General features: G+C 31.0%; 3 protein-coding genes, 1 long non-coding RNA gene and 1 pseudogene across 4 annotated transcripts; 2 read left to right on the plus strand and 3 right to left on the minus strand.

Moving 5' to 3' along the window:
- Positions 1 to 5,513: 5,513 nt before the first annotated feature.
- Positions 5,514 to 6,058, minus strand: LOC148205472 (uncharacterized). The gene is made up of 2 exons (XR_015785307.1): positions 5,931 to 6,058; positions 5,514 to 5,809 (listed from the first exon to the last, which is right to left on the minus strand). It is a non-coding gene; the product is annotated as an uncharacterized LOC148205472 (long non-coding RNA).
- Positions 6,059 to 23,323: 17,265 nt separating this feature from the next.
- Positions 23,324 to 24,258, plus strand: LOC124832371 (putative E3 ubiquitin-protein ligase ARI2 pseudogene; annotated as a pseudogene).
- Positions 24,259 to 26,347: 2,089 nt separating this feature from the next.
- LOC148205473 (defensin-like protein) lies at positions 26,348 to 27,063 on the minus strand. Its single transcript, XM_088103316.1, has 2 exons — positions 26,909 to 27,063; positions 26,348 to 26,811 (listed from the first exon to the last, which is right to left on the minus strand). The coding sequence occupies exons 1-2, from the start codon at positions 27,051 to 27,053 to the stop codon at positions 26,645 to 26,647; spliced, it is 312 nt and encodes a 103-aa protein (XP_087959442.1). The 5' UTR covers positions 27,054 to 27,063; the 3' UTR covers positions 26,348 to 26,644.
- Positions 27,064 to 36,648: 9,585 nt separating this feature from the next.
- On the minus strand, positions 36,649 to 40,034 carry LOC124832372 (patellin-3-like). Its single transcript, XM_047306563.2, has 4 exons — positions 38,611 to 40,034; positions 38,202 to 38,326; positions 37,975 to 38,110; positions 36,649 to 37,149 (listed from the first exon to the last, which is right to left on the minus strand). Exons 1-4 carry the CDS (start codon positions 39,862 to 39,864, stop codon positions 36,892 to 36,894), a joined length of 1,773 nt encoding a protein of 590 aa, XP_047162519.1. The 5' UTR covers positions 39,865 to 40,034; the 3' UTR covers positions 36,649 to 36,891.
- Positions 40,035 to 45,372: 5,338 nt separating this feature from the next.
- On the plus strand, positions 45,373 to 47,354 carry LOC148205474 (uncharacterized). Its single transcript, XM_088093549.1, has 2 exons — positions 45,373 to 46,267; positions 46,345 to 47,354. Exons 1-2 carry the CDS (start codon positions 45,373 to 45,375, stop codon positions 47,352 to 47,354), a joined length of 1,905 nt encoding a protein of 634 aa, XP_087949675.1.
- The last annotated feature ends 19,678 nt before the right edge of the window (positions 47,355 to 67,032 follow it).

Raw genomic sequence — 67,032 nt, forward strand, 5'->3', positions numbered from 1 at the left:
CACCGATTAATTCTGGCTTATGATACAGTTTTATTAGTGAGTTGACGAATCTCGACGGTGGCATTGAGTGCCCAATCTCCATTGCTTCAAAATCATAGTATATACAATTTTATCACTAGTACATAAACAGCGTACAACGTCGAATATTTTGGGCCTTTCACATCGAATTCAAAAACGACGTCATATCGGGAGACATTAAATTGACGTCGAATTTAAAAATTTTGACAGTAAATTTAACGTCGAATTTTATCAATAAACGACATTAATCAATTTTTTTTAATTGTAATGTTTTTTACAACTCTACGAGACTTGAAAAGCAGAAAAACACCAAATTTTAGTTTTTGGTATTTTGTAAAGCATGAACTATGAACGTGTAATATAGTATCAACAACAAACAACAATGACAAACAACAAATAACAACAACAAACAAGTTCAACCAAACAACAACAAAAACATGTTCAACAAAAAATAACAACAAACAAGTCAACAAATAAGTTATTCAAAACGAAAATTAACCTTGGTTCATCGGAATAAAGTATTGCCATTTTGTAAAGCATGAACTATGAACATGTAATATAGTATCAACAATAAACAACAATGACAAACAACAAACAACAACAACAAACTAGTTCAACCAAACAACAACAAAAACAAGTTCAACAAAAAATAACAACAAACAAGTTCAACAAATAAGTTATTCAAAACGAAAATTCACCTTGGTTCATTGGAATAAAGTGTTGCCATAAGTGAGAGAGAAAGCAGAATGCGCCTGTGAAGGACAAGAACACGAAAATAATCTATCAAAACAGACGAAAATATACTTAGTAAATTAACATGCATTTGTATCAAATGAAAGAAAGATTACATGTAGGGATGGCAACGGGTCGGGTCGGGCACGGATAGTGCCTACCCGCAACCCGACCCGACAAAAAAAAATCCACCCGCTACCCGACCCGCTACCCGCACGGATATCCGCTTAAAAAATATCCGCGGGTATTTTAAAACCCGCGGATATCCGCGGATACCCGTAAATATTAAAAAAATATATATTTTAATAAATTATTAAAATAAAATTTAAATAAAATTACAATAAATATATAAAATATAATATAAATTAAATTAAATATAAATTTAAATTCAATTTTAATTAAATTTAATCTTGTAAAATATAAATTAATGTTAATTTTAATTAAATTTAACTTAATAAAAAATAAATTAAATTTTTATTTTTATTTTTTGCGGGTAGCGGGTATCCACGGGTACGGATAGTATAATACCCGCACCCGACCCGTTTATAAGCGGGTATTAAAATATCCGCTACCCACGGGTTGCGGATAGTAAATATCCGCGGGTATCAACTATCCGTCGCGGATTTTATCTGTGGATATCCGCGGGCGCGGATTTTTTTGCCATCCCTAATTACATGTGATGGTCGTTAAATTTCGTCCGAGAAAAGTTTAAGCATAGAAGAGGGTCTCGCGCGCTAAGATAAAGTGAATGAATTTTCAATCTTCTGCTCAAATTTTTATTGAATTCACTAAACTTTTGACGTCTAACGCTGGGGCATTCGACGTTTTATATCCTTTTTACGTCGAATTACAATTCTAATCGACGGTTAATAATTGCATTTATTTACAAAAATGCCACCGGTCATTTTTAACGTTGGCAATTGAGTGGTTCGACGTTGAACGCGTGACGTTATACGCTGTTTTTGCACTAGTGTATGATGTGCTAGAATGATTTTCTCTATTTCAGATGTGGTAATATTGTAAAAAAAATTAATTTAAAAAAAAAAGAAAAGGAATGTCGGTTCAAGAGAGGCCCGACGTTAAAATTGACGTCCAGAGAAGGGGATTCAATGTCAAATTGACATTTCCCAATAAGACGTTGGATCTAGATTGGACGTTGAATGTAAAAAATAACAGACGTTAAAAGTCTTTTTTACATTAGTGACATTTTTTTGAAAATAATAATTATTTAAAGATGGTGAGACTTAATTATTTTAATATTAAAAGGTTTTAATATAACGAGTTTCGTTATTTTAAAACACAATCATCTTTCTAGAAATTACTTTTCTAGAGTTATCTTATTATCTGTGAAGGTTCTTTTGCTCTGCTCGTCTCACTGAAGGTCTGACACCGTAGAAGTTTTCCTTGTGACAAGCTATTCAATTTGAACTGATTAGTCTCTTCGTTTGAGTAAGTTGAATTTCAACTTTTTATCCTTGCTCTTTTCTAATATTTTTTTCATGTTTCTCTACATGTATGCTTCTTTTGAGTCATCAATATAAGTTTTTGTTGATCATTATAGGAGATACAATTTTGGTTTGTCAGGTATAAAGGATATTTCAAGCTTTAGGTTGAGGTTGAGAGTTATGTTTGGGGTAATGGCTAAACTAATCTACATTGTTGAACACTATATTTAACACAGAGGTAAGGTTTTTTGTTAGTTAAGGTGTTGGGGATGGTGTCTCGGTCAAGTATAAATGGTTGTTATAAGAGAATATGAGGAGAGAATACTTTTCTTTCTGCTTGACTAAATTTTTTAGGACGAAAATTTTTCTTGTTAGAAAGAATGTAAAGACCTAGAAATTTGCATTTTGGAAGGGATAGTGGTTGTAAAATAGTGAGACTCGATTATTTTAATGTTAAAAGATTTTAATATAAATAGTTTTGTTATGAATGAGTTTCATTATTTTAAAACACACAATTTCTCCACAAAACACTTTTCTAAAGTTCTATGACTTCTCTTTAAGGGTTTTTCCCCTCTTGAAGAACCTACACTATAAGATTGATCATTGCGATGAACTCTTTAATTTGTACCGATCAGTTTCTTCGTTTAAATAAGTTGAGTTTCAACCATTTTTCTTTAGTCTTTTATTTGTTGCATGTAAGCCTAGTTCTACTTGCATATGTCTTTTGAAACATCTATATGAGTTTTTGTTTATCAATGATCATAATGATATACCCTAATCGTGCTTATGATATTTTTACATGTAGACAGAACATCCGCAAGTTAGAAAGAGTGTCTCTAGTTAGGGTCTTGTGAGCTTGACGAGATGTGAAATTCCTTAGAACAAGTTCATTTTTCTCTTAAGTAAAGCTAATTACATTGTTGTTAAGTTATAAATATTTTGAAATTTCTAATGTATGATTGTATGATAAATTGATTGAATGATTAATCTATGTGATGAATGTGATTTGTTTTCACACACACTTTTTATAATTATTATCTCACACACATTTTTTATAATTATTATCTCCAACAAAAATTAAAACTCCACCACGTGTAGTAAAAAACAAATACATACTAAATTGAAACTCCACCATGTGGTATTGCTACCTCACACTGATGGTATTATGTAAAAACTTTAAATTGACATTGACATTGACATGTAAAAAATACAAAAAAGAATATTAGAAAAATAAATAAATAAAGGCTTAATACCTCTTCTGGTCCCTCGAAAGGGAGACAATGTTCAAGTGCGTCCTACATTTTTTAAAAAGTTAAATCTGGTCCCAACTTGTGAAAAAAGTGCTCAATTAAATCCTTTTTGGTCACGGCGTTAATTTTTTAAAAAGTGCTCAATTAAATCCTTTTTGGTCACGGTGAATACGTGACTCTCTGAGGGTAAAGATGTGAATATTATTACAGATAACGTGGCTGTCTGACTCCACGGTCAACCACCGCAACCCTGGCAGCTCCATCGCGCAGCCACCAACAACCACCACAACCCTAAACGAAACAAAAACACCCTCCAACGTGAAACCCAGAAAACTCAAAACGTGAAAAGAAAACCACCCCCAAATCAAAAATGAAAACTCCATCATCGCTAAACTCAAAAACAGAACAAGATTAGAAACCCCAATTTCAATCATTTTGAAATTCCAATTACATCAGAGAATCTTAATTTCCCACCCCAAAACAAAAGAATCAGAATCCCCAAAATTTCCAATTTCAGAATCCAAATATGCCAAATCGGAAGATTAACTCCGCTGCCGCGTCGGTCTTCCTCAGCACGCGTCACCGCCATCTTCACCTGTCATCACCGTTCGCACCCAGACATGCGTCCTTATGCGAAAAAAATAGGAAATCCCTAAACTCAAACGAAAACAAGAGAAGGACGAGAAGAAGGAAGCTTGCGCCGCGAATTCACATCTTTAATAATATTCACATCTTTACCCTCAGACAGCCACGTATTCACCCTGAACAGACACGTAGCACAGTTCAGTTCACGCTGGCAACTGAACTGTTAAAAAATTAACGCCATGACCAAAAAGGATTCAATTGAACACTTTTTTCACAAGTTGGGACCACATTTAACTTTTTAAAAAAAGTAGAACGCACTTGAACATTGTCTCCTTTTGTGGGACCAAAAGAGATATTAAGCCATAAATAAATCATAAATTAACACGTGACACTCGTCTTAAATCGTTTGTAATTTATTGTCTTTTTTAATTATTATATTAAATGAGTTTTAATTATTAATATTAATTAATATTGAAAAATATAATTTTGTCGAGTACTCAATAGTATATAAAAACTTATCAAAGAATTAATTTAAAGTTTTCAAATCTATTAGCACTCAAAACTTTCTAATTATTATTGTATAGTATGATTTGTATGGTGATTATAAATTAATATTGTATTTAATTTTATAATTTTACATGTCGCGACAATTTAAAGTTCCTAAATTTATTGGGATTCAAAAACTTATTCAAGTCTAATCATGTATAATATGATTTGTATGTGGCTATAATTAAATATTTTTATTTATTATTTTATTAATATTATATATTTATATATAAATAATATTTAAATATAAGTTTTATTTTATAATTTATTTTAATATTTTTTATTGATATTTTATTATTAATTTATAATAAATTATAAATTATTAGTCTTTTCCATTTTTTATGGTTATGAAGTAAATTTCTTTTTATAAGACATTCGAAATTTAGATTAAAAAATTATAAATAAATATTAGATTTTTTTAAAATATATATAAATTGAAGTATTTGCAAACGCACGGTTATATGAATGGATGAGACTTATTAATCCACAAATATATGCAGATCACTCCAATCTATTTCGAATAAAAACAAAATAAATGTACCCGCATTATACCCAAGTAAAAACCTTTTTTAAAAGTAATTTTTCAAATGTAAATACAGAAAATTAGATTCACTTAACTCATGAAATTACTTATTTTTTTATCGATTACACTCCTGCATTTCATATAACAATTTATTTTTAAATAATTTAAACATATATTTATTGTATGAATTCAATTATATATATATATATATATATATATATATATATATATATATATATATTATACATATTTATGGTGTGGAATAAATCGAGTGAAAATAAAATAAAATACTATATAATTATTTTATTAGAACCATAAAAACTTATTGTTTTTCTTAGTTAGTTGAAATTAACTATGTGATAACATTGTTTAAAAAAAAGCAAGAAACCACATATGAACATGAAAAAGATATAGTTAGAGAAAGACATAATTATAATTTCTCATCAATTAATAATTTTTATAACCGCAGCTAAAATTAACTACAGTTGTGAACAGAGATAAGCTTTTATTAATGGAAAAGGTTGAAGGAATGAATTAATTTCAACATATTTCACTGCAGAAACATTGGTGAAGGACGCCTTTACATTTACCGCCGGTGAAACCTTCGGTATGGCACACGGTTTCACAGTTACGGTCGCTGAAGCATAAACCATGGAAGGTCTTGCTTTTTGACCAACATTCTCTTCCCTCTGTTCTCTTCACCGCCACATCTGTTTCATCATTCCATTCATCAATTTCACATCATTTCATTCAGACAAACACAACTTATATAATAGACATTATCTTACCTCATTCAGACAAACACAACTTATATAATAGACATTATCTTACCTGCGGCTAAGACTAGGAAGAGAAGAAACATACTAAACTTCAGCATTTTTGTCTCCATCAGACCCCAATCGTTGAAGCTGTTTCTAGTTCAAGATGATGAAATTGGTCTTTCTTCTTTCCAGTTCTTTATATAACATCATCTTTGTCGCATCAAGAATGAGATACGAGGGATAGTTTTACATGCAGAACTGCCACGCGTGAATAGAGACATGCAGCACCATTTGTGGAACCATCCAACTCACACCTTTGTCCTGTCTTTTTTCTTAATTACTACATATTAAATACATTTATTGCCTTTTTTTTTATTAAATGACTGTTACTTATTAATAGAAATTAATATTGTATTTAATGTAAAATGATAAGTAACAGTTGTTACTTTAATTAAAAATTTATTGAATACTAAAGAATCATTGTCATTAGTTACATCAATAATTAATGATGATCATCTTTAACTTCTTTATTGTTATAGACAGTTACATAGAAATCATCTTCGAAATATGATAATCTTATTAACTTACATTTTTTTTAATTCTTTGTACTCAGAAAATTAATAAGTAATAAAAAAAATATTTTATTCATTTTTAATTAAAATAATAAAAATAACTTATTTTTTATTTTGTGTTAATCTTAATATTATTTTGTATTAATCATAAAAATTTATATGTATTCGTACATAAAGACAAATTAAATAAGATAAAGGAACAAAATGACGAGATACTTATTTAATAAAAAAATAAACAATAAATACTCAATTAAAATATATAAAATTTTGAATGCTCAAAATTTTCATTAAAAATTCAATTGAAAATATTTATAAATAACTTGATTAAATTAAAAATTATTTTTGTGATTTTTATGAACTTTCTTCTCATTGTTTAACATTTAATTTCATAATATTTGGTATTTTGTTTTCAATACTAAAATTTGACGAGTTCAATATACTTGTAAGAATTTGAGTTCATACTTAAAAACTTACTTTAAAGGTGCCCTTACTAATAAAAAATGTTATTTAATATAGTTTCCACGAATATGAGTTGCTTAATATTAAAAATAATTCATTATATAAATAGTTTTTTTATAAAAGAAACTATAAGCAATTCGTATACCTACGATATGGATTAAAATAACATTTCTATTTATAAAGTAATATTGTAAAAGACTGTCTTTAAAATAACATATTTATAGGTAATAAAATTTAATAAAAAAAGGTAAATTTCAAGGAAATTTTGATATATCTAGACTAAAATTTTATTTAGGTATTTTTTAAATGAAATTAAAGAATTTTCAATTTTTAAAATATCTTTTAAATTCATGAAATTAATTATTTTCATCCATTACACTCTAACTGCCATTTAATTATTAAACAATTTAACGGTATGGGTTAAGAAATCTAGTTTAAATCTAATTCAATTTTATCAAATCAATTTAGTAAATATATATTATAAAATTATTTTATCTTTAATTTATGTTTTAAAAATTATATTTTAAGTCTAAATCAATCTTACAAAATTGATTTAGTAATGTTTTTATATATTATAAAATTGTTTTATCTTTAATTTATGTGTAACTTGTTGTTATGTTCATTCATCGTCACTAGTACAAGAATTGCGTATAACTTCCAATATTTTGAGTTTTTAACGGCGCATTCGCGAACAATGTCATATCAAGAGATATCAAATTTACGTTGAATTTTGTTCATATACGACGTTAATTTAACGTCGAATTTTGTCAATATTCGACGTTAATCAATTTTTTTGTTGTTGATATTTTATAAAGCATGAACTATGAATATGTAGTGTAGTATCAACAACAAACAATAATAATCAACAACAAACAAGTTCAATCAAACAATAACGAAAACGAAAATTAACCTTCAAAAGATGGGTTCGTCGGAATAAACTTTCGTCACAATGAGAGAAAGCAGAATGTCCCTATGAAGAATAAGAGCACGAAAATAATCGGTTAAAACAAACAAAAATCATATATAAATTAATTAATTAACATGCATCTATCAAATAAAAGAAAGATTACATATGATGCTCGTGAAACTTCGTTCGAAAAAAGTTTGAGAAGAGAAGATAGTATCGGTTACATGCATTTTTCAATCTTTCGCTCAATTTTTTATTGAATTCACTAACTTTTCGACGTCGAATTTAAAAGTCATTCGACGTTTTATATCATTTTACGTCGAATTACAATTGTAAAGGACGTTTAATAATTACATTTATTTACAAAAATGTCACTGCTCATTTTTAAAGTTGGTTATTCAATTGTTCGACATTGAACGCGTGACGTTATACGCTATTTTTGTATAAGTGTGTCGCGTATACTTTATATGTATTTTAGTTTTAATTACGTGAAATAACGAGATAAAAAATAAAATTGAGAACGATGTGATTATTTGATTAGAATCGTAAAGTTTATTGTATTTCTTACTTGTTGAAATTAACCATGGAAGAAGGTATATTCTTTGGGGAGAATGGTAGAACTAATACTAAAATGCCATTAATTAATAATTATTATAACCGCATATAGAAATGATTAAGCTGTATAGAGAGAGCGAGATATATAAGATGATTGATAAATGGATTTATTGGGTTTTTATTGAAAGAAAAGCGAATAAATTTCAACAAATTTTGGTACACATGCATCGCTGACGGAAACCTTCACACTTGCCGCCGGTAAAACCTTCGGTGCTACACACGGCTTCACAGTTCTTGTCGCTGATGCATACACCCTTGAAACTGCGGCTCGGCGTTGAACATTCTCTCGCCTCCGTTCTCTTCACGGCCACATCTATTTCATCATTCCATTCATTAGTTTCACATCACTTCATTCAGTAAAACACAAAACAAGTTGATGAATATAATAATATCTTACCAGAAGCAAAGATTATGAGGAGAAGCAGCATAAACCCTAGTGTTGTTTTTCTCTCCATATCGATGAAAATTCTTCAAGCTCTGAAACTAATTCAAAGGAAACAGATTGTGGAGTTTCTCTCTTCTGCACTTCTTTATATAGAGGTGATAGATATGTGGTTGCACGTCAATGATGACACGTGTGTGCCTGTAGAGGCATGCAACTCCTCCATTTTGAAATTACTCCCACTCACACCTTTCACGCGCTGCTGTAAAGTTTGCCCTTAACAAAAACTTAAAACGGAAAACAAAAATAATGAATGTGTTATTAATGGTATTAATACTATCAAATGTGGTATTAATAATATTAACGCTATCAGTAATGTAATCACATGCAAGTTTAATAAAATATTTTATTGGTAATTTATTCTTTCTTTTATTTAATTAAGTTTTTATATTTTTACATAGAGATAATTTCGTCTATTTTTCATAAATACGATAAACAATCTAAAAATTATAATTGAATTTATGTATCTATCTTTCATGATGCTATACGCAAAAAACAAAGATTTTGTATTTGTGATTTATGTCATCTTTTAGAAACCGTTGATGTCACTAATACAATCAGAAAAAACGACAGCGGTTATTTTCATTCATAAGCAGCGGTTCTTGAACCGATGCATATATAGACGAGGCAAAAAGTCCATAATTTTATTCTTCGGTTGTGAACCGAGGTAAAAAAATTAAAGATTTCGCCTCGGTTCAAAGAAAACCGATGTAATAGATTTTTTATTTTTTTTATAAGAAAATCGATGCTCACATTTAAATAATATAAGAATTAAATTAAGTAAAAAAATTATAAGAATCAAATTAGTAACTATATTGTACATGGTCTCTAACTACTATACCATAAGTTGATCTCCTCCAATCTAATCACAAGTTGTCCTCTTTCAACTCGATTACAAATTAGCCACTACTAAACCCCTGCTTTTTCAACTTAGTCAAAAGTCAACCTTTACTAACCCAAGCTTTTCCAACTCAGTCATAAGTCAACCTCTTTCAACTCAGCCACAAGTCAATTTCTTCCTACTTGACCACAAATTGGCCTGTGACTACTTGATCATGTGGTTTGTAATATTCCATTAATGTGTTGTTCTTTAATTTAGAATAATTTACATTAAAGGTAGATGGGTCACTAAGTCATCTCTTGTCCTTATAGGTAAGAGTCCACAATATTCATAGTTAGTTTAAAAATAATACACTCATCAAGATAAATAATATACATTCTTATTTACGACATTAATTATTACCTGATGTACACGACTAACTTAGACACCCAAATGTATTTTACAAGTACATTATCATTTATTTATAGAAGACGAGTACCGACAAAAGAGTGAAAGAAAAATTAGTTGACAAATATTGACAAAGTGCTTTAAAACTTTTTTTTCGAGATATACTTAACTTAAAAAATACAATAACTAAATCTTTTATCAGACTTATGATCATATTTTAAAAAATCATATTGACACTAGTAAAAAAAGAGGATTTAAAATCACACAATATGCTTCGGTTTACGAGCAACCGAAGCCTATCAGAACGCAGTGACAATTTTGTAATTTAGTCGAACTTTTCTGCCTCGGTTCAAGGAGAACTGAAGCATATACATCATATGATCTCGGTTAAATATTCAATCGATGCATAATATCATGCAAAATTCCTGCTGATTTAACTTTTGCCCTGACAACTTTTTTAATCTTGATCTACTGCCTCGGTTTATTGGGGACCCGAGACATATACACATCATATGACCTCAGTTAATATTCTAACCGAGGCCTAACACCCTAAAAAACCGTTTTGAATTCCATGCCTAACACTGGACTTCTCATTTCTTCACGGACCAGCCCATGGGTCGCATCCACCAGGGAGAATTTCTCTCCTTCTCGCACATCCAACCCTAAAAAAGCTTAGGAAAATACTTTTATCTCTTTATCCTCATCCCGCACAAGCCAGGGAGAATTCCTCTCCTTCTTCCATTTCTCTTCACCGCAGACGACCACGTTGGAGCAAGGATGATCTACAGCGACAGTGTGGAGATGGCGCGACAGGCGGCCTTCGTGGTGGCTCACAACGGCGCTCGTGGTGGCTCGTGGCGGTGCGATTGGTCATTCTTCTTCTTCCCTCTTCTCTTTCTGGTTTTATTCTGGTTGCAGGGAAGAGGATGCGAAATCGACGGAGTAGGCGTCTCAGTGGCGGAGGCGACGAGAGCACGACAAAAGTGTGCCGGAGGAGCGGCGGGACACGACGATTGAGAAATTTAGGGTTTTTAGTGTGGGGAATTTCGTTTTGGGGATCCGCTGAGGGTTGTTGATGGTTGCGCCAGTAGAGTAGGCTGGATTGGCAAAGGCGCATGGTGGTTGTGAAGCGTTGAAGAAGAAGATCCTGGATTGGCAGAGGCGCATGGTGATTCTTACAAAAGCTCTGTTATGTTATTTTCTGTGTTATTTTGGGAGCGATACTTACAAAAGCTCTGTTATTTAACTCCACAAATGGATAATTACCGTGAAAGTTAAGACAAGTAATTTGCTATTTTTTAACTTTTTTTCCCTTAACTCTATGGCCAAAGGAGATCCTGGTCTGCTGTTGTCAACAGAGGAGAGTCCAAAAATTCAGCTTGGGAATTGTTTGAATCCCATGCAAAGGGGAAATCCACTGTTATCGATGTTGACAAATTGCCATAGACAACATTGGACACTTCAACATTCAAACTGTGGCCACTGGTACCACCAACATTTTGCACCTGCTGCTGGTTTTTGCTTTCTAGAGAACACACATACATGTTGTTGCCAAAGACATCCTTGTCCAAACAAATCCTTCCATCAAAGAAACTATCATTGTACACCTGAATCTGAACAGTTTGCAAATGCTGGTTTTGGCCTGCAAGATATGGAACATTCATGTTGTGCATCCCTGTGTCCCTAACAATAAAAGTCTGATTTTGATTAGTGCTGATGTTGTTGATGGGCGACAAGACTGGACTGTGAAAGGGATTGAATCACGCTGGACCATCCAAATGCATATTGAAAAAAAAACGTTATTGCCTCGGTTATCCAAGAACCGAGGCATAATCCAATCTCGTTTTAACCCGGTTCAGAACCGAGGCATAAAGCATATCCCTTTTTACCCCGTCCGTATATGCCTCGGTTTCAGAATCGATGCCTATAAACAAAATTAACCGATGTTATTTCCCTTAATGTACTAGTGTGACTTTAATTAACAAAAAATAGATTTAAATAAATAATATACAAATATGAAACCAAAACAAATAAAAACTTAAACATATATAGGATAAATTACTGGAAAAAACTTTTTTGAAGAGTAAAATTAAAATAAACTTTTTCAAATAAGAGTAAAATTAATGTTTTTTTCACACTCCAATAAAATCATACAATTTAATAATGTTTATTATTTGACATTTTTGTAATTATAAAAAAAAAATTTTTAATAATTATATTATTTTCAAAAAGTAATTTATTTAAGGGAAAACAACAAATTAGCCTCCTTTATAAGATGATGGACCCCACTTGCATGGCTGTTATGCTTAGTTGTTACATTAAACACGTTACGTTTAGAATTGATTAATTAATTAATACGAGTTTATTAAAATTTAAGAAAGTTCTTTATATAAAGAAATTGTATTAATTTCATTCTCAACATGAGTTCCTTATAATATTTTTAATAATAATAGTAAAGCTTATTTTGAGTTCTTTACCCCTTTTGGATCCATTGTATCACACGTAATTTATGAATATTTAATATTTTTCTTTAATACTAAAATTTGATGAACTCTTTACTATTTTTAATGATCATGATCAGTGATATATTATATTATATTTTTTTATATGCAAAGAATGGAAAAATAGGTGAAAATAGTTAAAAAATAAAAAACATATCCTGGATTTCAAAAATTCCAGAAGCTCAATCTTTCATTTCCAACTGCTTTCATTTTTGAAGTATTTTTAAATGCTAAATGTTGGATAATATGATGTATTTTTAAATGCTAAATGTTGGATCATATGAAATGGGACTATAACGTTAAAAGTTCCTTTTATACTCGTGTGCAAGAGAAAAAAAAAAGAAATACTTTTAAGTTAAATACCAAAAACTTATGATATATCAATAAAATTTTGGAAATATATAATATAAATTAAAAAATATTTTAGTATTACTCATAATATGGACTATTAATTTTATGGATAAATATTATTTATGGGTGAATAATTTTTTAACTTAATTACTATTTAATATTTTATTTTAATCAAATTTATTATAATTTACTCTTTTGCATTTATAAATACAAGGTTCAAAGATTATTCACTCTGTTCGATCTATCTAATCGAGTTATTGTATGTTGAGGAAAAAGTGCATATTATTTTGTTTTGACGTGTGCAATGAAGACTTTTTCTATTTAAAAACAGTGTTTTTCAATTTTAGTGATTAAAAATAATTAATTATTATAATCATTAATATATTAATTTATAAATTAAAAATTATTAATTATTAAAATAATTTTTATTATGAATAAAAGATTATAATTAATTTTTAAATTGATAATTAAAATAGTTGTTATTATATATTAACCTTTAAATAAGTTACTAAAATTAATTATAAGATTTTAGCTACTAGAAAATTTTATCTCTAAATTAATCTCTATTTAAAAAATTAATTTCTAAATTGGTCTCCCAAATTAATCTCTATTTAAAAAATTAATCTCGGAATATATTTAAAAAAATGTCTAATGGTAAAGCTTGTAATTTTATTTTATTGTTTTAAGTTGCATGTAATATAATAGAATATTTTATTTACCATCATTGAAGGAACGTTCGGACACGTTAAATTACATTAAATTTAATTGTGTTTTTATTTGTTTATATATATATGATTTTGGTTATATTAAGAAAAAAATATTTTTTTATTTTTGTTTGACACACACAGATTTTAATACTGTAGGAATTAATTTTTCAACTATTCAATATTAGAAAATAACTTATTTCCTACAAATTTGAACGTGAAAACAAGTATCCGTAAAGAACTACTTGTGGATTCATCAAATACCACTAAGTTTTTATGCAGTTTCATAAAACCATGCACGCGTATTCTCTTCTCTTCTTTTGTACTATTTTTCTTTTATGGTTTTTGGACTTTCAAAATATAGTTTCTGCACTCTGTTCAAAACATGTTTTAGGGTTTGCTGTTACGGAGAAAGAAAGGCAGAATTAACAGTCCATCAACTAATCTTTATCATAACCCCATTTTAAATTTATTAATCGTTTGAAAAGATGGTAATAACTGGTACAAGATAATGGATGAATTTTAACAATTCTTGCTGCAGAAGCAGACGTGACGTTCGCCTCCACAGTCGCCGCCGTCGAAACCATCGCCCTTACAGTAATTTCCACAGATTTCGTTGCTGTAGCATGTACTAGTGTACACCCGGCTTTTAGTCCAGCAAACTTTCCCCTCCGCCCTCTTCACTGCCACATCTGCTTCATTCATTAATTTCTTCCATTAATTAAGACAAACAATACTATTGTATAAAAGTAATAATTAAGTCGAAAAATATGTTATTAATCTTCATTACCAGCAGCGAACACAAGGAACAGCAAGAACAAAAACCCTAGTGTTTTCCTCTCCATTAGATGAGAATCTCCTTCTATATATCTCTGTCTGTGATTGAGTAGCTCTGGCTATGGCAGGAAGTGATGAAAATGTTGTCTCTCTGGAGGTTCTTATATAGAGTAATATTGCAGTTGCTAAATGTAGTTGCACGTGCAAAGATGACACGTGTGTGTAACTCCATTTGAGAATGAGTAAGGATTTTTTTCAAACACCTAAATTTTTACATTTGACATTACCTTACTTTTTAGTCTCTACTTTCTTGAAAAAATACAAAAATTTACACTTTTATGACAATTTTATTCTTGTAGTCTATATCAAATGAATGTAAAAGTGTGTCATGGTATCATTATTCTTTGAAAATGACTAATAATTTTTTGACACCTAAATCTTTTACATTTATTTGACACTACCCTTACTTATTTTTTATTCTCTTCTTTTTTGAAACAATAAAAAGATTTAAACTTTTATGACTATTTTATCCTTATAGTCTATGTCAAATGAATGTAAAAGTGTGTCATGATATCATTAGTCTTTGGACATAAGTAATGATAACGTGAGAACTCCATTTCAAAATTGCTCCCAGTCAAACCACACGTGTGAGCATGATTTATTTATGAATATTTAATATTTTTCTTTAATATTAAATTTGATGAACTCTACTATTTGAATGATCCGTTATGTTATATTTTTTATATTTGTCTCTTTCCTTTTCATTAATTCGTTGTTTAAAAAACAGTTTTACAGGTGCAAGTCAAACCCAATTTATTATAAAAATCAAATTTTTATCATGCACTAAAGATCTCTCTAATATAAACTTATTTTTATTATGGACAATGATACTTTGACAACACTCTTTTGACAACATTTTAACACTGTTTACGTGTCATTCTGTGATTGGTCCAAAATCATTCCACAATCAATAATAATAATCACAAATACCAATATAGACCAATTACAGAATGACACATAGACAGTTTAAAATGTTGTCAAAGTATCATTTTCCTTTTATTATAGTATTCACTATGAGTTGTTTAATAGTAGGAATATTTTATTAACATAAATAATTTCTTTCAATTTTAGGAAATTTATGTAAGCATGGCATGCATATTAAAATAATGTTTTATTTACAAATAAATTTTGCAAGATATTAAAATTCATAAAAAAAAACTTACATAAAACTTTGAATTAAAATAATATATTAATAGATGAGAAATTTTAATTACAAACTAATTTTCAAGGAAATTTTAAATTCTCTATACTGAAATTTTACTTTTGTTGTTTTTTAAATTAAATTTGAATATTATTTTTTAAAATTTGTAACGTTTGTTTCTTGTTTCTTGACCAATGTAACATACACTTCTTAATTGTTACATTAAGTGGGTTTAATGTAATTTTTACTTTTAAAGAAGAAAATCCAGTTCTATGTACATATTTTTCAGTAGGAATGGAACATATATATACTTAACCATTGCGTTTTGTGTAAATGTAAATATTTGTATACATATTTCTATTCTTTTTTAATTTATAGATTTTTTTTAGATAGGGTATTATATTGGATAAGTGTATAACTATAATTTTTTTTCTAAATAATTAAATTTAAATGTATCTGTTTATAAATTGTTATAAATTATTGAAGTTATAAACTTTTAGAAACGTTATACATAAACGCTTAGCTTCATTAAGTCCTATGGTGTATTTTTAAATGAATTTTTATTATATTCTTTTATTTATTAAGAAAAAATTTATTACTAAAAATCTCAGGGTAAAATTTATAATGAATTTTTGTTTTGTCGATAATTACGAAAAAAAAAATATCATCGGCAATTATTTATTTAAAAATTTATTCATAATTATCAAAGAAAAGGTTATTGATAATGTTCGTTGATAATTATGGATAAAAAAATTCATTGATAATGTCTTTTAATGACTATTGTAATATCCCAATATTTCACACTGGATAATTCATAATTTATATATTCTAACATTACATTTACGGTAACATCCCGTAATCTCACACTTAAAATTTCATACTTGATAGACGACATTCCTTCATCTACTCCCGTATAACGAATTATACGATCATCGTACATACCCAAACACAAACAAGTAGGGTGAGCTAACATGCAACAAATCATTTATAAAACATGCATAATTGCTTTGATACTAACATCATATAATAATTATGTCATACACCCTCAAACCATCATACCACAATTCCTATTAGACACTCGTTCCACAATACCCAATGAACACCACAATACTCAAAAGACACTCATCCGGATGATACGTTGATGAGCGGTCACGGGAGGTTATGTACTTGTGATGACTTCTACTTTTTCTTACAAATATACTTCCAAAATACTCCATACCATTCACAAGGTAAAAACCTCAACACTATGTCCAAAACCGGCACATAGACCAGGACCTCCTGCTCCTCTCACCACATAATTCATCCCTCTCTACTTGAGACTAGATGATTATTAGAGTATCAGGATAATCTCCAACTACATAACCCTCAACATCAACATATACACAATTACCACATCATTACAGAATCTCTCCACGAGACTCATACAATGCTCACATTCCTAAACTCACGTTATACCATTACGAAATCTCCCCATAATACTCATATCATGTTCAGGCGCATAAATTCAAATCCAATATAATAAATTACAATCAACACAATTAAAATTCATAATTTTGTATCTACCACAATATCATGAATTCATTCCAACGAGATATATTGCACAATAGTTTAACAGTACATAATCTGTTCAACAAGATTTAAGTTAAAAGCTTGTCGAGTAGACTTCCAGGAAAGAGAGGTGTGTCACAATGGACAACTTAAGTACCAAGTCTTTCCTTAGCCAAAGTGTTCCTCAACTAGTTTTAACAAATTTCTTATTTACAGATTCAAAATAACAGCATATAATATTAACACAAAAATTCAATATAAATAAATAATAAGCATTAACAGTATTTACACAGAATTTCAAGACATGAAAATATTCGAAATGTTAGCTCCCCTACCTCTATTCCAGACTTCTCTTGCTCCGAATTTGTTTCCCCGAAAACTCTTCAGAACCTTTACTCTTCTTGCAACTAAAAATTTCTCCCTAACTCTTTCTTCTCTATTTCTCAAGCTCTCACTTGATTCTTCTTCTTCTTCTTGGTGCAGAATACCCTTCCCTCCCATGACTATTTATAGGTAAAAAAATTTTACTATTCATTAATTTTTTAATATTATTTATTATTTTAATATTATTTTAAAAATAATATTTTAATCATCAACTTGATCAAATCTGATCCTAACTCCTTCCATGCTACGTAGGAATTCTTATCCTTTCAATTTTTATTTTTTTTACTATTCACTATTCACTATTCACTATTCACTATTCACTTTTCTAAAAAAATCCTAATTAAGTTATCAACAATTTGAACCTATCTTTCTAGAATTACTAAAATTTTATATCCAAAAATTTAAATTTTTCTATCCATTAAAATTATTATTATTACTAATAAAATGCTAAAATTTACTATTATAAATATTTTTCATGAGTCTTACAACTATCAATATAAAAATTTATCGATGAAATTCAAAAGTAAAATAGGTAAGTAAATAATGCAAGTTCATCTTCTTTTTTCTCTTTACTTTTTCTTTTTTTGTTTTTTACCTGTGCATGGTGATTGTGGTTCCAAATTTTATTCCAAACCCACATGAATTCAAATCTGTCAAGGTTCTCCCTTGTGCAAGTTTTGTGGTGTGCAAATTGGTTCTAGTGGAGATGTAGTAGGTGGGTGTTGCTTGAACGATGGTGAACTGCATGGATGCAATTTTCAAATCCAACGGGTTCATAGTGGCTTCTGCTTATGTCGCAGTGGCTAAATGGTTGCACAATAGAGGCTTTCCAACGAGTGCGTGGTGCGCAACTTACTCATATTTTGTGTTGCTAATGTTTTGATGTGAGAGTTATTGGCGTCTGGTAAAACTTTGATCTCATTGTTATTGGTGGTTGGAGGTTATTGACTTAAACATGAGTTTTGAGCGAAAAATTTATTATTCTTTTTATCGATGAATTTTTTTCGTTGATAAATCATTAATAAATTATGTAATTATTAATATTTTATTTTCTTATTATAGAAAAATATATATTTTCAAGACAGAAAAATATTTTTTGCTCTTATATAATTAAGAATCTTGTTTAAAATTGTGATATGAAAACGAATATACAATGAAGTGGAGACGTTCAAAGAGGAAAAAACACTTTTTTTTCTGGTATTGTAACGTTTTGCTTCTTGTTTCTTTCTTGGTTAAGAAACGAATACTCTTAATTACTACATTAAGTGAGTAATTACTACATTAAGCCAGTCTAAAGTGATTTTACTTTTAAGATGGAAATCCGATTTCCAGCATGAATGCAACATGTATCTAACCATTTGTGTTTGGTTAAGTATGTAAATGTATGTATAAATCTCATTATTAGAAAAAAAAAATACAATCTTGCAAATTATTTTCTGATGTTCATAGGCTTTTTATATATAAGTATGTAAATATTGTATAATTGCATAACTATAATTATTTTGTAAATGATTAAATTTAGATTCACATGTTTAAAATTTGTTATAAATTACTGAAATTATAAACTTTTAAAAATGTTATAAATATTCTATTGACTTAATTAAGTTTTAAATTTTTGTTATGTATATTTTCAATTGAGTTTATGATATAATAGATTCAAAATTATTATATTTTTTTAATTAAATTCTTGATGTTTAATTTTTTTTCCTTAATTGAGAAATATAATTTTTATCATCTTACAATTTTGTATTTTGTACATATTAAAAATATTAGATTTATGAATAATATAAAATAATATTGTAATTAATATAAAATAATAAATTATTTTAATCTTATATATGTATATACATTAAAAAATAATATTAATTTATATTAATAGCATATAATTTTTTTTAAGACGATGAAATTCAATTAAAAATATAAAAATTTTAAATAATTAATAAACAGAAAACATTTTATAAAACTTCAATTCAAAATGTGAAATTTAATTTAGTCTAATTTAGAGTTTAAATTTTACAATAATGAGTTGCGATTAATTAATAATTGTTATAATAACATATAGAAATGGTTAAAGTGTGTAGAGAGAGAGAGGAAGATATATATAAGATGGTTGATAAATGGATTTGTTGGGTTTTTATTGAAAGAAAAGCGAATAAATTTCAACAATTAGTTTTGGTACACATGCATCGATGAAGGACACCTTCGCACTTGCCGCTGGTATAACCTTCGGTTTTACATACACTGTCACAACTCGGATCGCTGAAGCATTCATACTTGAACGTCTTGCTCGGCACTGTAGATATTGCGGCATCTGTTCTCTTCACGGCCACATCTATTTCATCACTTTCATTCATTAGTTTCACAACACTTCATTCAGTAAAACAAAAAACAAGTTCATGAATATAATATCTTACCGGAAGCAAAGATTACGATGAGAAGCAGCATAAACCCTAATGTTGTTTTTCTCTCCATATCGATGAAAATTCTTCAAGCTCTGAAACTACTTGCAAGGGAATATATTGTGGTTTTTCTCTTATCAACTTCTTTATATAATGATGCAATGGAAAGAGGTCAGAGATATGTAGTTGCACGTGCAAAGATGACACGTGCGTGATGCAACTCTATTTGGGGAATTACTTAATTCAAGAAAATTTTTGTGTATTTTAAATGAAATTTGATTATTATTTTCTAAATGTGTAACATTTGTTGGTCTATGTAACATGCACTTGTTAATAAGTTATATTGATAAAAAAAAAGTAAGCGTTACAAATTTCAAAAAATAATAACTAAATGTCTTATTTAAAAAACATAAAAAAAGGGTTTAATATATTTTTAATTAAAATAACAACGGGTGATTAATATTTTACATTAAAACTAATTTAAATTTTAAGATGAAATTTGACTATTACTTTTTAAAATTTGTAATGTTTGTTACTGGTTTCTTTATCAATATAACGTACACTGCTTAATTGTTACATTAATTAAATGGGTTTAATGTGATTTTTACTTTTAAGATGGAAAACTGATTGTATGTATATTTTTTTTCGTAAGAATGGAACATATATCAAAGATGACATATTATTAATAAACTTTGAAGCGTTAACATAATTAAAATGTTAAAATTTATTGATGTAAACATAACTTTATTTGAAAACTATATTTAACTATATTGTGTTTGTGTAAGTACGTAAAAAATTGTATACATATTCTTATTTTTTAGAAAAAAAAACATGTGATAGTGTAAATTACTTATGAATTTATAGACTTTTTTTAGATAGGGTTATTATATTGTATAAGTGTATAACTGTAATTGTTTTCTAAATAATTAAATTTAAATTTATATGTAAAAATTGTTATAAATTATTGATATTATAAACTTTTAAAATTGTTATAAATATACGCTTAGCTTAATTAAACTTCAAGTCCCTTTGCATTGTGTATTTTCAAACGAGTTTTTATCATATTTTTTCTATACATTGGATTCAAGGCTATTATATTTTTTCAGTTGAGTTCCTCTCATTTAATTTTTCTTGTTTATTAAGAGACATGATTATCTGCCATCTTGCTTCCTTGTTTGGCATGCATGTTAAAAGTTCAAGGGTTTATGATTTAATGTAAAATAATAAATAATAAATAATTTTATTATTTTAATATTTTTTATATTATAACTACACAATATTGTATTTTTTTTTTTAACATGAAAGACCATGACATGATGACAATACAGGATCTGAACCACGTTATAAAAAAAAATAAACAATATAATTACAACTCAATTGAAAATATAAAAAATTTGAATAGAAAAAACATGTAATATGAACTCAATTTAAAATATACAAATTTATGAGATACTTAAATTTAATTAAGGCTATTCTTTCTTGCTATTAAGAAATATTTTAGTTTAAATTTTTTTGAATTTATTGATCTTAAGTACTTTAAAAAAATTATACATGATTTTTAAAAGCTTTAAACTTTAAAAATGTTATGATCGGTTTCTTAAATCTAAATACTAATATTATAACATTAAATTCAAATTTATGAATTTGGTGATTTCAAATTATTTACATATGGTTTTTGAAATTTAAACTTATAAAAGAAATTACAAGTTCTATTTTAAGTTCTGAATTGTTAAAACAAAATAGATTAGTTAAAATTTAATAAACCTAATTACCAAAATAGTGTTATAGTTTCGGAAAAAATAAAGTTAAAACACGTTTTTGAAACGGCTCTATTATTAAAGCATGCATAATTGTCATTTGATTAATTAAACCTGAAGAGTTACATTTAATTCATTAAGGTGCTCTATTCAAATTATGAATAGTTGGTACTTCCTTACTCTCTCTCTTTCCTTATTATTGTTGTTTTTTCAATAATTTTATTAAATGTTATTTTAAAATATTAAGATAATATAACCTTCTTTTTCAATTATATTCTTCTTTGACTTTCATCATACATTGAATTTTTTTTTAAACATTAAACGAAGAAATAGCAAAATGGTGTAAAATAATAAGTAACTTTTTAAAATCACATTTAAAATAGAATTTTAATTATTTTTCTTATTTTTTATGAAATGAAAAATTAAAGGAATATTATAAAGAATTAAATAGAGTGTTGAATGTACACTTCATGAGAATATACTACCCATATACAACATTTAGTTATAATGTGGTAAAAATTCGAGCTTTGAACAAAGTGAGGGAGTTTTTGGAGTGGAAACGAAACTAAGACAAGCAAAAGACACATTCAACAAGCACTTCATTTTCCTTTTTATCTATTCCACTCTTTTGATTTATTTTTGAGTTCAGAATGTATGGAAGTAGGTAAACTTCTTATTCATTGAGATTAGATATAATGTATATAAATTTTATGTAAATTTTTCACATGCAATATAATTTCTTTCATTATTATTGTATTTTATTTTTAATCTAACCAATCCTCCATTAAAAGGTGGGCTGTTTTACATTTTTAAACCCATTAACCAGTGGAACCCAACCCGCGTGATCCATTAGCCAGGCCCACCACATGTTGCCTTACAACAACTCATAACCTGTTTCAAATATGGTTGTTGCTTCCTCTACCATCACCACTTCTCCCTCCACCTCCCCAACTTTATGTAAAAAGAATTTAATTACAAAAATAACTTTTTTTACTTTTAACCCTATATATTTACTTTAAACTCAAACTCTATCTTTCTATCCACTTTTACTTTTCACTCAATCCCACCTCCCAACTCTCCTTTTCTCTCTTTTCAGATTCTCACTTACAAAAATATTAATATAATAAAATTATATATTTCATATAATTAAACTAATAAATACTTTTTTATATAATTATAAAACTTTTAAAGAATACAAAAACCATATATAAAAAATATATTATACAAAAACATTAAAACAAAAAACTAATTATATATAACTGCAAAATACAAAAAAAATATAAATATAAACTAATAACAATAAAGATCTTCAAGAATACATTATTAAAATACATCAAAAATATATTAAAAAATAAACTAATAAAAGTAAACTGGAAAATAAACATGTAACTTTAAACGGATGTGAGCATTCGTCAATGGGTTTAAGGCATAACAAATATTATTAGAAAGTGGGTTTTTAAGTCTAACTCAATCCCACAAAATCGGCTTGTAGGGTGAGGTTTGCACCCAATTATAAACTATGAATTGGCCTTATTCTCTAGTCGATGTGTGACTTCCAACACACCTCCTTCACGCGATATAGACATCTCGTGCGTGATACTAGAAATTGTGGAGAGTAATGGAGATGCTATCGGTAAGAGAGCAACACGCTCGTACACTGCTAATTTATCATCGTTGGGATGTGGAGAAGTTGTTTGCAGTATATGTAGACAAGGGGAAAGCATTTCTCTTTGGTGAGGCTGGTGTTATTGTGGATGAACATCCCGACTCTGACTCATCCGTTCCTTCTACAGTAATGTGCTACATCTGCATGGAGGATGTTGCTAGGGTCGAAACAACAAGAATGGATTGTGGTCATTGCTTTTGCAACTCCTGTTGGATTGAGTATTTTATTGTTAAAATAAATGAGGGTCAAAGTAAACGTATTAGATGCATGCAACACAAGTGCAATTCCATATGTGATGAAGTTGTGGTTAGAACTCTACTCAGTAGAAAGCACCCTGATATGGCAGAGAAATATGAACGCTTTCTTCTTTAATCTTACATTGAAGACAATAAAAGAGTTAAATGATGTCCCAGTACACCTCATTGTGGGAATGCAATACGGGTTGAGGATGATGAATTGTGTGAGGTAGAATGTTCATGTGGTTTACAGTTTTGTTTTAGGTGCTTGTCAGAAGCACACTCACCTTGTTCATGCCTGATGTGGGAGCTTTGGGCTAAGAAGTGTCGAGATGAGTCAGAAACTGTTAATTGGATAACCGTTCATACAAAACCATGACCAAAGTGTCACAAACCAGTGGAGAAGAATGGTGGTTGTAACTTGGTTAGCTGTATCTGTGGTCAAGCATTTTGTTGGTTGTGCGGTGGAGCTACTGGCTGAGAGCATACTTGGTCAAGTATAGCTGGTCATAGTTGTGATCCTACAAAGAGCAAGAAAAAACGGCAGAACGTGCAAAGAGGGATCTATATCAGTATATGCATTATCATAACCGGTATAAAACTCACTTTCTACCAGCTATCGACATCCGTTTTCCTTTAAACGGATGTTGACATTCGTTCCGTTTAAAGATTATAAGTTTATTTTTTTAGGGTTTATTATGCATCTTACGACGAATCCTTCAAACACCACCACACCACCATTACACACCGATCTTGGCATGGCTGATCAATTGCTTTCACCATCACTTGGAATCTCTCACTAAGCACACCAGTTAATGAAAGTCCACCACACTCTGATACCACAATTTTATCACAATTAAAGAATGAGAGGAAGAAGTGGAACGTGAAAAAAGAAGAATAACACAATAAAACAATCAGGGACAAACGATAAAGAGAAAGAAGAGTCGGAAGAAGTAGAACTTCAAATATTTATGTCTTTTTCTTTCTTTTGTTGATTCATTCAACCACTTTTTTTTCCTCTCTTCATTCCCACATGCCCACACAGAACACAGAGACGTTAGCCTTTCACACACAAAATGTGTTTAACATAACAGTTAACAATTAAGAAACATAAGCTATGATTAATGTGAGTTGCATATCTCACAAGTTAGAAAATCTTTTACAGATTCTATTTTATACTCTCATCAAGACCGAAAATCATCCAGAATAAAAGTATAGAAGTCGACCACGTGAGTGATGATGTAAAAGTAGTATTTATCTTCCTTCTCCTTATAATTTCTATAATCTATTTTATTAATGGAATACATTTCACTGATAATAATTATTAATTTTGCTTCAAATGTCATTAAGATTTATGTTAATTATTTATATTAAATATTTCTTGATAGTAAATGCTACTTAAAATTTATGATACACTTTAAAGTTAAATATTATTTATATAATGTACTAGTTATATTTTTAGTTCAGTTCTAGTCTAAATAAATAACTACACTGGTCATTATTAACTAAAAATCAATTAATAAGAGAAAGTATTGTTTAATGATAAGTAATACATTGCAAATTTTAAGCCAATGATGCCAGACAATAACTCTTATTACAGTTTTAATAAGTTTCTTACAGTTTGACCCGAACTTAAGTACTTAATGGAAAATAAATTCATTTCATGATGTAAAACACAGAAAAGTTTAAATAAAATAATTAAATTGTATTTTCTTTAAATATTAATACTTACTTTTAGAAAGCACTTTAAAAACATGTAACCGAATATATTTTTCAATACTGACAACACCTTCAAGACAAATTTTCAATAGAATCCGAGGTGTGGTCCTACCCACACATTAGTTAATATAAATCACAAACAAAATGAAAAATCTTAGATTGAGACTGTTCATGTTTTAAAATGAATACATTATATTATAAGTATGGAATGGTGTACTCAAACAAAAATACTAACACAAAAATATTATAAGTGTTGAATAGATAATCAAACAAAAATTCTAACACAATTTTACTATGCATAACACAATTTTACTGGAATTCTTGCACGGCTTCAATAAAGATGCCTTGGAAATGTGTCTCATAAAAACATCTCCATCAAAAATATCTACTATGCAAATTTATATAATTTTAGATTAAACATATTTAAAAATATTAATAATTTATATAGTTTTAGATTGAAAGTATGGAAGGAAGAAGAAAGATGAATCAGGATGAAATTTGTAAGTTAGGACAAAGGAGGGGTGAAGATAGAAAATAAAGAATTTGGTACAGACGAAGCAGAGACAACAATTTTGAAACAGAGTCACAAGACCAAGAGCATAAGTTTCATATAGCCAATTTTGAAACAATTTAAAATTTATTCTATTTTATAACAATATTATATATGACATATTTTTAATTCTTCGTTATTTTAAACTATTTTAATTATTAGTTCATTAATTATTAGTAACCAAATACCCTTAATCATTTTAAATTATAAAAATTAAATAATTAAATTAAAAAATTTAAGTTTATTATCAGTATTTCCTCTTAAAATGAGAAATGTAATTCTACTACTTATTTAATATAAAAGAAAACAGACACAACATTGAAACTCCATAGTTGTTCCATCAGAAGTTAAGTGAAAAATCATTTTCTTCTGCATAAACTAGCACTGCTAGTATTTTGAAGTCAAAGTATTGGATGGTGTGTTCACGTATAACACAGTTCAGAGTCTTTGTTCCAAGTGAAAGTTCATCAATGAAGAACAGAAAAGCCCATTATATTTTCCATTACATATTTATTATTACACTCTTAACAGAGCAAGAAGATGGACCCATAAACAGATCAGAACATCATACTTGCTCATGACAGTACGCCATATACATATACAAAACATATATGATGGCAATATATATATATATATATATATATATATAGTAACTTAAAAGCCAGTAGCAGCAGGAAGCGAAAACTACATAGTACTAGCAGCAGTGATGCTGCTATATTTATTTGCGATAACATGATATAATATAAGAAAAGGGATTTGTTGTGAAGTTCAACAGTCGAGGAGGCAATAGCAGGTGCGCCTAATGCCTTTGCAATTGCCTCCTTTGTAACCTTTGTTCCTGCAGGAATGTGCACAGGTGGTATCAATTAAGCATCTTCCCCACCCTTCTTTCTTTATCATACAAGTTTTAGCTTCTCCTCTCTCTACGGCCACATCTGATTTCACATCATAACACATTAATCACTCAAATAACATCATAAATAACATCGTATAGAGAGAGAGAAAGAATTGTATATTGTATATGCATCTTACCAGAGGCTAAGACAAGAAGGAGCAAGAGCAAGAAGCTGAAAGTTTTTCTCTCCATGAGTGATGAATTGTTGAGGTGGGAATGAAGTGAGGGTGATGATGTAGTTATATATGGCTGTATGTGTGAGAGGTGGAAGATAAGTGACATGCAAAGCAATGACGTGTCGCAGAAAAGCTTGTAAGCTGCCATCATATGGTTTGTGGAAGTGCAGGTCCAATCATAGAACCACACACATTGACTTGGCAAACGGTGCCAATGTAAATTCTGCTTTTCTGTGTTTACTTTTCAGCTTTCGCACGTTAAAATTTGCAAGTGAATTAATGGTTATGTGGACAATCGAGGTAGCTGGCATGCAAATCTTTTGTTGAGAATTTTTTTTCTTCTAAATCTGCTATTGGATTTGTTAGATCCTTTTATAGTTAGATCTTCATTTTAAATTAGTTTGATTTAGTTATTTTATCAACTTTTACCGAGCATTAGAGGAGTATTTTATGAAAAATATTAGAAAAAACAAATTAAAGATGTGAAGAGAAAAGAATATTAGTGGATCAAATAAATCTGATATTTTTTGCCAACAATAAATCAATTTCTTTAACTTCAAATTTTAACAAAAGTAATTATCATACCTAAGTTTAAGTTTTCGGATCTCTTGCATTGATTTTTTTTCCTTCTGCTATGATTGTTTCTCTCTTTTTCATTGATTTTTTTATTTTATAGTTTTATCTAATGTTTTTAAGGGTCTTGATTTAGATGTGTTTACTACTTGTTATATTTTAGGTATAAAAATAAAAAGGTATACATATAAAGGGAAATCAAACAAACTAAATGCTAAATAATAAAAAAAATAATCAATAGGATAAAGAATAATTTCATTCCCTAACAACATAAAATAGACAATAAATTGTCATAAAAAAATAAAAATATAATAAATTAAGTTTGTTCCAACTTAATAATTAAATCAAACAATCAAGTCAAACCAATTAAATACTCACGGTTTGAAGTTAATTGATTTTATCCTAAATTCAAATTTTTTAGAAAAATAAGGGGTATAAAAAGTCGGTGATGAATGATTTGAATTTTTTATAAATCGTAACAGGCCATGGACATTAGGCTTTGTTTATATGGGCCAAATTTAAGATCTCAAAACACAGACTACAAAATGGGTGAATTATAATGGCTGGTCTGGTGTGAATCATGGCTGATATGGTGTTAATCGGATATGAAAATATGATGGGATTGAATAATCGATTCAGCCTCCATATGTCAACATTCGATAATATTCCATTTCCAGTTTTTTCTTCTTTATTTTTATTTTGATGATATTATCTTTATATTTAAATTTAATGTTAAGAAAATCGATTGTTGTTATATTTTTGCCATTAAATATTTTGTTTTAATTTTTTTAATTTTCTGTTAATTATTTTATGGTTAATAATATTTAATTATTTGATAGATATGTAATTTTTTTATAGTTTCTTATTTTTTTTAATTAAATTCTTATATTTTAATTAATTATTTATTTATATAAAGATTTGAATTAATTTTATTTATTTTGAACGAAATAATTTAGTATGTAAATATTCAATAATTATTTTTTATTTTTATAATTTTATAGAATGTATAGTTTTTTATTTGTAATAATATATTAAGGAATTAGTTAAATTGATTAATTTTTTTTGTTTTCAGTTATTTAATGTTTAATTTGTCTTAAAGTTTTTTATTTTTTTAGTAATTTAAAGATGTTTTGTCACTTATTTTTTCTGAAATATTATATTTTTACAATTAGGTAAAAAATTTAATTAATTAAATTTATTTTGAATTAAAATTAATTTTTTGTAATTACTTAATATTTATTAAATTTTATAGAATTTAACGTTTTTTTATTTGTTTTAAAGTTTTTTAAATTTTTATAATTTGAAGATATGTTGTTAAATTATTTTATAAAATACGACGATTTTTTTAATGATATAAATATTACAATTAATTCAATTTAATTTGAAATAAATTAATTTTTTTATAATTTTTTAAGAATTTAAGTTATTTTGTTTGTAATAATATTATTTAATTTTATAATGAATTAGTTTAATTGATTTGAATTTAAATTAATTGTTTTCAATTGATTTAATATTTTTTTAATAGTGCAATTTTATTTTATTTTTTAAGTTATCATGATTTATTTAATAATATAATTGTATTTTATAGTTGTATAATTATTTGAATTGGTTATTTTTTGTGTAATGTTGTTTATAAAAAAATCTAGAATAGATATGACTCATACTCGAGGGGTATCATGGAGAAAGTTTCTTACAGGGTGATAGGAGGAGACCTACTACTTCTGTTCGCAGAAGACATGGAACAGTTCAACCTAATGTTCTTATTGAGGAGCATGGAGATGTGAGGTTTGAGGAGGATGCAGTTGAGGAGCATGCACTTAAGGAGCATGATATTGAGGAGGAGGAGGAACATCAAGGTGTTGCTAAAGGTGGATTTCCTGGAGGTCTAGTGGATGCTTCAGTATTGACACATTACATTCACCATGTTGCTTATTCGGTATGGCAGAGTCAGATAAGTGCAAAATTTTAATTTTAATGGTTATTGTTTAGTTGAAATAAATTTTATATTAAATATTATTCTTTAGGATTGGGGGAAGATCAAATTGACTCCCACGTGCTAATGTTGTATGGATAACTCTTATGAAGCATATCAACCTCCTTAAATCGTTCTTCAACTATATGAAGCTCATGTTGTATGGATAACTCTAGTTGTGATTCATTTGATACAATGTCTAAAATAGTCAATCATGTCCACATGACATCAAAATTCACCTAAAGGAATGACACTAAGGTCAAAACGTGCTAATTCTTCTAAGTATGCATCCACATATTATCCTATCCAGTCTCATATATTGTATTGGTTGTAATTCTTCAGCAATTAGTCTCAAAGCATACGTGGATATTCGCCCAACAAGTCTTCTATATCTTATTCCTTTATAAACTTCATTCATAAGATTAAGACTTTTCGAAGGACGCTTTAATCCTATTATGTTGCAAGATAATGATGTTGTGAATGAAATCCCAATAAGAATAAAGATCTCCTATATTGTTTTCCAATGCCTTTACAAAGTAAGTATTATATGGAATAATTCAAGTATTATTGACATATTCAAATAATAAAGGCCATAAACGGCAGGTGTATTCAAGGCGATTGACACAGTCACCAAACATAGACTGATATTCACATCCATGACATTCTCTCATGCTTCTATTACCACATCTCTTGCTTCAACACAATCAACTAACATTTTGCACTTCACTTTGACATTTTTTATAATATGAAAGCGACATAACAACTAATATGACTGAGAAAACACATTGTCGATGAAATTCATCAAAGACATGTTTGTATCACTAATAATGACTTGTGCACCGCCCTCAAATGTCAAAAATAAACCTCTAATGAATAAAAGTTGACTTATGGAAACAACATAACAACAGCTGAAAAACATGTTACAAATATCATTTTCTACTCTCATCATCAAATAAAAGTTGACCACGTGTGATGATATAGTGAGTGATTGATGTAAAAGTAGTATTTATCTTCCTTCTCCTTATAATTTCTATAATTTATTTTATTAATGGAATACATTTTACTAATAATAGTTATTAATTTTGCTTTAAATGTCATTAAGATTTATGTTAATTATTTATATTAAATATTTCTTAATAGTAAACGCTACTTAAAATTTATGATACACTTTAAAATTAAATATTATTTATATAATAAACTAGTTATATTTTTAGTTCAGTTCTAGTCTAAATAAATAACTACACTGGTCATTATTAATTACAAATCAATTAATAAGAGAAAAGTATTGTTTAATGATAATCAATACATTGCAAATTTTAAGCCAATACCTTGCAAATTTTAAGCCAATGATGGGAGACAATAACTCTTATTACAGTTTTAATAAGTTTCTTATAATGTGTTTAGGTTAGTTATTTTGTTCCAATTATGATACTTGATGGTTGGAGAAAACAAATTGAACACGCAAACTTAAGTACTTAATGGAAAATAAATTCATTTCATGTAAAACACAAAAGATTAAATAAAATGATTAAATTGTTCAGAAAAGTTTAAGTAAAATAAATAAACTGTATTTTCTTTAAATATTAATTCTAATGCACTTTAAAAACACTTAAACAAATATATTTTTCAAAACTGACAACACTTTCTTCCAGACAAATTTTCGATAGTATCGGAGGTGTGGTCCAACGTAGTACTATAGTAGCAGTGATGCTACTATATTTATTTGTGCTAACATGATGTAGCAGTGATGCTACTTATTTATTTGTGATAACATGATGTAGCAGTGATGCTACTATATTTATTTGTGATAACATGATATAATATAAGAAAAGGGTTTTGTTGTGAAGTTCAACAGTTGAAGAGGCAATAGCAGGAGCGCGGGCCTCTGCACCAGCCTCCTTGGTAACCTTCGTTCCTGCACCATTTTTGACACCTGCCCTCATAATCTATGCATCTTCCTGCCCACTCTTCGTTCTTTGTCGTACAAGTTTCAGCTTCTCCTCTCTCTACAGCCACATCTGATTTCACATCATAAAACATTAATCACTCAAATAACATCATAAATAACATCATATATATATATATATATAGAGAGAAAAAGAATTGTATATTGTATATGCATCTTACCAGAGGCTAAGACAAGAAGGAGCAAGAACATGAAGCTGAAAGTTTTTCTCTCCATGAGTGATGAATTGTTGAGGTGGAAATGAAGTGAGGGTGATGATGTAGTTATATATGGCTGTATGTGTGAGAGGTGGAAGATAAGTGACATGCAAAGCAATGACGTGTGCGCAGAGAAGCTTGTAAGCTGCCATCATATGGTTTGTGGAAATACAGGTCCAATCATAGAACTAAATCAAAATAGACAATAAATTTCATTTCCTAACAACATAAAATAGACAATAAATTGTTATAAAAAAATCAAAATGTGATAAATTAAGTTTATCCCAACTTAATAATTAAATCAAAGAAACAAGTCAAACCAATTAAATACTCTCTCGGTTTGAAGTTGATTGATTTTATCCTAAATTCAAACTTTTTAGAGAAAATAAGGGGTATAAAAAGAAAATCTTGTCCAATTTGGTTAAACATTAGTCAATGATGAATGATTTTAATTTTTTTAAAACGTAGCAGGCCGTGGGCACTATGCTTTATCTATATGGGCCAAATTTAAGATCTTAAAACACTGCTCTCTTCACCACCATCCATTGTTTCCTGTACCGTCCCATACCTAATTTATTCTTGATATAAAACGGATATTAACATCTATTTCATCATCCTATACCCAATTTTTTAATTAATTATATTCAACGGATGTGCCACATCCGTTAAGGATGTGACCACATCCGTTTAAGTATTTTTTTTTAGTTTTTTAAATATTATATTTTAATTATTTTTATAAATTACTTTAATTTTTTATTTTCTATAATATATTACGAAAACTAATTTTATTTTATTTAATTAAATAATTATTATTAATTAAATTAAATAATATATATATATTAATTTAAAATATATAAACTAATAAATTAAAAAAATGCGACACATCCGTTTCATTTATAATATTTATATTATAATAATGAATTAAATAATAATATATAAATTAAATTAATAATTATTATTTTATTAAATAAAATAAAATTAATTTATATATAATTATATAATAAATTTAAAATAAAATTAAATAATATTTATAGATTAATTTAAAATATATAAATTAATGAACTAAGAAAAAAAAACTATGAATATGACACATCCGTTTACTTAATAATATAAAAAATATTAAATTAATAAACGAAAAACTAAAAAAAATTTGAACGGATGTAACATATCCGTTAACAGATGTGACATAGGATGTTGACATCCATTGAAGAAAAAATGTGGAGATGTAGGATATTTTAAAATATAAAAGATAGTTTTAGAATTTTAAAAAATGTGGTGGTACAGAGAGCAATGTGGGGTGGTGTAGAAAGTAACCCTGAAACACAGACTACAAAATTTACAAGCCCAGGCTGCTCTTCTACTCTTAAACATTTTAGTCTAGCACAATTCTGATAAATAAATTTACTAGATAAATAACTAAGTTTGAATCATTATTAGCTATGACTTTTTTATATAATTTATAATAATTTTTAACGAGACTTTGTTTTATATAGCCTTTTTATATATATATATATATATATATATATATATATATATATATATATATATATATATATATAATACAGTAAAATATTTCTTTCACATATAAGATCGTAGTTACAAATTTTTCTACAACCATACAATTTAACTTTTATTTTTTAATATTTCTTACATCTCAATAGTAATTTCAATTTATTTTTTTTTATTTAATAAAAACATATGCTGATAAAAGGTACATACAAAAGAAAAACAGCAATGAGTGAACTAAAGTGGCACCATTTTCTCACTTTGTTTCTTTTGGAGTCTCTGAATGTTGCATCTCCTTATTAATCAAAACAAAACACATAACATCTTTGGAAACCATGCCACTTTAGTTTTTACACTTTTTCTTATCACAGAATCGTTTTTCTGTCCCTTCGTTAATGCTTGTGACTTGCGAACACCGAAATCGACAACTCCTAACGTTAAGAGACTGCAACATTTGACGTATCATTTTCAACTTCAAATATTCTCCTTCCTTCGTTCTCTTTTCATCAGAATTCGATTCCCTCAGATCCCATTGCTCTTTTCTAATCTCCTTTCCTTTTATCTTTTTCTTTTCGAAAAAAAAACATTTTTTTTTATTGTTGCCACTTTCAACAATTGGATTCCAAAAGATTTTATTTTTTTAAAATCAGGAAAAAAATGATTGAGAATTTTTCCACTTGTTGTGTTTTATCTTTAAACCATTTTTGAACCCACTTTTCCTTAAAATAACAAACACAGGAAGAAACATGAATATCGTTGATCTGACAGGCATGATGAAGGAGGAAAAAGTAGTAAGATGTTTTGTTTGAAGGCTTTGTCTAACTAAAGAAACAAAAACATTTCTATAACATTGCTCCTCCTGTTTGGTCTAAATCATGCTCCTCCTGCACTTCATGCCTTAAAAGGATCAAAAGTTTGTTTGAAAAAAGAAGCCAAACAGTGCCTAAAGATTTTTTAAACAGATCAAAAGCTAGCTAGTTTAGAGTAATCAGTGGTCTTTATGATGAAATTCGGTGCACAAAAGTTAAAGCACCCACTTTTAATATCTTTGGGTTCTTTCAATGTCTTCTTATTTTCTCAATTTACACATGCCACTCTTCTTCATGGCTACCATATGCAACTCAAAGATTCAATCTTTTTTTTTCTGCTTCAGTAAATCCATTAACAGTTTCTAACTATAGCTATGCAATATAGTGGCTATTTGTCAGAAAATGTTATTATAAATTTAATATTTGGACTAATCATGTTTATACTATGGTCCTTTTTAATTGGGAGAATACTTAATAAAATTAATCTCCTTTTGAGTCTTTTAAGTAACTTGTCTCCTACCATTATATATAAATTTAATAGCAGAGAGATTAAATAAAATATGTGAAGGATATTTATGATTGGTTGGATGTTGTAAGTAGTTGTAGTAGCCCAGAGTCATGAGTTGGAGCCAGCCAAAAGAGTTATATAACATATGGCAATGATAATACTTTCTAAAATATTTAACACAGAAAAATAAAATAATCTTTCTCACTGGTTAAAAAATGTTTTTAAAGTTATTTCTTGTTTTATTATAATTTCATAGAAATACCCACCAAAAGTAAGATTTATTTTAATGTAATGTTTTCTTACACTTTTCTTTTATAATTCTATTTTTATTCTTAAAATGATGTCTTATACTCGGTTAGCATGAAGGGATTATCCTGTTCAAAAGAAAATGTGAACGCTGATTAGGGGGATAAAACGTGTTCTTTTGAAGAGATTTGTGAGGAATGATTTAAACAGATTTGCGAGATACGTTATATTTTATCACCCGTGATGTTATTTGGATTTGAGAGGATTTTGTTTAAAAAGCCAGCTTTACGCTCGAATGATTCTAAAATACCACGGTGAAAAACATGCATGCAGTTATTCGATTACAAGTAAACCATACTCACATATATAAAGTTGTATTCGATTCCCAATTTTATGTATCCAGTTCTCTTGTATTCGCTGGCTTCTTCGTTGATCTAAAACAACACAGCCAACAAATAAAACAAAGCACAAACACATTGTTAATGGATCACGTTCCAAAGCCAGAAACATATAATCAAATATAAAAGCAACAGGTTAATGTCACATCAATCAAATCTTACAATAATTCTCACAAACTTTACTTTCAAACCTACTTTCAATTACCTTCAAATTCACTCAAACAAATAACAATTTATTCTCAAATCTCCTCAAATTCATTCCATCACTCTCTCCAAATTATCTCTCACAAATCCTCCCATATGTGAACAAGGCTTGAAGGATGATGGCATTCAGAAACTTTTTATCAAAACAAAAACGAGTTGGTACAATATTTACAAAAACGAGTTATTTGTCACGAATCTATTTATCATTTCTAGTGTTTCAGCCTTAATTTTCTTTAATATTTTGAAAATTTTACTTTAGTTTCTGAACTTAAAAATGTTATTCACTTAAGTTCTTACAAAATGGTAATGGAAAAAATATTAAAATGAATAGTTTTTCTTTGAAGGGATTAAAGTAAAAAATTGTAAAGTTAAAGTAGAGTGATAATCTGCTCTGACGATCAATTTTTCTTTCTAAATATTTGTAGATTTATTGGTTTCTTTATGATGCACGTCTATTATGACAACTATTTGAGAATAAAGAAAATATAATATTCTTTTTAAACTTGTAACTATAATAACTAGAAATATAATTCTGAAGATCTGAACTAAAACTCAGTTAACTAACTATTTTATGAATAGACTGATTTTTAATTTTACAGAATTGAAGAATTAAATTTTCAATTTCGATATATGCACCAAAAATGGAAATGTTCAGATCCAATTTTAAAGATTTGATTCCAATTCCAATTCTCAATATGTACCTTAATGGGACCTAGTTGTTTTTAATGGATAGGCATGACAATACAGATAGAATCCTTGAAAATATTTTAAACAAAATGCTAGCAATAAAGTTCATAGATTTAGTTCAAGAACAATTTTGAATTTATACACTGAGTTGTAAAAGAAACCTTGATCTAGCTTTCATTAAAAAAAAACATTCATTTCAGATAGTGTATGCATATATTTTCAAAACATGTCAAGAAAAACTGAATTTATTTCACAACCCAAGTTTAGAACACCGAAAGAAAAATCCAAAAATGGTTTTAAGTTGGTATAATGAAAGTGAGTCAATGAGCTTTTTGAATCATAACCACAATATAACAACGTGACACAGCCATTATAGACATTCACATCATCACTTTCTTTTCTCTGATGGGAACACAGATCATGACAGCTCTCAAACACTTCATGCTTTAGGTACAGACAGAGAGACACAGATAGAGGTCCCACCAAAATTTACATGATATTCATAACATACAAATGGAGCAACAACTTCTCCAAAATATGAATAAGAACAACTCAAAAGACACCCCAAATTCAAAAACGGACCTTGATATTTATCTTCAGTGATAACAACAACAATAAATAATCATACCAAGAGAAACACAGAAAGGGTATATATAATTATATGATATGGTTGAACACATAAGAATTATAATAATAATAATCATTGAAACAAAAAAAAGCAAAACAAAAACTTTATATTCATATATGAACAGCAGGAAAGTCATGATTAATCTTTGAAGCTCTGGTGTCTTGGTAAAAGTTGATGCAGGAATGTAAGCAACCAATGCAGGTACTGTTCTTCCCTTTCCCACCTAAACATAAACATAATAATGATAACTTTAGTCTGAGGGTGAAGGTTTGGTCTTCAAACGGTACAAGAGCTTCTTCTTCTTGGAGCTTGTGTTGTCAATTGTGAGAACAACTTTTCCAGGTTCACCAACCTTAAAACTATTGCAAAGCACTGGTTCTTCTGATGAACCAACCTTTCTAGTCTTCTGGACAATTATTGTATAGCTTCCTTCTGAATCTGGTACAAATTCTGCACCATAGCTCACTTCCCACCCTATTACTCTCAGCTCCCAAGAGAGTAAACAGTTCTGCACGTTCCCATCACACATGCACAAAACATAGGTAAATAAAACCATTCTGCCAAACATTCTCATCATGTTTCTATCTATTCATCAATTGTAGGACTTCAACTGCTATACGTGGACTTAATTTGCAGGTATAAGTCCTATTACAGCTTCTAATAATAACAATAACATGTAGAACTCAAATATGCAACCTTATACATTGATGGACATTAATATCAAAATCATAATCATTAATTAGTTATCTATACTTGATAGAGTTTATGGGCTGTTGAATTTTTTTTGTCCTCTCGGACTTTTACTCCTCTTTTCTTTTTTCTCTCAAGTTTTCTTCCCGTGTTTCCCTTATTGTTGGTTGCATTTGATCGAACATCAATTTCTGTCATCAATCATTATTGATATATCTGACAAATTTAACATTCAACGTTACTTTATCTTTTGCAGAACCTAGCTTATCAAACATCAAAAGTGGTCCACTTTATTTGTTTCCTGAGCACGAGTAGAAATTTGGCTCTAAAGAATGGTTATTGAGAAATATATGAAATAAAATGTGACAATTTCAACCTCCCTGCAAAAGATAGCTAAGAAAAGAAGCTAGCTTTTATGTTTATTTCAAACCTCTACCGAATTTATCGTATTCATTTTTAATTTTACTAATATACGGTGTATTGATTAATTTGCTCCTGAAATTTAACTTTCTTCAAGGCCTGCACATTTTGTGGCATAAAATATCGAGAACAGGGAATCCTATGAAAGATTCCCCATTCCGAGGCTGCATTATTTGGTTCTCAAAAACCTATCAACTCCGAAAAAAGGCAATGGGCAACCCACCTCGGTGACTGAAAATTCCACGGTATGCTTTGCTGCCGGCCTCACTGTGATTTCTGTGACAGCATCGGTATTTGCGAACTCCCCATCTTTGCTCAATCCACCGTACTTCACCGGAAGCTGCTCCGGGGCTATGTATCTGAAAGTGCAAAGAGACAGACACATCAAAACCATCAACAACCCAAATATAAACCAAACCAAAAACAACAATTGAAACTTTATGTCCTCACCTCAAAAGGGTTTCCGTTGATTTAGAAGGCCCAGCAAAGACAAACTTACTCTTGCTCCTTACAGTAAGAAAAGGGCTTATCATCCTATTCACTGCCAGGTACCACCATGGTACATTAATGAAAACCTGAACCAAAACGAAAACGAGGATTTAAAACCACACACGTTTTAATTTGATTAGCATGTGTATTGTGTGCGCGGCATCCAATCTTTGCATTTAATCATTCAAATTCATGCTGGGGAATCAAAGGAGCATCCAAAAAGACTAATAAATAGATAATCAGAACTACGGAGATAATCAGATACTACATCTCATCTAAAATCTCAATTTGGAATAAGCACATCCACACATTTCAAAATTTGAACAATTTATCATTAGAAACAATTATTTGTAACAGTTTAGGAGAGTACCTGTTTGGCTACAAATTCAGGGTAATTGTCTTGAAGCAATTGTAGGGCACTTTTTGTGGCTTGTCTGAGTTCCCACTTGGCAGGTCCAGGAGAGTTCTTGAGATCATTGACCTGAACAATGGTGCAAATGCCACCAGGGTTGAAATCCAACTTCCTTATACTCTTTTCCAGGAACTGAATTCTCCATCTGAGGAACTTCTCTCTCTTCTCCTCATCGGAAAAAGTGTTCCTGTACAAATCCTTGTTCTGGAACTCCCCGTATATGTTGTAACACACGGGGTGTCCCTCCTTGTCAGAGCCATGCATGAACACCACCTTCTCCAACTCATCCCCCAGCTTCTCCTCAATCAGCTCCTCCATCCCAAACTCCTTCCTCCACCGGATCGAGTTCTTCAGCATGGTGAACGCCTCCTTAACTTTAAACTCTCTCGCGCGCAGAAACTTCAAAAGAATCACATCGCTCCTCTCGTCAGCAAGAAGTGGCACTCCCCAAATGGAAACTTCTTCGGGTGGAAGTGGCGGCGAAGCTTCCTCTTTGGCTTCTGTTTCAGAAGCTTTCTCTTCAGCTTGAGACTGAACAGATGAAGAGACAGCAACAACGGTCTCTTCAATGGCCTCCACAGTTTTTGCTCCATCATCATCCACAGTAGCATCATCCTTCGTTTCCTTCGCTTCCTCCTTCTTCTCTTCTTCTTTTTCTACTTGTTCCTCTTTCTTTGTTTCAACTTCGTCCTCTTTCTTTGTTTCAACAGGTTCCTCCTCGATTTTTTCTGGGGCAGCTTCAGTCACAACTTCTTGTTGCTGCGGCTGTTGTTGTTCTTCCTTGTCAGCAGCAGAAGCCGTTGGCGGTGGTGTCTTCTTTTCTTCTTTGGAGAAAAACTCATGATTTTTTAGAGCTTCTTGAACGAGGTTCTTGAGGTCCTGGAGTGCCTTGTTTTGGTTTTCCGACAGGTCGGAAAGTTTGGTGCTTTCTTCGTTGAATTCAGGGTCTTTCTCATCATTGGTGCTGTCATCAGCGTTGCTGGGTTTGGAGAGGTGAGTCTCGAGAGTGACGGTTTCCTCAACAGGCTTCTTCTCCGGCGCCTCAGGCTCAGGTTGTGGCGGTGAATCTCTCTCAACAGAAACACTGGTCGTTGTAGTTGGCGGTGGTGGTGTTTTGTCTACAGGCTGAAGAACATCAGTTACGACCACTTCCTCCACTTGCACCACAGACTCTTGAGAAGATGGCGCTTGGTTTGAAGCCTCCTCAGCCATATGAGATAGAGAAGTTTATAGTGAGAAACGATGAGAAGAAAGGAAAACGAAGAAGAGAGTATTGTGAATGAAGAACGTGTGAGAGAGGGTTTATAAAGAGTGACGGAGGAAGCGGTGAGTCATGAGTGTAGTGGAGAGGGAGTAATGTAAGAAGGGAAGATCGTGTTGTGTTGTGTGCTGTGACAGCTTGGAAGGAGAAACCTTAACGTCGAAGGTGGGACCCATGTGTGGGACCAGTTTTGTTGTATACATTGTAATGTAACGTTGTAACTCGGAATTAGGAAAATCAACGGCGGTTTTGCCGGCTACACCCAATTATCCAACGGATCGTGGCCCTACTTACCAGTTACTCACCCCCCACTTTCCAACCCTTTCATTCTCAGACAACTTAATATTAATATAACAATGTTGCCGTTAAAATATGCAATGATTTTGTTTTTTATTTCATATAATAAAAAATATAGATTAAATGCACTAAAGATTATAGAAGTAAGTAATTTACACGTGTTTGACTAATTATATACGTTTCTAAACTAAAAACAACTTCACATTATCTAATACACGCGGTTTTATCGAATTAAATTCGTTTACATAGTAAAACCAAATTCAGGGACGAGGTTTTATGAAATTATATGTTTCCTAAAGAAAATCAATTTACATTTACACATAATTAACAATATTTTTAAGTGGTTTTATGAAATTAAATGTTCCTTGAACAATAATCAAATTCACATTGACATTCATGTCATATACACGTATTTTGACAAGTTTTATAAACTGGATATGTTTTAAAAATGGAATCAACTTACTACGAAGTGAATGGAAATATTCATAACTAAAACTTTTTTTTCTAATTAGGTTTAAAGATTAGGGAGTGGTAAAATTATTTTTGAGAAAATTGAAATTTTATCTCTTTTTTCAAAATTTACCAAGAATGGCATTTTCAAACAGTATCTTTTCTTCTTTTTTCTGTAAAATTTGACCTCCGGATTTGGGTGCCGCTGTTCATATTGGTTTCCCTAATTCTTTAAAAAGAAAATCTCAGAGTTAATGGTTTTGTGGAGAAGAGATGGCGTTGTAATTAAGCAAAATAGAAATGATAAATAGAGAGAAGCGGTAAAAAAGATGGGAAGGAATAACGTTAAAAAAATTGATGAGAAATGTGATTGGTATTGGTTAGGGTGTTAGTGTCCCTAAAAAGCAAGGGTGTTGCACATTTGCACTTTGCATGCTGCTTCTTCTGTTAGACTTCTCTTTTGTTTTGTTGTCATCTGTGAAAGTCTAGCTGTACCTGTGATTCCATCCAGACCATTAAAATCTTCTACTTTGGTCCACCTTCACAATTTTTTTTTTGTAAGAAATTATGATGACGGCGTTCCTTACATTTATAATTTTTGTCAAATTATTTGTTATTCATGTTCGATATTATTATTAGCAAAAAATAATTATATTGACTGCTTTTCATTAAAAAGTTGAATAAATTAAGAACCTTTAGTAGTATAACAAAATTGAAAGAAAAAAAATCAATAAACCAAAGTTGAAAAACCTAAGAAAATTAAAACATTGCCTATTATTGTACTTAGATGTTCGTTTCTTCTAAGGACAGAGTGTAAAAGAAGACCGAACCATGAACCAATTGGCAACTACAAACACTACTAGGCCCTGGTTACGTTTTTCCAGGGCCTTTCGAGAACCTTCTTTAATGTCGTTTACTTCTTGCACCTGAACAAATTCTTCACACACCCCTCAAATCTCCAAAACGACTATTTTACTCTTCATACAAGTCATTTCTAGATTACATACTCTATAAACTTTCCAGAACAAACTTTTAGGAATTTTTGGAACAAAAAATTTCAAAACAAGATTTCTTAAATGAGATTTTCATAATAGAATTTTCAAAATGCATAAAATATATCTTGAATGCATATATTTTCTTCTCGACCAAGTTTCCAAAATACATATCCATCATATATTATATTTGTTTCTATCTAACCAATAAACATATCAAAGAGTGTTATTCAACAAGACTCATTAAACTTCCTACAATATTCATAGCATAACTAATATCAACAATTTAGTATTATACTTTTTGTTATATTATTATTATTAATTATTCTATTATTATACTCAAACAAAGTATTATTCTAGGAACATAGATTCACAGTTAATTTATAAATACAATTAGTATTATCAACGAATATTAAATCTTTACTCAATAATCACTTATATTTACTGTATTCATAAAAATTGAAATTCTTTTGTTAGATTTGAACATAAAATCTTTTGTAAAAATTTCTTTCTGATTAGGTTTTAGAGGCACCGCTATAATCTTATCACTTAATTGGCAAATTCATCAGCAATATGAATATGTATTATGGAAACAGCTTTCTAAAAACTATGAAATACATTCCGCAAAGAACTTTTGGGAACGAGTTTATGCTTTCTGCATTTTGTTTCTCTTTTTTCTCAGCGGCAACGGGGTGGCAGTTAACATTCATGATATTGTGGGGTACAGTAAGTAATTATGGGGTTGCATGAAGCAATGGCCTCCTTCAATTGTATAGAGGGCTCAAGGGTATTTTTTTGTACCCTCTTTTGATGAGTATCTCCATATATGTGAGATGTTGAAAGATGAAAAGTGTTGGTTAGTGGTGGGTCCTTTTGAACAGAGGAAGATTGAAGAATATTGGGTATAAGACAAGGATTGGGTATGGTTGTGTGAAAGAGCATTAATTATTGAATTTGGTATAGTGGCACTAACAAGTAACAATGGAGAGTGATAGATACTCGTTTGGGGGAAAAATAAAATTTTGTCAAGTTGAACAGATAAGGTGGTTTTAAGGTGGTTTTAAGGTGGTAGCCAATGGTGGGTTGGCCTCTAAAAATAAAGTTTTTATGTTACAAAATATAATGAATGTGGTGACAATGATTTATGTTGTGTGGTGTGGGGTATGTGTAACTGTGTAAACTACGTTCTTCAATTCCTCTATGTCGTGATGCCGTTTAACTAATCACACTATCTTTTCTTCCTCCAAGACCACCATGTAATAATGTTAAGTAACGTTATTCTTTTAACTCCATTCTCCAAGAATAAAAACCGGACCCGAAATTATCGCACAAATCACAAGTTATTAAGAATTATCATCATGAACAAAAATATATTCTCATCGTTGCGTCATATTTTTTAAAAATGTAATACATACAAAGATAATTTAGTTTCTTTATACAATTATGTAACATAAACTATGGGTGACAAAAATGGTCGAGTTCAATAGATCAGTCTAACAGTCTAGTAATTCAACCAAAAAAGTAGATTGAGACGATCTCTTCAACCCAACACTCGATATAATCCATCCCACCCAGTCAGCAGTTTAATAGTTCAACATTATTAAAAGAAAACTAAATGCAAAAAACTCGTTATTGTCTACAACAATACTTAGTCTAATATGAACATTTTTTATACATTTTAGGAAATTCAAATGTAGACAGAGATATTATATTTATATAAGTGATAAATTATTCAAATGTAGTATGACAATTCGTCCAACAGTTCAAAGCCTACCAATTTTACAACCTAATAGCTTGATGAATTGAGTTGTAAAATTCAACTTGTGTGGGTCAGCCTAGTCTGATCCGTTTTGCCATTCATACTATAAACTACATATATAAATGAAAAAATTACTGTTTTTGGAATATTTTTTTTAATAATGTTTCATACTTACCATTTTAATTCTTTTATTGTTCACATAATAGAAGTCTTATTTTAAATATAAAATTTTATTTTTTTATAATTTTATTCATTTTATTAGATCCTTGTTTAGTAAATATGATTTCTATATTTTTTTTTACTAAAATTATATTTAACAAGCATATTTTTTATGTTTTTTCTTCTTTTGTTAAAGTTGTATTTGATAAACATGTTTTTCTGTTTTCTTTTGTATTAAAGCTTTTATTTAGTGAGTACAATTTCTATTTTTTTTATATTGAAGAAGTGGTTATCAAGCACGTCTTTTAAAAAAATTATATGAAATAAAATAGTGTATAAAAAATTATATGATATAAAATATTGTATGTTAAACATGACTCCTGTGTTACAAAAAAAATAAAAAGTTGAAATCATTCTTGTGGAGCATCACTTTTTTTCAAGAGAAGGTCACGTTTCTTAAGTATAACTGAATTATATATGTTTTCTTCAATTTATTCATTTTAGTAATTTCTTGAAAAATTACATCACAATAGTAAATTTTTTCTTGTTAAGTATAATGCTTTATATGAATTGTTTATTACTAAACTAATTTCATTGAAAATGATGCAATTTTATTAGTTTTTATTTAGTAACTTTTACATTATATGATACTGTGATATTTAATTAATTAGTGTTTCGGTAGGGGTGTGGAGAACGAGATACGAACTTAACAAACTTGCTCTGCGCTGTCTCTCTGTGCTGCTTTCACTGTGTTACCTTTTTTTCTGTCTCCTTTGAACAAGGTGGGCTGGGTACCTGCAAAGATACTCCGACGCTCAAGTCAACAAGGGTGTTGTCTCAAAATAAGAATATCTATCTGAAAATAAGAATCTCTTTCTTCTTAGGGGAAAAACGTACCTTTTTTCCTAGATGCTCTGTGTATTTAAAACAGTAATAATAAACCGTTACCTGGCAATCCGGTCAGTTACCGAAGCTGACTGCCTAGGAGTTGTAACTGCCAGATTGTGTATTGATACCGAGTCAACTACCTCCGTGATTCATGGTGTTGGTTAGCTAATTATGTGTAACATGTGTAACTGCTTATTTGTAGCTGCCCTCTATGACATTGCGTCCTGTATGTCGGACATACTGTGTGTCGACATGGCTAGGCGACATGTCGTGTGTCGTGTGATTGTTAATTGTCGCGATGTTGGTTGTCGAGGACCAAGCGGTCGACCATGCTCTGTGATCGACTGTCGTCGGGCTATTGGTCGACCTTTGGGGGATTAGGTGTCCCATAGTACAGTGATCGACTGTTGTCGGGCTATTGGTGATCGACTGTTGTCGGGCTGTTGATTGACCTGTGGGGAATTAAGTATCCTACAGTACATGCCCCCCAAGTCCGAGTAAATGGGGGACCGAGTTACGAAGGGCTTTTGAGTATTGTCGGAAGAATCTAGGTGACGTGGAGGAAACGAGGAGACGTGGAAGAAACGAGGAGACGTGGAAGAAACGAGGAGATGTGGATGACAGCTGTGCGCGGCGTTACGAAATTTAGGGTTTTCCCGCTCCTTTAGGGAAAGGAGGGGACGCCAACTAGGAGCCGTTAGATTAAAAATAATCCTACGGCATCTGATAATTAAACGGTTTGGCTTCTTCAACACGACTCAAAAGAGGTTTATTCACTTTGGCAGAAGAGCAAATACTGAGAGTGTATACTGCGAACGAGATTGTTTCTTCGTCAATTTCGTTGCCTTCGCTACTACGAGAAACAACCAGGTAACCCTAGAATCTCTTTCGTCTTAGTGTTCTTACTATTGATCATGGAAGGGAGGGGGCGGGATACTGGGGGTGAAACGCCGGGGCCGTCATCTACGGTGGAATGTGCCGCAATTACTACAGTACCGTATGGGGAGAGAGCCTTCGTATATGGAAACGTATGTGGTGAGGGTCCAGGGGGACGCCTGATATCTCTGATTAGCGGAGATGAATACGCCTGGGCGGCGCGTGAGGTAAAGGAACTGAGGAGTCAATTTGGGAGTAGGGCCATCCTTATGGATTGGATTGAGGATAGTTGTGTGTTGAGGACCCTAGGATATCAGACTTGTGTGAAATTGGTAGCGTGTCGGGAGGATGAGAGGGTTTGTCATGGGAGGGAGAATGCTGCTGATGAATTTTTTTACTGTTATGCTGCGTTATTCTACGATTTGTATGTAAGATTGCCGTTCACCACTTTCCAAATAGATGTTTTGCGAACCTTGAATGTTGCACCTAGCCAACTGCATCCCAATAGTTGGGGATATGTACAGGCCTTCGGAGTGTTGTGTGGGGTGTTAGGAATTAGGCCTACTGTAGGCTTGTTTTTGTACTTCTTTAGATGTCGCCCGCTTGCGACGAAGGGGTGGGTATCACTGATTTCAGAACCAGGTAACGCAATTTTAGAGCTTTACCTGCAATCGTATAGGGGTTTTAAGGAAAAATTTTTTAAGGTGTCGATCACCGATGCTGGTCGACGGTTCTTTTTTGATGGTGAGGGGAATCCCAGATTTCCCTTATATTGGACACAGGAGCCTCTGAAATTTACCTCGTGGCCGGAGGATAAGATGACGATTGAAGAGTTGGAGGCTTTGAGTGTGTTGACCTCGTTGCCCCGCCCCTTCTCTTCACGTCAGATTATAGATTGCCTCGAGTTCGATGACGCGGGGGCGAGGGTGTTTGGTATGTGTCTTTACCCACTACTTTTGTAAATTATTATGTTGTTGCTGACCAGTGTGGGTGGATGTTTGTGTTTGCAGAGATAATGGGAAGGAAAGGTAGGGGTATCAGTTGGTTTCAGAGCATTGATAGCGAGAGGGATGAAGGTAATCGGCCAGGGTCGTCTGTTGAGCAACAACGCTCCCAGGTACCACCATCTGGTCCACCTCCAGTCGCAGTGGCGTCGGTTGGGGAGACAACACAAGCTGAGGTGCCCCTTGTGCGCAAAAGGAAAGCCAAGACAGTCGACCCTAATCGCGAGGCGTCAAAGAAAAGTAAGGAGGTGGTTGAAGATACTGAACGTCCCCTTCCGCTGGGCATATGGGATCGCGCCTTCATGCCGGGTCATAGAGTGGACCTCAACCTGGACGCTTCAGAGAAGAAGGTGATCGAGAACATGAGCGAGCAACAAATTGCTGACAGCTTGCTGGAGATGAATACACGAGCCCAAGCGCTGGCTTGGCATCTGGCGTATGCTTCGGATAGGGGTCAGATGCGGTCTGAGTTAGAAAAGGTGCGTGCCCAACTGAAAGAGCTAGGCGAGGTCCATGCTGGCTGTGAGGCCAGGCAGAAGCGTATGGAGGAACGTTTGAAGGAGGGCGAGGTACGTTTGAAGGAAGCTGATGTGGCCTTCCAACAAGAACGCGAGCAGATGGCGCGGGACCTGGATCAAGCAAAGAATTCCATGCTGATAGTGGCCCGAGAGAGGAACGCGCTGAAGGTAGAAGTCTTTGATCATAAGGAGTTGATTGAGGAGCTGAAAGATGCGGTTATGGATGAACATAAGAAGGGCTTCAGGAAAGCCTTGAGGCAAGTCGGGCACTTGCTTCAAGTATCCACCAAAGGAGTTGAATTTGACGTCCGTAAGGACGTGCATGAAGGCCACCTGAAGCCTTTGAAAGAAATACCAGAGGATGCTGTCCTGGAGGGGGAAGAGGATGAAGAGGTGGCCGTCAACAACGAGCCCGAAGGAGCGATGGAAGTAGACGAGCCCGCCAAGGAGAATGCTGATGCTGCTGAAGGCGACTCGTCTAAGATTGTAATAGATTAGGATGTAGGAAAGGTCTGTAGATACATACTTGAATATTTGGTTGACGACTATGAATGCTAAACTTTGATAATTTTATGAATGCTCGACTTGTATGTTTGGTGACTTTGCGGTTTGCTTTTTAACTTAGCTGATTCTGCAATGTATTTGCTGTAGTGATGGCTAAGTGTGAGTGTCGAGTATGTTGATAGCATGTCGTGTGACAGTTGAGAACGATGGTAGAGTGAAGAAAATACTGGGTGTTCGAGGGTGAACCTCTACCAGATATTGGATGTTCAAGGATGAACATCGACTAATGGGAGTGTATTCCACGTGTGTGGGATGTTCAAGGGCGAACATCGATTAATGGGAGTATATTCCACTTGTGTTGGATGTTCAAGGGCGAACATCGATTAATGGGAGTGTATTCCACATGTGTTGGATGTTCAAGGGCGAACATCGATTAATGGGAGTGTATTCCACATGTGTTGGATGTTCAAGGGCGAACATCGATTAATGGGAGTGTATTCCACTTGTGTTGGATGTTCAAGGGCGAACATCGATTAATGGGTCTGCTCTTAAATCCTTTGTAGGTGGAAGTGTCCTGTACGACAGCCTTGAGACTCGACATCATAACATTGATAAACAGCCTTGGGACTTGACATCATAACATTGATAAATGAATCGAGACAATAAGCATGATGGAATGTAATCTTTATTTGATAACTGAACTTGATAGAGTTGTGAAAAGAAATGAACAATAAACGGATATTAGCTAAAATAATATTTAAGATGAGTGGCGTTCCAGGTATTGGGAACTGGTTGTCCGTCAAGTTGTTGGAGGCGATATGCACCGTTCGACACGTCTTCTGTAACTCGAAAGGGTCCTTCCCAGTTAGCTGCAAGCTTGCCATGGGCTCGATTCTTCCGAGCTTCTCCCCGCTTTCGCCATACCAGATCGCCGCTTTTGAAGGCTCTGGGCTTGACTTTTGTGTTGTATCGTCGAGATAGTATGCGTTTCTGGGCCTCTGCGCGGATGGTGGCCACCTCTCGACGTTCAGGAAGTACGTCGAGGTTTGTCCGTAATTGCTCTTCATTAAGTGACATATCAGTGATTTGTCGTCTTAATGAGGGTTCGCCTATCTCGACCGGGAGCATGGCATCGGTGCCGTATGTTAAGTTGAATGGCGTGTCACCTGTAGATCCGTGGGGAGTGCATCTGTATGCCCACAGGACCTCTGGCAGCTCCTCTACCCATAAACTCTTGGCTTCGCCGAGTCGCTTCTTTAATTCTGTCAGGATGGCTTTATTTGCGGCCTCGGCTTGGCCGTTTGTTTGAGGGTGTTCGACTGATGACGTGACATGCTTAATGCCCAAACTGCTGAGAAAATCCTCTAACTTGCGTTCAATAAATTGGCGACCGTTGTCGGTAATGATCTTTTTAGGGAGACCGAACCGACAGATTAGGCGCCAAATGAATTTCTGCACTCGTTGCGCACTGATGATGGATAATGGCTCCGCCTCGATCCATTTTGTGAAGTAGTCGACCGCCACGAGGAGAAATTTGTTTTGTGCTTTGGCGACTGGCAGTGGTCCCACTATGTCGAGACCCCACTGGGCGAATGGCCAAGGAGAGACAATATTGTGCAAGTCTTCGGGAGGTGCACGGATATCGTGGCCATGTGCTTGACAGGAGATGCATTTCTTGACGAATGTCTCACAGTCGTGGTCGAGAGTGGGCCAGTAGTATCCAGCACGGAGAACACGGCCTCTCAAGGTCCGCTTGCCAGAGTGAAATCCACATATCCCGGTGTGTAGTTCACGTAGCACATAGTCTGCCTCTTCCGCGGATATACATTTCAATAGAGGATAGCTAAAACCACGACGGTATAGGTCGTCGCCTATACATGCAAAACGCGCGATTCTCTTGGAGTCGGCTGCCGTAATGCTACCTCCTTTGTCCTGCTGCTCCATAAGATCTTTGACTTTCTGTCGCCAGTCGGTTACGGGCGCCGACACATCGGTGGCGAAAGTTTCTACCCCAGGATGGTCGAGGGTCATTCTAATAACAGATGATAGCTGTGCTCGCTCCTTAGAATGAGTTAACTTAGACAATAGGTCGGCCCTTGCGTTTTGTTCCCTGGGTACATGGATGATATTAACTGTGACGAAGCCTTGTAGTAAGGTTTGAACCTTGTGGAAGTATCGCAGCAGTTGATTATCCTTGACTTGATAGGTGCCGTTGACGTGGCTGACTACTAACTTTGAGTCCATCCGACACTCTAAATGATCGACTGAGAATTCTCGGGCTAAAGATAAGCCTGCAACCAAGGCTTCGTATTCGGCTTGGTTGTTGCTGGCAGGGAATTTAAATATGATGGCTTGCTCTACGACCACACCGTCCGGGCCTTCTAGAACGATCCCGGCTCCACCTCCCCTCTTGTCGGAGGAACCATCGACACTGAGTAGCCATGTGGTAGGGGAGTCGGCCGGTGTAGATGTGAGATCAGCTGCGAAATCTGCCAGATGCTGACCCTTGATGGATCCGCGTGGCTCGTAACGGAGTCCGAATTCGGATAGTTCCACGGACCAGGCAACCATTCTCCCTGCTAAATCTGGCTTGCGGAGGATCTTGGCTATGGGATGATCCGTACGGACTACCACCTGATGGCTCTGGAAGTACGGGCGAAGTCGTCGAGAGGCGTTGAGAAGGGCCAAGGCGAGCTTCTCGATTCGAGAATATCGTTCCTCCGCCCCCTGCAGTGTACGGCTGATGAAGTAGATCAACTTGAAGGAGGGTGCTTCTTGTATCAGGGCAGCACTGACAGCATGCTGGGAAGCTGAGATATATAGCTGTAAGTCGAACCCCTCGTCTGGTCGAGCCATAATTGGAGGACTAGTGAGGATGCGCTTGACAGAGTTGAATGCAGTCTCACAATCCTCGTCCCAGTGTCGAGTGGAACCCTTCTTCAAATTCTTCAGGATGGGTTTGATGTGTTCGGCCAGCTTTGGAATAAACCGTGACAGGGCGGTTAGGCGACCCACAAGACGTTGTACCTCTCTTAGGGTCTTCGGAGCCGTCATGTCGAGTACCGCCCTGCATTTGTCGGGGTTGGCTTCAATGCCTCGACGTGTAAGCAAGAATCCTAAGAATTTTCCGGCTGGGACGCCGAAAGTACATTTGGAAGGGTTGAGGCGCATGCTGTATCGTCTGAGTTGCCCGAAGACCTCCTTCAAATCTTGCAGGTGCTGGTCTATAGAATTGCTGCGAATTACCATGTCGTCCACATACACATCCATGCAACGCCCTATCTGATGATGGAAGACCTTATCCATGAGGCGTTGATAAGTGGCTCCGGCATTTTTTAATCCAAACGGCATTACTTCATAGCAGTAATTGGCGCGTTCAGTGATAAAGGCTGTCTTGCTTTGATCGGGGTGGTACATTGGGATCTGGTTGTACCCCGAGTAAGCGTCCAGAAAACTGAAAATGACATGACCAGAAGCTCCATCTACAAGGCGGTCGATGCTGGGCAAGGGGTATGAGTCTTTGGGGCATGCCTTGTTGAGATCAGTGAAATCGACACACATCCGCCACTGACCGTTTGACTTCTTGACCATAACCACATTCGACAGCCATGTGGTATATGTTAACTCTCTGATGAATCGGGCGTTTATCAGCTTGTCGATCTCGACTTGAATGGCTTGACGCTTTTCTTCTCCGAACCTACGCTTCTTCTGGGCGACTGGTCGCGCCTCCCTGAAGATGGACAATTTGTGGGACATAACTCCTGGGTGAATTCCTGGCATGTCGGCGGCTGTCCATGCAAATAAGTCTGCATTGTTTCGCAGTATCTGACTTAGGGCCTGCTCCTCGTTTGAGGTGAGATCCTTGCCGATGCTGGTGGTTTTAGACGTGTCACTCGTCAGGGATAGGAGCTTGACTTCGCCTTGCGGATGAAGGCGCTCGTCCACATTGGTTCGGGGGTCTAGGTCGACTACTGCTGCGTCGACTACTTTTGTCCTCTTTGTTGGAATAAAGGGGGTGACCTTTAACCCCGCCACATAACACTGTCGGGCCATTCGCTGGTCGGCCCTCACCGTACAAATAGTACCATGATTTGTTGGGAACTTCATGGCGAGGTGAGGAGTAGACACAATTGCTCCAAATGCGTTCAGACAGGGACGCCCTAGCAAGGCGTTGTATGATGCGTTCGCCTCGACCAGCAAGAATCGAACTCGAAGTTCAGGTGCCTCCCGACTGGTTCCGAGTCGAGTTCGCAAATCAAGGTATCCCCTGGTGTCTACTCGCTCTCCTGAGAATCCGACAATCTGCTCATTAAATGGGGCGATGAGATCCTCGGATAGGTCCATTTTCTGAAAAGTGGACCAATATAAAATGTTGACCGAGCTTCCTTGATCAACGAGGACCTTGCTGACATCATACCGAGCTATGTTAGCCGTGATGACCATAGGATCATCATGATCAGGGTCTGGAGCGTGGAAGTCAGCATTCGTGAACGTGATGTCCGGGATCGACCGAGCCTGTCGCTCGACCATATGGACCGATTTCAGCTGTCTCAAGTGTCGTTTCCTCGCTGAAGACGACACGCCTCCTCCAGCGAAACCACCAGATATAGTGTCGATGCGGCCCCGGACTGAGCGTTCCCTCTCTATGCGTCGAGGCGGACTGCGTGATCGCCTGCGGTGTCGATCATCTCTAGGGGGAGATCGCCGGGGACTTCGCCTGGGAGGGTCCCTTCGACGAGGAGTTGTTGCTCTTGCGGTAACTCTCTCCTTGATGTAACTCTGGAGATAACCCGCACGGATGAGCCGTTCTAACTCGTCTTTTACCGTATTGCACTCTTCCGTGTCGTGCCCCTGGTTCATGTGGAACCGACAAGATTTGTTCCTATCGGCGTTCTTTGGGGTGGTCTTTCGCCGCGTTGTGAGAAGTTCGGTGTGTAAGGCCTCTTCTAGTACCCTCGCCCTGGGGGCGTTGAGGGTCGTGTAGTGATCATATTTAGATATCCACCCCGACTCCTTCCGAGGTGCTCGGTCCGGTCTGTAGTCGTTGGGGGGTCGCTTCGTTTTTTTAGTTTCCTGGTTGGGGATATCTTGGTGGTGCTTCTTTCTGGCATTGGCATTACGGTGGTCTTCAATGCGAATGAATTTTGCCACAGTGGATTGCAATTCTTCCATGGATGACGGGGGATCAGCATATAACTGTTCCGAGAACTGCCCCGGCCTTAAGCAGGATGACAGATTGCTGATGATGAAAGTGGGAGTAATATCCGGCACTCGCCTGGCCGTTTCGATATATCGCTGCATAAAAGCTTTCAGAGTCTCATCCTTCTCCTGCCTGGTATGGACGAGCTCCGTAGCAGTCATTGCCGGCTTTTGATTGGCTGCGTACTGTTTTCGGAATAAGGATTCTATGGTTGCGAAGCAATCTACGGAATTGCGGGGAAGTTTATGGAACCATTCCAAAGCTTCACCCTTAAGGGATAAAGAGAAAGCTCTGCATATAACCGGATCGCTGTCTGTGTAGAATGCCATGGTATCGATAAAATTGCGTAGATGATCATCAGGATCTTCAGATCCATTATAGCGTTCCAGAGTTGGGGGAGGCTTGTCCGGCATATTCGCTTGCATGATGGCTTCCGTGAATGGAAGCAGGTTGGTGAGGCGCGCAGGAGTAGGCCCCCTCCTTCCTCCACCAACCCGTTCGGAGGGTCCCCCATGATGGCTCGCTTCGTTATCCTCCTGCCTGTTTGAAGCAGATAACTCTGGTGTTGGGATTTGAGCTCTCAATGCCGCCATCTCCTCGGCATGCTTGCGCTGAATCTCCTGCATGGTTTGTGCCTGTGCCTCAACTTGCGCTTGCAGTTGCCTGATCAAATCGTGCGTATCTGAATTTTCCATAGCTCCGGTGGTCGTTGTTGGGATAGTAATCTCGGGCCCCACGGTGGGCGCCAAAATGTTTCGGTAGGGGTGTGGAGAACGAGATACGAACCTAACAAACTTGCTCTGCGCTGTCTCTCTGTGCTGCTTTCACTGTGTTACCTTTTTTTCTGTCTCCTTTGAACAAGGTGGGCTGGGTACCTGCAAAGATACTCCGACGCTCAAGTCAACAAGGGTGTTGTCTCAAAATAAGAATATCTATCTGAAAATAAGAATCTCTTTCTTCTTAGGGGAAAAACGTACCTTTTTTCCTAGATGCTCTGTGTATTTAAAACAGTAATAATAAACCGTTACCTGGCAATCCGGTCAGTTACCGAAGCTGACTGCCTAGGAGTTGTAACTGCCAGATTGTGTATTGATACCGAGTCAACTACCTCCGTGATTCATGGTGTTGGTTAGCTAATTATGTGTAACATGTGTAACTGCTTATTTGTAGCTGCCCTCTATGACATTGCGTCCTGTATGTCGGACATACTGTGTGTCGACATGGCTAGGCGACATGTCGTGTGTCGTGTGATTGTTAATTGTCGCGATGTTGGTTGTCGAGGACCAAGCGGTCGACCATGCTCTGTGATCGACTGTCGTCGGGCTATTGGTCGACCTTTGGGGGATTAGGTGTCCCATAGTACAGTGATCGACTGTTGTCGGGCTATTGGTGATCGACTGTTGTCGGGCTGTTGATTGACCTGTGGGGAATTAAGTATCCTACAGTACAATTAGTATTAATAATACAGAGTGTTTTAAAAGATGTGATAAAGATCTTTTTACAAAATAATCTTCTACCTATTTATAAGATAAAAGGAATAAATTAATTATTTAGACAAGTTGAGCAAATAACGTTATAATCGGGAAAAAGCATCACCATCACCATGAGTCTGTGTTACCCTCAATCTTCATCTTTTCGTTCAGTATTTAGAAGCAATGTACTTGATTTATTGTTTCATTCACATATTAACGACCCTATGAACGTAAGAGGATACGTCGTGATCTTTTTCTCACCCCCAACTTATTTCATATGAACTTTCTCTAGACTTTTCAAAATCTTCTTAGGAAACCCAAATCAACATAATTTCTACGATGGATAATATTTAGTCAAAAATTATTTTATTGGAATGTAAATTAATAGTTTATTAGAGAAAATTTTGAAAATTTTATATCAATTAAAGATAAGACAATTTATATTATATAAATCAATACAAATCTTATTTTAGAAATTAATTTTATAAAATTAGATTAAATTTAAAATTTATTTCTTAACATAATATCATTATTATAGATTAGAATCTCTCTTAGCAGAATTTATTATTTACTAATAAAATGTTTTAAACTGAAAACAAAACAAAAAAGATAAAAACCTTTTTGCGCATAATTTATAACTATTTTTAAATCAAAATCAATTTTGTCTATCGGTATAAATTAAAATTTTATGGGTTAAATATGTTTTTAGTCCCTAAACTATTGGCTGTTTCTGGTTTTCGTCCCTCTTTCAAAGTAAGGTACAATTTGGTCCTCATTCTTTTCAAAACGTTCGTTTTAGTCCTCGAAAACTAAACACTATTTAAAAATTTGGTCCTCATTTAGTAACAAATGAGGACTAAAACCAAAATTCCGAGGACTAGAACGAACGTTTCGAAAAGAATGAGGACCAAATTGTACCTTACTTTGAAAGAGGGACGAAAACCAGAAACGGCCAATAGTTTAGGGACTAAAAACATATTTAACCCAAATTTTATTTATAAGTAAAAGAAAGTTACAAATTATTTTTATTTCCCAAAATCAGAAGAATATTTTAGTTATAATAAATAATGACAAAAATTTGCAAAATCAAAACAAAAATAAAGATAAATGATAAGAGCTTATCTAGCTAGATAAAGATACAAAAATATTAACAATTTAGTTGTTCTTGTACAACAATATAAAAACTATTTACAAAATTAGTCTCCGTCTAAGTCCTTGTGATCCATTTCTTGAGATAAGTCTTTAAGAGTAAACTCATGAATAATTTGTAAAGATGTTTAACGCATTAATGTTATGTTCACTTTGAGGGAATTGGCAAAGAAAGAAAAGTAAAAAAAAAAAGAGATAAATTCATGTTGTTCACTTCAACCTATTTGCGTGGATTTAAGAATGCTTGTGAATTCGAAGGTTGCTTAGAAGTTGACAACTACACTTTTTGTTACGTGCTTTGTTAGGTCAAAGTACAAACATATATACAATATGAGCCAAAACCTAACGCAAGCAAAAATTCCTCAAACTTTCGATTGAAACGTGTAAGCTTTACAATTACATAAAGAGCTGCCTCATTTACCGCCTTGCAAAAACAAACAATATCAAATTCTAGAAACATGTTTCGATACCTAACACGATAAACATAATTACTTGAATTTATTATGGCATATAATCAATCTCATTTTTTAAATTAATATTTTCAAGTTAGCTTAAATACAAATTTACTTGTTAACGCGATACTATGACCTATCTTTGTTCTGTGCAGAGATTCCATAAAATTATATATTAACATTTTTGTGTTATTTTATGAATAAATTAAAATTATTATTTTATTTTATACTTCTCAAAATTAAAATGATTACATATGATTAGAGATATTATCATAGTGCTTCATACTTCTTATTAACGTTCTATATTTATGAACCTATATAAACGAATCTTCTGTTTATTGTAACATATCAATGCGTAATTAATAGATTTATGATAAAATATTGATTTGTTTTTATTACATATTTAAATTATAAAGGAAAAAAATAAAATTTAGAATATTAATAAAGAATAAAAATATGTGTAGATTTTAATAAGAAATTATATTTATCGAGGTAAACAATGATAACGAGTTAAAATATTTTTCATTGAGAGACCAGGATATAAATTTTAAATTAAGATATAAATATCAACTCAGTACTTAAAAATATATAAATAAGTTTAAATTGTAAAAACAAATTACCTAAACATGATAAAGTTCAATAGAGATGTTTTGAAAATATAAAATAACCTCTTTTAAAGTTATATATTTATATCCTATGAGAGGATAGTGAGAAAACAAACTTCTTTTCCAACATGTTTTTGTTGTCATACTATGAATAATAATTGTTAGGGTGTTGGAAATTGATTTATTTTAAACTTTTTTAATATGTTATTTCTTAATTAATTTAGTTCATATTCCAAATTAAAAATCAATAATTAAATTAAACCTTGCATTATATTAAAACATAAGTTAATTAATAACAACTATGGTTGCGCTGATTAAAAATTATTTTAAAATTTAATTGTATCATATTTATAATTATCAAAGCAAGACAGCAAATTTGTATTATAATTTCTAATTATGAGATTATATAATTTATTCATGAATATAACAAAAAATAAAATCATAAATATAAATATAAATATAATTATATAAAAATTATAAAAATATTTTTTTTGTATTTAACGATTTTATAGTTTCTAAATAAATATTTAACAATCTTATAATAAAAACCCGTAAAACAATACAAATTGAATTGCAAAAAAGTAGTTTGATTTAATTTAAGTTTTATATCAAATTAAAATCAAACCAAAACAAACCATATTTAATTTTTAAATTCGGTTCCGTAACTTCTAATTTGAATCCGAATCAATCGCAACAACTTATGTGTATGTCTTTTTTTAGAAATAAAAATGAAATAATAAAATTAGAATAATCGAATTAAAATGCTCGAATATCATTTTAGGATTTCATAACTTTTATTCTTCACTTTATTCTCCATCTCTCAAAGTCTCTTCCTAAATCAATTTTGTTTACTTTTAACAATTTTGAATTTCTTTCTAATCAATGGAACCAAATTAAAATCAATAAAAGATAGAAGTTACTTATTATTTTATTAATTTTTTAATTTTTATGTTGTCGTAATTGTATAACTTTAGTTGTTTTCATTATTTTACATATAATTTAATTTGGTTAAGTTTTTTTGTTCTCATTTTAATTATTAAAATATTTCACAAAATAATATTAAAAATAAATCTCTTTATTTTATATTTTATTTATTTGGTCACGTGAATAAGAATGCTGCAGGCAGGGAACCATACCTGTCATTAATGTACATTCAAAGAATTTATCCATTTATGGTCTAAAGATTTTAATTTTTCTTTATGGCACTTGTATTGACCCTGCGAAAACCAAATATCGTACTAATTCTGTAACATCCTGGATTAGCACAATTATTCTATTTTAAATTTGATATTAAATTAAGAAATTAGTATATGTATTAGAGTATTTTTCAACATGTTACATAATAAAGTTTTTATAAACATAAGTATATTCCAAATTTAGATTAAATACGTAAAACAAAATTAAATTATATATATAGAGTCTTTTTTATTTATATCTGAGTTATTTCAATATAAAAGACTTTTACCTATGTTATTTTTTGTTTATGTATAATATACGATCATTATAGGTGAATAAATCATAAAAACAAAAAAAAGTAAGCTAATAAAAAGTTTGAACGTTTACAATACTTATAATCTCACATTATGCAATAACTACTAGATCTCTATCAGTCATACATTCAAAATGACATATAATTTATTATAAGGATTCATAAATACACTAATTTTAGACTCGAATTTGGATTTTATGCATTAAGTTAGACACTAAAAATCTTGCACCTATCATGAGATCATGATACAAAACTAAGATCGACCATATCAAAATGTACAATTTTGATCACATCATGATATGGTGAGTTCACTTATAAATTTGCCAAAAAAAAGGGTTTTATCCCAGATCGCTTAAAGAACCTCATTCAATTGTTACCTCCTAGACCTAAATTTTGGCACTCGGTCAACGAAAAGTTAGCTCGTTTAAAGAATTTGCATAAACCAAATATGAAATTTTGCATAACAAGTAGTGCTCTAACTCCAATAGATCATTTTTCATTTTCTATGCCAAGTTAAATAAAAGTCAAATGTATAAAATAACTCATTTTTCATTTTCTACCTAATAGACCATTTCATAATGTTAACCCCAAACCCACGTATGAGAGATTGAAATGACAACTTTAAATCTAAATTTACTCATTCAACAAAGGTTTCATCAAATCAACCACTAAAATACAACAATTTAGCAATGAATACACAATGTATCAAGCAATTAATTAAAATAATAGAATTACACATGCAAAAATTATAATTAGCTCTGTTTACCTTAGTTAAATAATCCTTTTACTCAATTATTCCTTATAACTCTACTTCTCACATATATCCTAACTAAACAAAGAAAATTCCAATTAAAAATATAAAAATATTATGATGATTACGTATCAATAAAAATTCACTTTAAACACATTAAGTCATATACATTACAATAAAATACACATGCAAACTCAAAAAACAAAACCACTAATGAAAGATAAAAAGTAAATTTATTTTGTGCAAACAATATTATATTTTTTATATTCAAAATGATGAAAACGATATCAGAAATCTAGAAAAAAAAATAAACGAGAAACTTATAAAGAAAATTTGGAGAAATGATCATTTTTATAAAATAAAATTTAATTTATAGAAAGTCTATTTATAATATTAACTTTTTCTTATTAAATACTTTAGTGTCATATTTTAAAAACCACGGCTATATATTTTCTAGATTTTTACAAATATATTTCGAGACATTTTTTAATGATTTAAAATTTCGTTTATTTAAATTTCTTAAAAGAATTAAATTTTGATCTCGCGAACTTAACTTTTAAAACGGATAAATATAAAATAAATAAACAAAATTCGAAATTTCTATATTATCACAAAAAATTATTATTGTTTTTATAAAAATAACTTTTGATATAAATTTATATTTCTGAATGTGTACATATATTATAATTTAAGTGATTAAAAAAGCCCAATGCTCTTAGCATCAATTTAATCCGAAATGAAACAAAAAAAATGAAGAATGTAAAGAAAAACAAATGAAGGAGAAAAAAATTGAAAACTTGGGTGAAGATGGTGTATGGAAGCAAATGATTGGGAGATGATGAAAAGGAATAACATGAAATTGTGGAAGAATACACATGACTGACATTTGCATGTGGTGAAAACGTGCGACCATGTTGGGCAAAATTGAAAACTACATGTTTTCTTTTTTCTTTTCTTATTTCATGTCCATGTCCTTTTACTCCTTCTGTTTGTTTTCTGATTCAATAAATGTTCATGATAAGGTTTTTAATTTAACAAAACTACTTTTATAACTACATTATATGTTACTTTCAGTATATATTTACCAGTTTATTTAGTTGTTTCTCAAAATATTGCTATATTTTTCATATTAAAATTTGGATTAATTTGTTAGAAAATCACAATACAAAGAAGAAAAATAACACATTTATATTTATATAAAAGCACACAATTAAAACTAGTTTGTTTAACATCTATATTCTTAAACATTCAACAAAAATATATATTTAACTACTCAACATACAACTGTTGTAGTTTTTATAAAAACATAAGTAAAACTCTCTTATTCAATATTTAATAAAGATGAGAATGTAATAATGATCATGTAATTGAAGTTTGTATAATGAGATATTAAAGTAAGTCAAGTATTAATATGTTACCTGATATACTTAATACATATCTTACATAACATATTACTATAAATGAATTAGTTGGAATAGTAATATGTTTAATTAACGTTGAAATTACCTTAAACTTCATTTAATGTTTGAAGCACAAATATCATTTGAAATTTAATGAGAGTTTATTGCATATAAACTTAAAATTAAATTTGTCAAAATATTTTAAAATGTATAAGTCAATTTTATCCATTATGGATTTGAACAAAATTAGATTATAAAAAACTTATGAATTTTAGTATAGCTAAAAAATGGATTCCGGTTACTAAGAATTTGACTCACACGTGTTAGATGTGGTGAGTCAAATTGACTAAACAATCTAAACATAAAAAAAAACACTTTATTCTTAACTTGAGAGTCCAAAACTTTAATAATTTTTTTTATAAGATTTTGGAGGAAAGAGACTCATTAACTTTGCCTCTTATTGTATTGAAGTTTAAGCTTTAAGATGAATATGTTTGATTCACTTTTAAGATTATTTAGATTTTATTTAGAATTATAACTTAATTTTTATGATGAATGATTTATTTATTGTCTAGAATGAGAAAAAACAAACTTTTAAAATAAGTTTGAACTTTTTTAAATTTTTATTACATATTAAAATAAAATGTTAGATTGAAAAAAAAGATATAATTTTTTCAATGAGACAACTCATTTAACACAAATATGGTGGATCGAATCATACTCAAATTTTTTGGCTTAATTAATAAGTGAGTTATGTTGGTTGACTCACTAAGTAACTAACCTCTTATGGATCAAACCAAGTCAGTGAGTCATTTTGACAATTCTACACAAAATATTCAATTTATTTTTTATTGAGTATTTTGATTTGTGATTTTTTTATAAAATATTATGAACTTAGTTAAATTGACAAGTTTGCTCAATAAGAATTTATTATATTTTTTAAAAGAAAAAGTTAAATATTAAATATTAAATATTTTAAATTTATCTAAATTTTATAGTCGTATGTTCAAAATGTCAAATGATAGTATCCAACATGACATAACATAAGTATTCAAAAAATGTTAATTGATGTTTTTCCGTAAATATCATTTTGTTATATGCATCCTTAGTAAACTAATTCAAGTAGTAATTTAGTAAGTTAATATGAATTGAAATTATTTATTTAGATTCTTATATATTTTTTGTTTTTATAATTTATCTTTATTTTGGAAATTGGTTTCAAAAAATATTTTAATTCTATTTGGTACATAGTAATTATTTGTCCAAACTTTGTACTATACATATTTAAAAAGGAGCCACTCTTAAAAATAAGTAATTTAAATTTATGAAATTTGTTTGTTTTTTAATGAATGTATAAATATGATTCATCATAGATATTTAAAAAAAAAATATGATTTACCTACCAATTGGTACTTATAAACACAAATTTATAGATTAATTAAATATTATATATAAATATTATCTAATTAATGATTATAGTCCATAAGTAAATTAAATATTACACACGAATATTATCTATCAATAATAATCCGTAAATAAATTCAATATAATCTACAAATATCACAAAAATAATATTTTTAATTAATAATAAAATAATTCATTTGTATGGATTAGTAGATAAATTAAAAAAAAATACCTACAAATTTTACCTATATTCAATACAAATATCTTAGTTTCAATTTCCCTTCACGGTTTACAATTTTGCATTTTCATTTTCGATAGTTCTCCCACCCTAACTTTTCCAATTTCTCCTCACCCTCTTATTACAAAAAACCACCATTAATTCAAAAACTTATTTGCCAATATACCTTATTTATATATTTTTTATTAAATTGTTAGATTGTGGAATTTATTAGAGCTGTAGGACTAAATTATGTTTACGAATATAATAGCGTTACCCTTGGATGACAGTAGGTATCTTATTTAACATTCTTTAAAAAGAAAATAACTTAGTTTAGTCAAATAATTATTTATCAATAATTTTATGTCTTTAGATAAACTTATTGAAAATAGCACAATAAGGCAAAAAGTAAAAAATTGCTTTTATATACACGAATTTTGGGAGTCTCTTGTTAACAAAAATAGGACGTAAGAAAATTAAAAATACTTAGAATTGTTTTATGATATTTTTTTGTAAAATTTATTTTCATAAAGTTAATCATGATGTTAAGAGTCTCTTTGAATTTCAATTTTAACTTCTACATCAGCGTTTTTAGTTAACATCTTTTTAACATGTTCAATATTTTAAAAAAATTAATTAAAATCAATTTTCATCTTAAACTTTAATTAACATATTCTTTTATTATTTTAATTTACATGTGTGGGAGGGAAAAAGGTTAGTGGGACGAATGAAAATGAAGCACGGTGGCGCTCTTTGTCGGCTGTCTGTGTATGGCCGACGCCATAAAAGTCGGGAGGAGATGTCCCCACTTCCAATCGGTCAACGCGTTTTCTACATCAGCAACATTTATTTTGTGTTTATCACAAAAAAAAAAGATTAATCACTCTTAATTATAACCACAATAAAAGCATTATCTTGTTATTCAGTTAGATTTAAACTTTATTCTCATAATATGTATTAATGTATTTATGGAAATGATGTTTTACATGAATTACTAATTTTTCAATAGTATCGTTCTTCTCTTCATTAGTTAAAATTAACTAGGACATGTATTCTTTTTAGAATTAAACAACTTGCTTGACTAAAAATAATAATGGTAATTTTTTAAAAATTATTATTGAAATAACTTAATCTTAACTCGTATATATAAGGAATTTTACACACGCTATTCCTTAAAAATCATGCTAATAATAATTTTAAGTTAATTATTTTGAATTGAAACAAATTAGCCCGTAGTTTTTTGGTTAAATAATCAGTATATACTATTTTCTCGTCAAGAAATGTGTAGTTTCCTTTTCTTGAGATTTTTTTTTCTGTTTGAAAATAATTAAAAAGACTGTCAGTGTATAACAATTAGTGCTAAGTATTCATTATATTTAAAGATACTTCGGATCTATTTGAACATGAAACATGTTAATTTTTATTGCTAATATTCATTATAATAATTAAAAATATAATATTTCCCTACATTATAATATATTATTACATCTTATTTAATATTGTTTGAATCTCAGCTCTTTAATTCATTAAAAAGTTTTGCTGTCGTTGTCTACCCTCGTGTCAATTTTGAAAATTGATTTACATTTATTTGAATATGATACTTTGAAAATAAGTTAAAAAGAGGACTTTAATTTTCATGCATAGTTGTAGTAGGATAACGTTATTTTAGAGTGTTAAACTAAAATACTATAATATTTATGATATTTTGTGTAACAAATATAAAAATCAATAAATTTATTATATATAACTTTTGTTATTGAATGATCTCATTTAATTTTTTACATTGTTAGTGAATATATTATTTCTTTATAAAAAATATATGTTTTTGTTTAATCTGTAAATAAATTATTTTAATTAAATATTTTTTATTTTTCCAAAACCGTTTACCAGACACAGTGTTGAACAATGACCTTTGACTAATAACTGAACGTTAATTAATACTTCCGTCAGTGACGTTCGTTTGAAACAGTTGTTTCTTGTAGTAATAATACCTGTAGGTATAAGCGAATTAAAAGGTCAACAAAACAAAATCCATTTTTAACTCTTGATAAAAAAATAAAACACTAGTTTTTAATATAATTATTAAAATAAAAAATATTATTAAATTTCAGATAATTATACTCATAAAAAATAGTTATATTTTTTTGTAATTTTATCACTTGTAGTATTTCTATTAAAGATAACTATTTTTAAAAGATATTTACAAAATTTTAAAGATAAAATAATAAAATGAAATATGTGAATAAAAATAAATTTGACAAAAAAATTGTGTATATTAGAATAACGATTACAAATCACTATAAAAATATCATCTTTATCAATAGTTATAAAAGAGATTTGTTTTTTATTTCTTTAATATATTTTATTAGTGTTTGGTGAAATATTTTTTTAATAACTTTTCATTTATTTCAATAAACTACGTAGATTAGCTTTCAAAATCATTTACAGATGCAAAACTTATATTTTGGTTTATGTTTCATTGTTACATCTTTTAATTTTTTTATTTGATGTTAAGTTTACTTATTATTATTATTATTATTATTATTATTATTATTATTATTATTATTATTATTATTATTGTAAAAGTTTAGAAAATAATGTATTGAAAGTGACATTGTTTTTCGATGAGACTGTTTGATTTAATATTAAAAGTTTAAATATATAAATAGAATTTCAGTTAATAAGTTTTATTATTTAAAAATATACTATCTTAAGAATTTTTTAAGAGTTTTTTACTTTTTGTCTAAATCTTCTAACCTATAGTTTATATGTTTGAAAATAAGAGTGTCTGAGTGATTACTGAGGCGATATTTTCAAATTTTTTCGATCAGTTTCTACAAAAAGGTAAGTTAGTTTCTGTTTTTTTATTTAGTTTGTGCATTTCTCCGTGCATGTGAGTAATTGTTTCTTTGCATGTGTCATATGAGTCTTTTATAAGACTCTATGTTGATCAATGGTACTAACAATGTGCCCTTATCATGATATTGTGGTTTGTAGGAGCAGATGAACTTTCTTGAGCTATGTGAGTTATTATAGGTTCATTAGAGCAGTTTGATTTTTTTAACAGGTAAGAAAAGTTAAATACCTTTGTTTCGAAGTTTTAATATTATGAGAATTTTTGCGTGCATGTTTGGTTGTATGTGATTGATGGAATTGCTCGTTTAGCTTATTGAATTGTTGTTGAAATCTATTTGGGATATTATGATTGTGTGCTATTTGAATTGCTTGTTTTGGTTGAAATTGGTATTAAGTAGATGGATTAAGTATCTAGCTATTTGAACAAATTGGTATTCACTTTGACACTAAAACATGTTTTTAGACAAAGTACTGAGTCCAAAAATACTAATTTGGTAATCTAAATATGTCTCTAATTCATCATATCACAATTTTAAAGTTGCAGGTATCTGGTATAGTCCTTAGCGTCAGTTTTCATTGTTAAGCAAGTAATATGCGAATGGTCCGACACTGAGCGGTGACAGGGTATCGTTGAGTGCCAATTACCACTGCAAGTTTGGAACCAATTTCACTTTTTTTTCACTAAGTAGCAGATTGGTATGACTGAACGAGGCAATTTGTGAGAGCTCTAGCGTTGAGCGCCAGACTTGACATTGAGCGCTCTACCTGACATTGAGCGCTCTCTTTTGCGGTGAGCATTAATATGAGCATTAAGGTGTTTTTATGTGTTTTTTTTTCATCGTTGCTTATTTGAAGTGGTTTCTTTGGATGTTATGTATGTTTAATGTGAAATTTGTTATGCGTTATGGATTGTATTATGATTGTATGTATGAATTATGTATGCTGTGAAACAAATTTCAAGGACAAGCTTCTTGTAATGGTTTCAAGTTGTGAGTGTATTGATGTAATGGTTCCATATTGAGAGTTATTCTAATGTTATAATAACCATTTAATCTCAAGTAGGGAAAAGTATAGGTATGTGGTGAGAAAAGTATGAAGTCTTAATCCAGGGGTTTTACCTTGGCCTAAGGCATCAACAAACTAACCTTGTATGTGATAGGGTGAAACTCATTAACAATTACTCTGGAAACCAATAAAGGTCACCCCACGTGCATAACCGGTTAGAGTTTGACATCAATGTAGTGAGAAGGTCAACTATAGAATTAATGATTATATGCTTTAGGATGATTTGATATACTTATGTTTATGTGTTAACATCTATAATTCAGTTGTATGAATGTTCCTTTTGTAAATTAGTTTATCCTTGTCTTTATTTGTCTGTTTGTTTGTTTTCTTGCTATGATCACAATATAAAATGATATTTATTTTACTTTTAATAAGATATTTATTGGTTGATAACTATTTTGAATTATAATGAGAATAAAACTTTACATAAACATTGAAATATTATCTATATAATAAGTTTAGATATAAATATTAAAGAAACTAAAAAAAAATACAAACTTATAATTTAAAATATGCAAGTTATCTAATATTAAAACTTAATCCAATAATTAATTATATTATTATGTGTTATGTTATAACTTTCAACTATTTTGTTTAACTAGTTTTATCAAACATTTTAAACTTACTTTCTCATCAACTCTTAGTTAATTTTTCAGTTACAACTGAGCTTTTCAACTAATTTTATAAATATAGTCCAAAAGTAAGAATAAAACTGTCCAATTTTCATATTTCATTTAAGATTATAACACTTAAATCATAACATTTTTTTTTTAATTTTCATGTCTTATTTATTATGTTAATATTTTAATATAATTTTTTGTTATTTTCAATAAGAGTAAATACAATGGTATTAACAAGTTTTTATGCATAGCATGCATATTTTTCAGAGTAGGTATAATATAAATCAAATAAAACGATATATAATTTTTTTATTATTCAGGGTGAAGTTACATATTTTATAAAGAAGAACTTGCATATTTACCAGTACATATTTTAAAACGATAATATGATTATTTTCCATAATAAATATTGTCTTTAATTACATATGAATAGATAAAAGAGATACGTTTTGAAATTAAAATTATAGTCTAAGATTGCAAAAATTTCAAATTGATTTTACCTTAAAAATTTATTACTAAATTTAAATTGAGATTGGCAACAGTGTTTGAGAAAAAAAAATACAAAAAACAAGATATTTAATATCTGAAAGTTTCCTAATAGCACTTTTATTCAATATTAAGTCATTGATTTTATCATAAATAATCACAATACCAGTGTATTTGTTTTTGAGTTATGTTATGATTGGATGCTTGTTAACATGACATAATAAGTTTTTTGGTAGAAATATTTTATTTTTTTAGAAAATAAAATGAAGATGTATGGTAATTTTGTGGATGTGAGAATTTCTCTCAACGTTTAAAGGATAACATTTGTTATATTATTTATTAATGAGTAAAACAATATATTAAATGAATACATTAATTATATATTATTATGTATTAAAAGGTAATTAAGAATTTCATTTTAAACATTTGAAATTATAAATAATTAAGAATTATAATTTCTTAAGTGTTAAGCACCTTCCGAAAACAATATTTCATAGCAAACTAAA

Source organism: Vigna umbellata, chromosome 1 (assembly GCF_029865625.1).
Source record: "Vigna umbellata cultivar VRB3 chromosome 1, Vumbellata_1.0, whole genome shotgun sequence".
Classification (NCBI taxonomy): domain Eukaryota; kingdom Viridiplantae; phylum Streptophyta; class Magnoliopsida; order Fabales; family Fabaceae; genus Vigna; species Vigna umbellata.

Excerpts from the sequence above, each read along its gene's own strand:
- LOC148205474 (XM_088093549.1), top strand. The coding sequence starts at position 45,373 with ATGGAAGGGAGGGGGCGGGATACTGGGGGTGAAACGCCGGGGCCGTCA. Across the intron at positions 46,268-46,344 it reads CGCGGGGGCGAGGGTGTTTG|AGATAATGGGAAGGAAAGGT; the intron begins GTATGTGTCTTT and ends TTGTGTTTGCAG.
- LOC124832372 (XM_047306563.2), bottom strand. The coding sequence starts at position 39,864 with ATGGCTGAGGAGGCTTCAAACCAAGCGCCATCTTCTCAAGAGTCTGTG. Across the intron at positions 38,111-38,201 it reads TCAACGGAAACCCTTTTGAG|ATACATAGCCCCGGAGCAGC; the intron begins GTGAGGACATAA and ends TTGCACTTTCAG. Across the intron at positions 37,150-37,974 it reads TGGAATTTTCAGTCACCGAG|AACTGTTTACTCTCTTGGGA; the intron begins GTGGGTTGCCCA and ends GGGAACGTGCAG.
- LOC148205473 (XM_088103316.1), bottom strand. The coding sequence starts at position 27,053 with ATGTCACTTATCTTCCACCTCTCACACATACAGCCATATATAACTACA. Across the intron at positions 26,812-26,908 it reads CCTTCTTGTCTTAGCCTCTG|ATGTGGCCGTAGAGAGAGGA; the intron begins GTAAGATGCATA and ends ATGTGAAATCAG.